This window comes from Myotis myotis, unplaced genomic scaffold (assembly GCF_014108235.1).
Source record: "Myotis myotis isolate mMyoMyo1 unplaced genomic scaffold, mMyoMyo1.p scaffold_m19_p_7, whole genome shotgun sequence".
NCBI lineage: Eukaryota > Metazoa > Chordata > Mammalia > Chiroptera > Vespertilionidae > Myotis > Myotis myotis.
This window is the reverse complement of record NW_023416379.1, coordinates 11,463,149-11,535,237: the sequence shown is the minus strand read 5'-3', so window position 1 is coordinate 11,535,237 and position 72,089 is coordinate 11,463,149. Positions and strand designations below refer to the sequence as shown.

Below are 72,089 nucleotides of genomic sequence, written 5' to 3'. Positions count from 1 at the left end.
TGGGGCTCACGTTCCACCTAATGCAGTAGTAAAAGATTTAATAGAAGTGCAACGCGATTGCTACAGTATATTTTCAGGTACTAAAGTTCGAGCAAAATGGAATAAAGGCCAGGTGGCGGTATCTACAAATTGTGCTAATAGCTCCATCAACAGATGTTCAATGTACTTAGAGTTATTCTCCACATCCTACTGTTGCTAATACATTTCCTCCCAGGCCTCCTCTCAACACAAAAATTTTGAGAGGAGAGGAAACATTAATAACCCCAAAGTGTTTAATTTTAAAGGATATTTAAATCTTAATACTGGTCATAGGTGACCTATTTGACCAGTGGATGGCTTACTGCGGGCTCCAATAATTTTGTTGCCATCATTAGTAAATGTTGTTAACCAAGAGAAGCCTTAAAAATACATGTTTTCTCCTTTATTTATCCTTGGGTTTCCTACTGCCTTAAAGTTATTTTTCAATGGATCAAAAATATAGAAGTGCTATCCAGCGATATACAGCTTTAGGTGTAGGTGAGGCTGGCCAGCTGCCTCACCGTTGTGAGAAGGGTGCTGGTCTGCCAGGGAGAGCCCCCACTTTCTATCCAGTTTTCAATTCTAGTTGGTCCAGCAAGTCAGACAACCAAGGTGAATTAGATAATTCTAGAGAGTCACAAGTCAACCAAGGGTGTGTCTTTTATTACAATGGCAAAAATAAGGAAGAGGTAACTCCTACTTGGTACAGCACCTTCATTTGGGAGATTTATTTATGTAATTATCCAGCTTCCAGGTTGCTAGGTGCACACAACAGGGGCCTGAGGGGATGGGCTGCAGGACGGAAAAGGCTCTGTGACAGAGAACGGTCAATAGGCAGGATAGTTTAGGAGCGTGGTGGTTGTGGCCTAGAGGCTCCCTGAAGCGATGCCAAGGGCATGCGGCTAGAGAGGGGGTGAAGAAATGAGAGGAGCCTCTGACTTGCCAGTTACATGGAAAGATCGTTCTTGTCCTATTCTGTGCCCTGGTTTCCCCATTTCATCTCCTTTATCAAGGGCCGCCCCCTGGAGAAGAGGGAGGTCCTGACCTCTAGTTGGACTTCCTAATGAAAAATGGTGCAGAATAGGAGAAACTAGTGAAGAGAAAAGACAAAAATACTGAAACAAGGTAGTATTCAAGGTGATGGCAATCATGATTTGCACAGACTGCAAATTATAATTACGAAAACAATAATGTGAAAACAACTAGTCAAGATATAAAAAAGTAAGAATATTTTCTAACACTTCATGCAAAGACAGCACTCATAGGTTATATGTTTTCTGTTTTTACTTACCCTTTCCTGGTTGTAATATCCTTGGGAAAAATACAGAAAAATGCAAAGAAACAAAAAAAAGCACCCTAAATCTTTTGCCAAGTAAACATTATATCAGGCATACTTCCTTTCAGATATATACATTTAAATATAAAATTTGGATCATATTTTATAAAGTTTTATCTTCTTAATGTATTGAATTTTATTAATATTGCCCACAGAATCAAATAGACTTGGTTTTAAGTGGGCCTATAGAATGTTGTTGTCCGGATGAAACTTTCCCCCTGTTGTTATAAAATGTTGTTATCCATCGTGCAGTAATGTGCAGTAGAGGAAACAGACCTGATCATAGGGGCATGCATGGATCTCAAATCCATAATCCTGAGTGGGGGAAAAGTAGAAAACAAAATGAGATATATAACAAAACCATTTATAATGAACAAAAACATGTGCGTACAAAACCACAATTTACACTGTGCAAGAACATAGAAGCACTCACTTTGGGATATAGCTGGGACCTGATTAACTAAAAGTGAACATATATGTACATCGTGACTTACAGTTCCACATGTGTTCACCAAAAAATGGCCTAGAAGGTTCTTAGCAACCTTATTAGCAAGAACAAAACTGGGACTTACCCAAATGTGAATCAACAATAGAGTGAAAAAGAACAGTGGTAAAGTCACAGCAGTAAGAAAGAACAATCAATTGTACACAAAAACATAGCCAAATCTTAAGAACACAATGTTGAATTAGAGAGGCCAGATACGTATAGGTGCCCACGGTGTGGTTCTGATTCTGTACAAAATCAGCAAAATTAATCTCCTCTGTTGAGAGCCAGGAGAGTGGTTCCCCTGAGCTGACAGTGACAAGAAAAGGGCACAAGAAGGCTTGTGGGGGTTTAGCAGTGTCTGTATCTTGATCTGGGACTGGTTGCACCAAGTTGTACACTTAAGATAAGTAGAACTGCCTATATTTCTGGTATTGCAGTACAAAGCATTTTCTTAAAGCTCTATGTTAAATATAGGGTGTCCCAAAATGTCTACATACACTTTGGATAATTATAAAGGTAGTGTTTATTACAATACATTTCATTTTCAAAATTGAGCTATCAGTTGTTAAAGTGTGTGTATACATTCTTTGGGACACCCTGTACATTAGAATTGTTGCCTGTCAAAAAGGAAGTGAAAGAGAGTGAATGAATGAGTTTCAAATGTATCATTTTCAAGAACTTAACACTAGAGAACATCATAATTTTGTTATGAGTTTTAGAAGAGTAAAATGTCTCCTTTTGCTTTAGGGCCCTTCACAAAACCTATAGCAGAGAAAGAAATTAGTAAGCCACTAGATATGTCTTATTACTATGAATTTGGGTAATTAAATTCTAATAACGTCTTCAAAAGTGAAATTAATGTGTGGTAATTATGATTCAGAGGGTACTTAGTCTGCCTTGAAATGTAATGTTTTGAAAGCACCTGTTTAGTCATTATTTTTAGAACATAGTATTTATTTCCCTATACTTTTTCTTTTTCTTCATTTTAACCTCAACATCAACCTTTCCAACTGTTGTTGAATGTAATCCCAGGCACTTCCTGATGGAATGAGGCAATTTTCCTTCCAGAGAAACCTAAACAGATTAGAAATGGTTCTGATTTTAATTCCCTACAGAGAGTGGCAAGAGGAGTTGTTTTAGGTTATCCTGGTGACATTTATTAAAATCAGAAGGTGCAGAGATAAGACCATCAGAGATGTTTATTTTACTGGACTATTTAGACCCTCCCACACCTGCTCAGTGACCCTATTTTGTAATTGCCTATATTTGATATTTAGGGAACATGAGGCAGAAATACACCAGCATAAGGAAAATGCATGTGTTTTTCTAGTACATCCAGTTTCATGGATGATTCTAATTCCATTTAATGGATAAAATGAAAGAATCGCAGTCATTTGTTGATGAGTTTATTGCTAGGCTTATAAGAAAGCCTTCACCACGCCCTCTAATTTTATATTTTAGTATTATAACTTTAATTAGAATCAGAATTTAATCCATGAATAAATTTTGTTGTATCCTCCAGCCCTTCTTGTTTTAGAAAAAAGAAGATAAATTTTACAAAGAAAGTCAACTTGCCTTCTTATGTGATTAAAACAACAACAAACGCAACTTTACAGATATCTAGCAATGGAATCATTTCTTACCATGCCATTGCTTTTCCTTTCAGGTTAAGCCAAAAGTGACCATTTAATGTTTGGAAATAAGATTTACTAACGTATCATTTCATAATGTTGTCTTTTTTAATGAACTGCAAATTCATTCCCGTGGCAAACTTCCTCTTTGTGTATCCTTACCTTTCCCTAATTGCTCATCTTTGCTGACATTGAACCCTATCTCAGAATATTGGGTTCCAGTAGACCTCATCAGGCTTCCCTGTGTGAATGTATAAATACTGCACAGCGAGATGAATACACGTCCATAACTCATCGTCCTCCGGGAACATTCAATGAATAGGAACCCAGTCAGGTAGGTGCTCTGCCGTTTACTGAAGCCCCATGGAAGAGCCTGCGGCAGTAGCTATGCAAAGTTCTGGTTAAACATTGTCCCAGCGTTTGCACTACTCCGTCTGTTGTTTTTACGCTCAAGACTCAGCCCAGGTTGGAGGCAGTATTGACTTTGTAATTAAACCATTTTACCCTCAGAATTTTGTAATCACTGCATTTAAAACCATCTGTTGTGCTGAGAGGGTAAACTCTTTTTCCTTTCAAGGTAGAGAAAAAAAATCTACAGTGCTTTTTTTTTTTTTACTTTCACAGTCCTGATTTCAGGGCCTTGATTTGCTAACAAATCAGTAGAAAAAAAGAAGGAAATTCTCTCCGAGTGATGAAAAGGAAGCCTGTCACAGAATTCAAAATAAATGCAGGTGAAAGTACTGCTCTTTTTCTTTTTGCTTCCTGCATGCCACGCACTGAAGTGTGTTTCCTCTTGTACCGGCAGAGTTATAACTAATATATTCAAGGTTGAACAGGGTGATACTAAAGACAGGTTTTGTTATGTTTCATAGTATTGGACATTTTTCTTGTTAGCTTGCCATGATATTTTTAGGACTCTAAGATTATACACTTGTCTTGGGTGGTTTGGTGTTTATTACTGTGAGTCAAAAGGGCCCATGTTCAGGGAAGGGAAAAATAACTTTTAAATAAGTAGCTTATGAAACGTTTTACTTTGTATTGATATAGAACCTGTAGCCCTGCCTTTGTGTTCCCAGAAAGAAGAAGCAGAAGAATGGCCGATTTCCACATGGTGGACATAAGTCACATCTGAGCTGCCAAAAATCACACCTTTTGCATTTGGGAGATGTAACAAAAAAGAGTTTGAAAATACAAAGTTATAGCCCTGTCACTTTTAAGCTCATGGGCTTGGAGAAGTTGCTTCACCTCCCTAAGCAGAGGTCCCCTCACCTGTAAAATAGTGAAAATGAAGGCACTTTGTCACAGCTTGTTGTGAAGTCTTATAAGATAATGTGGTGAAGTACCTGGTACAGTGCCTGGCATGTAGGAAGCATAAAGAAACATATCTCTATCTCAATCAATTGATCTACTTGAAACCAAATTCTTAAGGCATTTCACCTTTAACTTTTATTGTAATTCATCAATAAAAATAACTGGATATAAGGTTTCATAGTTTACTTTTAAAGTAATTCCATAGTTCTCTTTGGCTGTATCTATATTATATGAAAATTTGGGGAGAGAAACAAAACAATAAAATTGTTGCCAACTGCCATAAAATTGATTATTAACTGAAAGTTTTTTGCAAATAATTTGGAGACTTGAGGCCCAATTCAGAGACTCCTCCTAAACAGCTCATGACAGGCCAACAATAGCTGACTATAACATGGGACAGGGATGTAGTGGGGGTGAAGAGAAGGAGGGTGGACGGGACAGGGCATAGAGTCACTCCTAGACAGAATTGAAATATCTCAAAATGCAAGCTTTAACCTTATGGAAGCTTTAACCTTATGGGCTTAGTTTTTACTCTTAACTCTGCTGCTTACTCCATGTGTTAGTATGGGGAACCCACCTAACATCTTCAGTGCACAGCTTATTGGTCTGAAAAATAAGTCAATAATTGTGCCTATCTCATATGGCTGACTCACTAAGGAAATGCATATAACCCACTTGGCACAGTCCTGGCACAAAGAGGACATCCCGTAGATTTTTTTATTATTGCCAGAGCACCATAATTATGTGACGACTGCCTATTAAACATTGCAGTTCAAAATAAGAGAGTTGCCACTCACATCATGAATATTCAGAAATAGTTAAGAGCATTCACTTTTTCTTATAAATTTAACTCATCCTTTGCCAGATTGAAGGATTATTTTTCTGTTATGATGTTACTGTGACCATACATAACAGGAGCTTGTATTAAAACCATGCTTATGCCAGCTAACTAATGATGTGCATGAACCTTTTTGCCCTGAAATAGAAGATAAATTTACTGTTAGCAGCACTCTCTGCTAGGCACAGAAAACTTACTTAAGGAGCATGCATTTGGTTGAGTTGTATCAGTGAGTTATTGGCCCTTCAAACCATGGAGGTTAGAGAATGTTTACATGATGGTTCTGATTAAAAATTATAAGAAAAGACAAACAACACTTTATAAAATTTTGTCCTATTTATATTTAGAAAATAAGTCAGGTATAACTTTATTTTTAATTTGTTGTGCTGAATTTACAATAAGTATTTACAATAATAATTTCAAAAAAGTTCTGGTACCTTTGAAAAGTATTGTGTAAACTCAATCCCAGTGGCACATTAGGATATATGACTATTCTAGAAAATTAATAGAAAATGTCTGAAAACATGTGAAAGCGTATAGCTTGAAAAGTAACTGAAGCTAACATGAGGAAAAGAATATCAAAGAAATGGAACTATTTTTGACAACTACAGGGATTTCTAACTGCTTGAACAATTCCGCAGAATGAAAAAAATCCTATTCCACATTCAATAATCAGTTCAGAAAGCAATATTCTTAGGGAAATTTCTATCTTCTTTAAAACTTAATCTGGTTTACAATCTCCATGGGGTAGGAAATTCCTCTTGGTTGAGAACTGGGTGCTTTTATGAACCAGTGTTCAGCCACCTTCCATGGCTTAGCAACAGATCAGTGCCTCCTGGATCCATGGACACACTCCTTCTCCTTGAGGATGGCAGGTGGAGAGATGGAATGGAAAGCTTTAAAATCCCCATGGATGGACACTGTGACCAATACAAATTACAGCTCAAAGATCAACCTTATACTGCTTGAGAGTTATAAGTATTCCTTTAGATTGTTATGTGAATATATTAATGCTGTCATGATTAGTCTCTGTCCGGTTCACATACTTTCCTTGTTCTTATCAGTGTAGATAAAATGAGGTAAACCAGACGTGAGAGAAAGCACGGGAACCCATCAGCTGTGCATCAGCCGCCCAATTGTTCTTCTGCGGCTCTGCTTGTCTTGCCAGCCAACCAGTCACAAAGGCCTTAGCTTTGATCTCAATCTGACTCTGTTTGACAAAGCCGGTTGCAGATGCCCTTCATAGAGACAGCAGATTACAGACGATACCATGCTGAAGAAATGCTATCTTGCCATGGAGACACTGAACGCTATCTCTTTCACCTGGGGTATGCTGTTCCGAGGAGTCCCAGAAAGAGGCAACTGTGGAATGGAAGGCATCTCCTTATCAGAGTTATAACATCTCCCTGAGAAAGACCAAGTTTAGCAGGAAGAACTAAGTAGCAATTGTACTAGTGTAGGCCAAAAAATCATATAGATTCAGTAGCTGCAAAGACTGATGATGTCCTCAGACAGCTCCTTTATCCCAGAACATGTCCATCTGCAGCTGTTGGAAGTGAGCAACAAAAATAGGGTCAGATGATTGAAAGTTAACCCGCTGACATGTGATACAAATCTGAACACCCATGTTGGCCTCAGCTACCTTCATGACTTAGGAAGGAGATCCTGATTTCATTTTGGCCAATAACTATGGAAGGCAAAATGCCATTTTGACAATTAGTTCAAAGCAATCTTTACTACAAGATATATGTGGCTTCAAGTTGCCAAAAAGTGCAAAACCCTTCTCTTTGTACTTTGAAATTATACCATCAAAACTGAGCAAATGACTTTGTTGCTGCCAGGAGAATGGACTGTGAATTGTATCCTCATGTTTAGCTCTGTGCATTGCACAGTGGTCAAGTCCCCCCTGACTCAGCAGCCCTAGAAATGTCAAATAAAATGGCATTGTGTTGCAGTCACATTTTCTTTGTGTTACACTCGAAAATCTTTGTCTTTAATCTTTTAAAGTTAATGAATAAAACTAAAGTCCTTTCTCAGCTTCACTTCCTCTTTAAAAGTGAGGTCTTTTTTTTTAATATATTTCTTTATTGATTTCAAAGAGGAAGGGAGAAGGGGAGAGATAGAAACATCAATGATGAGAGAGAATCATTGATTGGCTGCCTCCTGCACACCCCACACTGGGGATGGAGCCCGCAACCCAGGCATGTGCCCTTGGCCGGAATCGAACCTGGGACCCTTCAGTCCTCAGGCTGATGCTCTATCCACTGAGCCAAGCCGGCTAGGGCAAAAGTGAGTCTTTAAGACACATGATCTCATATTCAGAGTGATGTCACTCTAGGGCTGGTTTGATGTTTCTCACCCCTCCTCTTCAATGTAGTCACCCCTGTTGCCATTCAGTTTGGGAGCTTCTTGCATGCTAAGTTTATTTACTTACCTCCACCAGTCACATTCTCCAAAACACTTTTTCTTGTCTAAATAAAACAGCTATTGTTTTCATTGCAGAGGTGCAAATGGTCTGCTAGATTGGGTTTTCCTCTTGCCTTGGGCAATTGCCACAATATGATAGGCAAATAGAATATCTGTCATTTCCCCTTGATTTGGGACCAATGAAATGGGGTACTGCAAGGAAGTTCCTTAAACTTAAGGCAAGTATTCAGGGTTTTTCTGTCAATGATTCTGGTTCATCAGGTTCAAACAGGGTCTGCTCAGTAGCAGGGTTCTTAAGGAAACACACATTAGTCCTTGGTCACTAGAAAATATTCAACACTGTAATCAGTAACACCTCAACCTTAACAATGTTTAGATTATAATGTAAAAAGTTTTATAATTTTTCAAATTGCAACAGTAATCAACAATTTTTAATTATTATAGGAAATCATTAAACAGAAAGTCCTCTGTAATTTTCCATACCCTGGAAAAACACCATCAGCAATTTGAGGCCTAATCCCTTCCCCAATACTTTTTTTGTTTATATTTATACCCAAAACATGTTTTCAAGAAAAAGGTCATGTTGTGTATAATAATTTGTAATTTTCTTCCCCACACCTTACTGTATCCAGATGTTTCCATGTGTTTCAGAAGAGCACTAGGTTTTAAAACTCGTTTGGGGACAAAATTCATTTTGTAGTGTTTACTTGCAAAAATATCTGATGTAAATCCAAATACCTAACCAATGCCATAAGCTCAAGTGGAAAGCTCAAAGAAGATGGAGAAAACCATGAATCCCTCACCCTTGTACAAATGGCCAGACGGCAGAGGTGGTCACATGGATTCCTGCATGTCTGCATCCTCTTGATGTGATATTTCTTCTTTTCGCCCCTCACCCTTTTCATCTTCACTCCTAATCAGGCATTCAGATTTGCTTCTATGTTCGCACTGCATAATATTTCTAATTTTAAAAGTTTGAATTTGTTGTGAGAAGCTATTATTTACATTACAGAGAGAGTAAATGATTTATTGTGAGTCATTTTCATCCCATTAAATGTCCCTTAAAAAAAAAAATGAAGTATTTGAGTGCATGGAACATGCCTGTATTCAAATGATCTGTCAATGTATATAAATTATCTGTCTTGTCTTAAGTCTTCTTTCTATCTCTCTCTCTTTCTTTCCTTTCTTTCTCTCACTGTGGTAACCAGGGCATAAGGGCAGCTGGAACATGTGGCCCTTTGTTTGATCAGGGTAATGATCAACCAAGCCCAGAGGAAGGTCAGTCAGCTTTCCTACTTCACCTGCAAAATATAATCTTTTTGACGTGCTCTCCAATTGTGAGTCCATCTGTGCCACCATTAAGCAGGAAAAATCTACAGAAATAAAGGGGCTGAATCCAACAAGAACTGAATAATTAATGGTGATTTGAATATGCATAGGTAGGGACTGCCACTCTCTGAATGGAAATGTCTCATTTACTAATTTCTGTGAATCCAAAAGAGTCATAGATTGGGTACCTTTAATCTTCGCTTGCTTATTTTAATTTTTTTCTCCTGCCTCATCATTTTTGTCTTTGCATTTATCTTTTTTAGATGTTAAGCAGAGATCAAAATTCTCAGGATTATACCAAGAAATGCCCAAACATCAAAGCATGCATATGTACTCTGTAATATATGTATGTTTCCTATTTCACAGTTTCCAGACAAGTGGCCTTCATTTGTGAAGAACACTAGGTGTGTGTGTGGGGGAGGGGGGCCTTTATTCCAGGTCTCCCTAGGTATTCGCTTAACTAATATGTTTCTTCCAGCATTTGAGGGAAATGTATACAGTACCTTGGAATTTCTATGAATCCTGACTATTTCTTATATAAGTCATTCAAATGATGATAATACACCAAATTTCCCAAGTCTCTGATGTAACAACTTATCAAACACCACTGGGCTTCCAGGTCATTCTGATGCTACAAGTACCTTTCTTGCCTCTCTCTGGTTCTTTATACTGTTTCTGGGGCTTAGGACTCAGATTTTAATAATTTGTAGTGCTCTCGGTACAGACAAGCACCAAAAAATAAAATGAGGTATACGGCCAATGGCTGCTAGCTCTGCAGACCCCCTTCCCACCTCTCAGGATAGTAGTCCTGGTGCTTCGCCATACTTCTTGGTCGATGTATTGACTGATTACTTCAGGAAAGGCTTCTAGGCTGCTGTTGGAAGTTAGTATTGTTGGCTGTGGGGTGAGGGCAGTGGATAAAGAATTTTCATGTCAGCCATGAGCTTCCAAAGGAAAAGATGGGAAAAGAGAAGCAGGAGATGGTCAGATAGAACATGAGATTATTAGGAATGAAGAGACAATAGGACAAAGGGATCTAAGGAAGTCATGTCATTCTGACTGAGCTGTTTTGATGTTGCTATTTTTACATTATGACTTTTAAATTGTATATACACTCACGAAATTAAAAAGACAAAGCATTACATTCTCAGCTTGTAAGAACTACCACATAATAAGCAGAGCAGGACACCTTCGCCACATTTCTAACCCTTACTCTGTCCTGCAGGTCACACATGGGGATGGAGGAGTGAGTCTGCGGGGTGGTCTCGGGTCAGGAATAGAGTAAGGGCTTTCACCAGGTAATTAAAAAGCTGAAAGTTTGATATCTGCCTTTAGACTAGCCTACATGTGTCTATGGTTCGTTATTGTTACCAGAACTTCCTGCTTCACTTGAGGTTAGCAGAACTTTGTGTATTCTCTGGAGCAGTGTGTGTAATGCAGTAGTTTAAATTCAATTCAGGCAGTCAGAGAATTTGCGCCCATTAATTTGGGTTTTGTAGAAACTTTTACCTTATCATGAAGATTTTATGGCTGCTTTACTTTGAAACTGAGCTTGTCTTTTAGATGAAGAAAACTGAATCATAAGGTCGTTTTATTGTTAATGTAGCAATTAAGAAAGAAGTATATAACCAAATGGAAATCTTTCACTCACCAATCACCAGGTCCATCCCAGTTTCCTTTGCCCGAATTTTGTAGGAGAACTTGGAAAAACAAGGCTCATAAATGGATGGGCCGTGTTGCAGATCCTGCCAAAGTGTGTGAATAGATAATTAATAGCACGTGAACAGAGAAAGTCATGGTGGGGTAGTGAGAGGAAAGGCAGTAAGAATCAGTGCATTCCACTGATGCTATCTAGCCCAGATAAAGACACCTCTTCCGGTATGCTACCCCATTCATAATCTCCCTCTCTCCCAAACCTTCAATGTCTTCCTCTCTGCCAACAGTTCTCTGTAGTCCATAAGCATGCTTAAATTTTTCCCAGTCAGTCAAAAAGAAAATGAAAGACAAAAGCTCTCCTTTAACCCTGTAGCACTATGTTCTCAAATGCGCAAGTCCAGAAAAGGTTTTTAATAAATGTTCTCTACTCGTTGTCTTCCTTTCCTCATTTCCCATTTACAACTCAGTCCAAACACATACAAGCTGCCTTTTGCTAAGAACACTCCACTCAAACTGCCCTCACAAAGCCCACCAATTTCCATATTGCCAAACCCAGTGGTTTCCAAACCTTTTCTTATGGGGAATCTACACCATGTTCGCCACTATTGACCATGACCTATTCTTGAAATATCTCCTTCCTTTATGTCAAGCCACAGTTTTCTCTATGTTCTGCTCCTAGCTCTGACTAATTCCTTCATGGATTCCTTCTCCATATCTTGCATTTAAACATAGGATTTTCTCATGGATTTTCTTTTGGCCTTCTGCTCTGTTCAGTCTAGGAAGTCTTCCTAAGCAATAACTTTGACACCTATAGTTTTAGCTAACACCTTATCTTAACGACCATCAAGTGCATATTTCCAACATTTATGGTTCCCCTGAGTTTTAGACCAGAGATAGACCCATCCATGCATACCCCAAAATTAAGTTGCATAAAATGGTTATATTTCTTATCACTATATATATATATATATATATATATATATATATATATATATATATATCCCTGACAGAAACACTGCACTTGCTTCTATATTATTTATCAGTCATTGGCATCATCACATACCAAGTCTCTATATCACCCCTTTTTTCTCCCATTGTTCTCACCATTACCTCCATTCCCCACAACCAATTATTCAAGTCTTGGCTTTTCTCATTTTTAACCTATTGAATCCATGATGAATTGAGGCCATAACCACCTTTTACCTGGCATACTGCAGTATCTTCCTCACTGTTTATACAGAGTGTAGTAATGCAAGGAATTCCAGGCAGATTTTATATGGCACTTGGGGCTTCTCTCCGTGAGTTACCTGTAGTCCAGCAGAAGCACAAACACACACACATACACCTGCCTCAGAAAAGCCAGTCCAAGCAGGAGTTGGTCTCCTTAACATAACTTAGCGAAGTTCTTTATTGTTGGATACACTGACCTATTGTTGTTTATACTGACCTTGGATGGAAAATTGTCCTTTATTCCTTCACAGGGATATGTGGAAGATGAGTCTGAATCATTCCTTTCATTTAAGGGAATGTGGGATGCATCTAGCCTTAACAGCAGAAGGCAGATGAGTTGCTAGGCTATTGAGAGGTGTGTTTGCATGGAGAAATAAATTCAAGGGAGAAAGCCATGTGTTTATAACCTCATCAATATTAACTGAACTTGAAAGAATGAACTGTGACATTGACATTGATAGGGGATTTGACCTTCATTGTTATTTGTTACACAGCATCTTGAGCAATGGACCCAAAAGTGGTTATTCATTCTGAGTTTCATGGTGTTCATTACATGCCATTTTAGTAAACCTTTATTTATTGTGGAAATACATCAGCCTAACAATATCCTCAGTCATCCAAGAGCTTATAGTGTAGTTCAGGAGAGAGAAATAACATGATAATGTCACATTTGGGGAAGTATAAGACCTAAAGAAAGCATATAGAGGGATGCTAACCTGGACTTTGAGGTTTCAGGAGAGACTTCTTGGGGGATGCAACATCTATATAGGAAGGTGAGAAAAATCAGGCAAACACAGAAGAGACAGAATGAAGAGGAAGAGAGTTTACTACATTTATTGAAGTTCAGTGTACTGACTTTTTTACAAATCTCAATCTTAGCCTCAGTTAAGTCTCTATCTACCTGTATGTCACTGAGGTCTATCAAGATCTATTTCCTCAGTCTTTCAATATCACACGTTAGAAAGCCTGAGAATTGAGCCAAAATTTTCCATTAAATAAGGTTTTCTTCAATGTTGTTTATGTCAAATGCTAATGTCTTGAAATATTTTAGAGCCATTAAAGCTATTGATTTTTATAAGCATTTCATCTCTATTGGCCATTTATCATTCATATTCCTACACTTTCTACTCTTACCATAAAACATAAAAGAAATCCCAGTACCTAGAAAGTGATTACTTTTGACACCTAAAAATCCTATGAACCTTCCAATTGCATGCAAATTTTAAAGAGCATATACATTATATTGATTAATATTAGGTCCAAGCAGAAAAAATTAAAAAGCCTTAGACCCATGCCAATGAGTTTGGACCTTGTTCTGAAGTCACAGAGGAGCCAGAGAAAAATCCTGAGCAGAGATGTAGTTTGTGCTTAAGGCGGATCCCTCTGTGAGTGATGGAGAAGCTGAATGGGTCAGAGTTAATCCCATAGTCCTGACAAGAGATGAGCATGCAGTGAGGCATTGTACGTGAGGATGAGGAAAATGAGAAGGAAGCTCACAAAAATAAGAGAAGGAATAGCTTTCAAGTGGCTGGGAGAGGGGGCAGTAAGGGAGAGTTTCTGGTGACTTCCAGGTTTTTCGCTCCCATAGGACTGTAATGATAAAAGGGAAAACATGGTCAGAACACACCTGAGTAGAGAGCTCATGGCTCCAGGTCTGTACATGCTGAGCTTCAGGTGCCTGCAGTACATCTTAGAGGAGATGCTCAATAATTAATAATCAATAGTTGTACGTTCAGCTTAGTAGCTTCAGAGTACTTTAGGCTTGGGTAAAGGTTTTCTTTACAACAGTAATGAAAACAGAAAGCACCTTGTCCTTAACCTTGCAGTTATAAAGGCATTTGAAATGTCCAACACAATAATTTCAAATTATAAATTTAACCATTTATATTTTTAAATATTAACTGACTTTAAAAGGGGAATAAAATTAATTAATGAAAATACTTTTTTAAATGTTATTCATCAAAAAATCTCATCTTTTTATGGCTATTTATTACAGGTCTGTGAAAACAAAGACAATGAGACTGAAGTAAACATTGACAGTTACATCCCAGAATTATTAATAGAGAAATAACTTGTATCATTGTATGAAGCCAATAAGTATGTATAAACAAATTTATTTTAAAATATTGTTTGTACTCATGTTTTTATATCTAACAATCAGACCATATTGTATCTTGTGTCACTTCCATGAAACCATATTGGAGTAGTTAATGATTGACTACATTTTGCTTTTTTCCTTTACTTTTACATTATAAATTTTTATTTAATTATACCAGCCTAGTTATCTTGCTAGAAAACTCTAGCGATAGAGCTGTCTACTTACACATAAAGGCACATAAGAACAGCTTGCACTGCTTTCAGTAGTATTACTGATTCTACGGGATTTGAATAACAATGAATATGAATAGCAGCTACCATTTACTGAGCCTGTGCAATGTCAGAAACCATTATGCTAAATATTTTATGAGCATCACCTCAATTAACCATCACAAAAACCTTTTGTGATATTATTAAGTCCATTTCATAGATGAGAAAAATGAGTCTCAGAGAAGTTATTTAACTTGTCTCACAGTTTAATGCGGCTTCAAACACAGATTTGTCTGTGTAATAATGGTTTTAAATTGTTACATATTTTGTTTCTACTTCAAAATCATATTTTATGTTGATCCTGTTTTTATATTTTAACAAAAAGTTGAACAACCATGTCAATGCTGGTTGGGGCCTTTCCTAGGAGGACTCAAGATTAGCCCCTGTCATCCTGGTATTTCGTTGTCCCTGCTGTACCCCATCTGAATCTTTGATGGGCTTATGTTCTTCAATGCAGGGAGCCCAGGAAAAGTGATACTGGGGTCTCTCTTGAGCAAACCATTTAGCACTGAAGCATGTGTCAAAGACAAGCTGTTCTTTTTGGTTTCCAGGATTCATGAGTCAGTTCTTGGCCATTTGTTTCCCTGATACTTCCTGGGGAACATCAGGATGTAAGAGAACCGCTGACATGCCACGGGGTTATCTTCCATTGAAGGATCAATGGGCTCTTAGAGGGCTTCCTTTGCTAGTCTGATGTCCAAGTGCCTCTAACAGCCTAGGCAACTGAACACTCAGTATTCTGTGAAGCAGATCCCATCTTCCGGCACATTTTCTAGATGAAGTTTCTTCTGGTACCAGAGAATTCAAATTAATAGTATGAATTATAGAGGAATCTGGACAGTAAGTAAAGAGTTAAAACTGGTATATGTGTTGAGGAGGAGGCACATAAAAGAAATATATTACCACCTAAAATTCAAGAAATCTTGCTACTTTATAATATAAAATATTGAAAACTGCTTTATTTTCCATAGAGGCCACGTGTACAGCATTAATAAGCTAAAGTACACAGAGTTAAATGACAAATCTAGATAAACTGCCCACGAAGCTTGTATTTGCCTCAGGTTGTTTAAAGATGCTTGAAGGCTGTAAATCTTTGACCCTCATTCTGACTATTGATTGGTAAAAACACCACCCTTGTTTTTAACTAATAAAAACAATGGTTTCTCTTTACTTTAGAGCAGGTATCATATTGAGTAGTTAATTTTTCACTTTTGTAAATGTGCTTCTCACCCAATTCTTTCTTGGAGACTCTAAGACATCTATTTTAAGAAAAGAGGTGAAGTCACCACATCACACTGAGAAATCTTGGTTTTGACCTTCTCTTCACCTTTAGTTCCCCTCAACTGAAGGGTTAATATGAACCACATCAGCAATACAGAAAAATGCCACCTAACAGCATTAAGGTATTTTTCCTGTCCCTGTTATTTAAGTGCATTTTCCCAGGGAGGAAGTTGGGGATTGAATTTCTAAAAAAAGAAGTGAGAATTCTATTAAAATTTAAATTATTGGCTAAAATCACCACTTTTAAAAGAGATCCAAATTCTGACCTTCATTAAGGAAAATAACTCCTAAAACTAATATCTCAACAAAAATAAAACCATAAAATTAATTTTCGTAATGTGTCATCATTAAACACATACAAGGAGCTTAAAGATTTTTAATAGTGGATTCTAGAAAAGCAATGCTGATATCATTAAGAAAATATTTCAGCAAAATCAGGATTTATAAAAATCTCAGCTTGACGTTCTTATCAATGTCTTCTAATACTTTATAGATCTTCACAATCATATGACTTTCTCAGGTTTTATCAACAAACCCCTATGGTCATCATTAATGTTTAAAAGCCTCAGGAATATTTTGCTAGACTCATTCTGACCACTCTTTCAAGCTCCCCAAGCTCTGACACATCTTTTTAACTTTGAGTCACAGATTCCTTACCTGCTGGATTCCTATCCTGAACACCTGTCCTGTCTGCCTACCCTTCTCCCCACAACTCCCTTCCCCAACATCTCTTACTCCCCACTCATTCTTTCTCGCTCAGCTAGTCGCTTCTTCCAGACCAGCTCTCCTGATCCTTTGTCCTGTAGGCATCACCATAAGCTCAACTCCTATTATATAATTTCTCTGAGCAGCCTTCCCTTCTTTTCACAACTTCAATTAACCATTTCTTTATTGCTACCAATTATGTTAATGTTTAGCTTAATGTCTGCCCTACCTCATAAACTGTAAGCTCCATGAGAGGAGGGACCTTATCTGTTGGCGTTATCACCAGTGTGAGCTGACAAATTTGTTAAAATGTGGGATAAAAGAGAGTTATCTCTTGAAACTTTCAACATATTAACTTCTTAACAAAACCTAACCAAATCTAAGAACACAACCAAGACATTTCATTAAGAATACTCAATAAATAAAAATTAATTATTGAGATAAATTTTTTAATAGGAAAAGGAATCTAGAAGTACATTTATATCTATGTCCAAAACTTCCCATGCTATTGAATGGACAGAGCGGCTTTTACTAGAAACTTCTAATATGACAAGTAAAAGGATCAAACTAAGGAATGGTCAATTTTATCCTCATAAACACTGAATGAATATTAGAAGAGAAATTTGGGGGAAAATCAGAGATCTCTCCAATAGGATTAGATTCTGCAAAAAAAAACAACAACCACTAAACATATTTTTGCTCATTCTGGAAATAGACTGTTTTTATAATGGAAAATTTTTTTTACCATAGTATTATGCAACCAAGATCAATAGAAATTAAGCACTACTTATAAGATTTTGATATTAGAAAATTAATTGAAAACCTTTTTTCCAACCAGAATACTTTATTTAGATAATCAAATATCTCAAAGTTAGTGAATAGATTACTCACTTCAGTCTTTTCTAGCCATTGCTAATGCCTATAATCAAGGGGTAACTGAAATTTATTTTCTTTTCATTTTATCAGTGTGCCTTTGGAACAGACAGGTTGTGTTCTCTGCCATTTACAAACTTGAGGATTTAATTTAGATTTTAATAATTGAGTGAGATAGTACAATAACCTTTATATAAATTCATCATTCCTTATCTTCCCAAAGCACAAAACGTCCTGTATGCCATAACCACTATTGTTTACCTTTCTGGAAGGTTTTTGTTTAAATTTCTATAACTAACCTAGGATTGTAAAACTGTCTTGAAAATACAGTATAAACCGTTTCCTACCCCAGTCCTTATAAGACCTCATAGCCATTATCATGAGACATGTAAAACAATTAATTTACTCCTTATTATATAGAAATCTGAGTGACTGAAATATCTCTTTCCAGGGTGTTTGGACATATCACAGTCCCACCCCTGAGATCAACCACACCTTTAAAAGTTTTTCCATACTTTATTTCTCATCTTTTTAAATAAAGTGGGAAAGCATTTATAATCTCCAGTTACATAGAATTGGAATACTGCTATGTAACAGAGATAATCGCACTAATGCACAGGAATTGAAAGTCAAGCAACTTTGGTCTAGGCTGGATTGAATTAAGTCTTAACTTTGTAAACATTTCCATAGGAGGTAGAACATACACATTTGACTTTTTGTCAAATAAGCGATAGTAAACAATGAATCTGAGATCCTAATATATTAAAGGTATTTTTAAAGGCATTAAATAAACTTTTCTCTTTTTTAGAAACCAAAAAATGTGAACAGCGCACAGATTTTCAATAAATTAGGGGGTGAAACATTAAATCTTCATAGTTGAAATGTTTGCATCTTCAAAGCTCCACTGGTTCCATTTGATAACATCTGAAACTTTGATTAATAATGAGATCACATTTTAAACAATTTGTGTGCAAAACAAACTCCGCAAGAATCTCCATTTACTATGGAGTTGTCCACCGTTTTGTCCTAGTGACTTGAAAAACAATGTCCTGACACCGCCTATCCCATTGTCTTCACTCTGATGAGAGTCTGAGAGAATAATATTGAGCAGTAGGGATTTTTAGAGTTTCAGCCCCACCCAACATTGTTGGTTTAAGTGCCTCCAGCTGCTGTTCCCATGAACACAGTGTTGATGGGTGGCAAAGAGGACACCATTTCTCTCCCGTTTGCTCCGTGGGAGTCCAGGGTTTCTTGAGCTGGATACTGATTAGAGGTTCCATACATACACTGGGATGAAGAGGAAGGAATTGGGGTTTGCAAGCTGGATGCTGTAAAGGAAAATATAATCAGCAATTGAAAATTGACATTTATTTTCTCTGCAAGAGCCGCTCACTTGACACCTCTTTGTTTATTGTTGCATTCAGCACACATCTCTATACTAAGTTTGAGTGCATATGGTGGTTTCTCAAAGCCATCCCTTATTTTCTTCTATTTCCCCCCTTGTTATTCTTCCAGAATTTATTTATTCTATACAGTTCACAATGAAAACTCAATACCAAACTTAAATTCACGTAACTCTACCTCCAAAAGATATAACCAATACCCTCCTCTTTCCATCTGCACCTTCACAATTGGAGTTCAAGCCACCATCTTCTCTTACCTGGACCAACACAGCAACCTCCTAATTAATCTTGTGACCCTCACCTTTGCCCCACCCTCTTACCCTGCAGAGAGAGCCAGGATAATCTTGCTGAACAATACATCAGCTTGTTCACTCTTTTCAAATGTTACAATGACTTCCCATTACTCTTAGAACAAAACCCAGATTGCTCACCCTGGTTCATAAACCCTGTGGGGATTTGTCTGCCTTCTGGTTTATTCTACTCCATTCTCTTCTTCATTCACCATGTTCAAAACACATGCCTTCTTTTTGCACCTTGAACTTCCCAATATTGTTCCCATTTCAGAGACTATATGCACTTGCTGTTTCTTTTGCCTAGAGCTCCCTCAGACCTTCATGTCATTGCCTGCTTATCACTCAGCTTTCAACGCCAAAGTTTCTGCCTCTGGTTTCCTTTTACAACCACCTTATCTAGAAATAGCTTCTCCATCATTATTTGTCATTTTACCCTATTTAATTGACTTCATAATAATTGAAATTATTTTTCAGTGTATTTGTTTATATATGCATTGCTTTATCTCCCCTGAGCTTAATAAGATGTAAGCTTCTTACAGGCAGGAATTCTGGCCTGATTACTACCATATCCTCACACCTAGAATGAAGTTTGGCACATAGTAGATTCTAAAAAAAATCAGAATAACTGGCTCATGAACACTGCATTTCTTGCATTTATGGTTGCTGCATTCTTGTTGTTGTTTTTTGTTTTTGTTGTTAATCCTCACCCAAGGATATTTTCCATTGATTTTTAGAGAAAATAGAAGGGATGGGGAGAGACAAAGAGAGAGAGAAACATTGATGTGAGACAGACACATCAATTGGTTGCCTCCCACATGCACCCTGACTAGGGCTGGGGATTGAGCCTACAACCGAGGTATGTGCCCTTGACTGGACTCGAACCTGGGACCCTTCAGTCGGTGGGCTGACACTCTATCCATTGAGCCAAACTGGCCAGGGCTTATTGCTATTTTTTTAATAGTTCTAACTACCATCTTCTCTGCCACCAAAAACCAAGATTTAAAACTCAGTTGATATAAGGCGGGTGCTAATTCCACTTGCATGCCTTACTTACTCTATTTCCTCTTTTCACCCTGAAGCCCTGTATGCAATTTACTTGTAAGCCAGCCCTGACAGCTAGAGCTTAGAATCCATCTGACACCTAAGCTATGTTCCATCAAAGCTACCACTATCTCTACAAGTAAACAGAACTAATAGTAACAATAGCAACACGGCACATTTCAGTCTCACAGTGAGGAAACTTCCTGGAGTGGAATTTTCTGCTTCATTAGAGTAACGTAGAAGCAATGACCATCTGCAGATAACATGAGATGAGCTACTAGACGCTGCTCAGGGAACAGCTGTGACGGTCACAGGAAGGGAAGAAGCACTTCCTATTGAATTATTAGAAAAGCACACTGAGCGGGGAGAGATAGAATCTATCTCCTTTTCCCTTATGCTCCGGTTGGGTGTTAATGCCCTTTACTTACGCTAGTCTGAAGTCCATTCCACTGGAAGGCTGCACCCATCTCATGTACGCATTAACCTCTGCCCTGATACTCACATGAATATACACTTGTCCTGTGATACCTTACTAGTAATTTTAGAAACAAAATGTGTGTGTTTGCAACTCTGATTTCTTGAGTTCCTACTATGTGGCAGACACTTTGCTGGGTGCTGATAATGCATCTAATTCAAGTTTCAGGATTGTTTTAGGTACAGCAACCTGGGTGGAAGAAGATGCTATGGGACTTCATGGAAATCACACTGTTTTACTCATTTTTACTTAAACTGTATGCTATAGAACAATAAATATAGAAACATTTTCTACAGAGGTGTCTAATCACATTTTACATACAATTGAGAACATGATAGTAACCTCCACCACAAGTTACCAGTTTTTTAAACCTGGAATAGTTTTAAGGTACTGATGGAGATACCTATTAGCATTGCCTCTGGGTCCAGCCATGAACAAGAGAGTGAGAAAAAGATATAATTATTGCTCTCATAAAACCTATAGACTTTTAGACTGCCTTTCACAGGTTATATTCATTTTTGCATACATACTAGATGCCAGCTCTCATGTATGTTATTTGAAAAGAGTAACAGATCTAGCAGTAGGTTTCAGCAGTAGTGCCATACATATTGAGAAATGGTAAACTGTTACTTGCAGATACAAAAATAGAATGTCAGCCCTGACTGGTGTTGCTCAGAGATTAAAGTGTCGTCCTGAGGAAGGCAACCAATTGTTATGACTCTCTCACATTGATGTTTCTCTCTCTTTCCCCTCTTCCCTCCCACTCTCTCTAAAAAAAAATCAAAGGAAAAAATATCCAGGTGAGGATTAATATATTCTAGCTCTATCTTTATTTCTATCTCTATATCTTATCTATATCTATACGTATAGATCTATCTATCTATCTATCTATCTATCTATCTATCTATCATCTATGTCATCAGGTCCAAAGTGACAAATCAACTGTAGGAACATGAGTGCCCAGTTCACCTCAACAGCCACCCTCCAAAGTAATACTGCGTACACAAGGTTAACAACTTTTGAAAATATTTTTAAGAACTACTAAAATAATTTACCTACTACTGGAGTTCGACATACAACTGAAGGCGATGTGTCTGCATAAAATGAGCTGGTCTGCTTTCTACTACTGTCATCTAAAATGTTAAGTGGATCATGGATGTCGCTGTAGGGAGGCAGTGAGCGGACACTGCTGATGACAGAAACGTGCTGATTCACCATCGATCCAAGTCTATGAGACTCTGGGTAGTTCACATTGCTTCCATAGTAGCCTAGAACAGAAAATGTCAAGAACAGACAGTTAACTTATTACAAAAAAATATTTCAGGAAGGCAAAGGGGGACAAGATGATAGGATAGAGCCTAAAGATATCATACTGTAAATATTATATTCACATCTACATTTACCATAGAGTTGGGTTTCTACTTATATATGGAATGGTTCACAATACTGTTTTTTGAGTGTTTTTAAAAAAATTCATGTTATTTTATTATTAATTTAGATATCTAATTACATCTCTCTAATATTTCCCTTATCTAAATTATCAAGATTCCTATGAATGAAAAAAAGCACTATTAGCTTCTCACAAAAATTACACTACTTATCAAATACCAATTTCATTGACAGATTCCTGTTTCTGAAAGAAGAACTGGCCTACGGTTAGGAGAGAAGCACCAGAACTGTCTATACCTAGAGCTTAGTTTGGTGGCTGAAGAAGTCCACAGATCTTTCTAGCTCCTTAAAGTGTTTTATCAGCAGAATAGGGGCATAGTTTTGGTCCTAATCTTTAAGATCTGTTGCTAGTTCTCTGGGGAAAATGTAATTCATTAAAAATGTTTTTAAAGAAAAAAGCATTCTTCTCTGGGGCTATTAAGGTTGGTCTCAAACATATGGTTTGACATATTTTTTCATCACAGGTGGCATGTAAAACTAAGAAAACAACAACACCTAAGGATATGTTTATATGCAGCAGAAATTAGCTCCAAATGCCTAAGATTCCATGATCTTCAGAAGGTTTACATGGGATGACTCAACAGAGGTGGAACTCAATGTCTGGTCTGTCTTATTGTCCTCTCAAAAGCCAGGCAAGCTTTAAAAATGTTAATACCGTTAGGTGAATTCGGAGGCAGCGTTGCTCCTGGACAGCTGGCAGCCCCTGCATTGCTCAGGAAATTGAAGCTTCCTGTATTTAAGAACTGCATGCTGTGTGGATCCTGGCTGTGCGGGGATGGTCCATAGCTGGAAGGTGGCCGAGAATTAAAGGGAGACCCAGCACAGCTGCCGCTGAAGAAATCTCTGGAGAGCTGCTGTTCACTCCAGGCCATGCACCGACCATGCTCAGGGCGATGAGGATAGAGTCCTGATGGGGGGTGAGGCTGCGCCCTGAACACAGTCTGATAGTTAGAGTTGGTCCCATAAAAGTCGTGGTTGGCTTGAGGAAGAGTAGGATAAATGGGCTCCGGGTATGTTGAGCAGTGTGGCGGGGCTGACAGTACGGGACCCACACTTGGGGGTCTCCCTGCCATTGGACCTTGGTTAATGACGCTTCCTCGACTGGCCATGGCTGGAGAGGTGGGTGGTGTCATCAGATGACCAGAACTCTGGGAAAGCTCCATTTGACCTGAAAGAAAGTTACCAAAGTATTCACTAATGGCAGATTAAAATAGACGGGCCACTTCTTTAAAAAATATGCAAAAGATTTATTACTATACCCTTTTCCAACTTCATTCCTACTCTCTCAAAACAACAAAAGTGGAGAACACCAAAAATTTAGATTTTAAAAACACGTCACACTACAGGCATATTTCACAGCAGTGGAGACTTTTGGAGTTAGTGACTATGGAAGAAAGTCGGAGGCTTCATGCTTGCACGGGTATAAAGGTGGTTAGAGCTCAAGGTTGGGGAGGGCAAAGGGGTCTGCTGTCCTCACTTTTCTATAATTAAAAAACAAGCTGAATGTTCAGTGGTTTGGTTTTCAGGGTAAAAGGAAAGGGCAATAAAGTCTCAATGACATGGCTTTAAAGCAGCCAGTTCAACACATCATGCTGATGAACAATGAGTTATAAATGCCATCGACTCCCTAGCCCTCCAAGTTCCCATTGGTGGAATTAAGCCCTTGAACTATAAGGCTCTTCTGGGTTTAAAATTCTGTGTGTTTAATGAAGCAATGTATGTAAAAGGATTTCAAAAAAGACATAAAGCAATACGAAATTATCTAGTAGCTAATCCAAGCCACTAGACATTCAGATTGACACAAAAGGTACCCCAGACCAAAGAGTAAATTTATAATGGTTATGCTGAAATGGCTAAATCCACTTTTTAATGGAGGAGAAATAAAGTCTCCTTGAAAGCCAAAAATAAATAACAGCCCATTTTTTTTTGACTCTCAAAGCATCTTAAGGATTTTATGCACACCTAATCTAATTTTTCTTCTACCAAATGAAGATAACTAATTATTTATACTTCTGCTATAAGTAAGACAGTGTGTCAAAGTGGGACGCCCATGTTAACAATAGTATTGCTAAAAATGTGAGTAACAAATGCTTAAAATCATAGGAATTTTATAAATCATTATTAAAAGTCAGTGAAGGTAAGCTTTTTTTATTCTTGGGATGCCTGGAGATTACCAATTTCAAGAAAACAACGGCAGAGCCCCCTGTGATGAATATTGAAGCCTGGGTGGTTTTCTCGGCTGTTCCCCAGGGTACCTGCGAGCGGCATGCTGTCTGCATTCCCCGCAGGGAATGGGTGCAGAGCAGAGGTTAAGCCTCCAGGTTGACTGGATAACAGAGGCAGATAGGTTGTTTCCACGTGGCTTTCATTCTTCACAGTGTCACTGGCAACTGCACTCGCCTTATTACGGTTTGCCAGAAAGCATGAACTCGGAGAAGCAGTGAAGGCGGCTTTACTTGCGTCTGGAATGGTTTTTAAAAATGGGAAAGTTAACATCATTCCCATATTCCCAGTAGAGGAGCCCAAGTAAAAGAAACTGCAAATATTTAGGGTTGTATCAGAAATCTGCACGCTCATGAGAAATGGGAAACAAAGCTGGCTCTTGGCTGGGTGCTTGTTTCAGTTAACTGTATGCTTGTGGGTATAGGTGGGTTCTGAACAGCAATAAAAATAATCTACTTTGGCCTGGCCGGCGTGGCTCAGAGGTTAAGTGTCAACCTATGAATCAGGAGGTCACAGTTCAATTCCCAGTCAGGGCACATGCCTGGGTTTCGGGCTCCATCCCTAGTGTGGGGCGTGCAGGAGGCAGCTGATCAATGATTCTCTCTCATCATTAATGTTTCTCTCTCTCTCTCTCTCTCTCTCTCTCATCTCTGAAATCAATAAAAATTAATATATTTAAAAAAATAAAAAATCCACTCTGGCATGAACAGTTTTCAAAATGCAGTTCATCACATCCCAAGCAGATGTGTTCTCTTCCTTCTCTAAACTACTAGAGAGCTTATTTCTATACCATTTATAAGGTGGTATACTACATGTGTTGTCTTGAATTACAGTGTTTTGGTTTTTTATTATAGTCATCTCTCCAATCTTATCTAAAGTTTCAAAAGTTAAGAACATTGACTTTGTTTCCTTCAGAGTTTCAGGAAAGTACTTTGAATACTCTATGGAAAAGAGCAGTCCCTGGAAAAAACAGGACTCCATTAATATCAGTATACCATGTTAGCAGTGACGTGTTTGGGGTAAACTCAGAGACTGGAATACTAGTAAACCCATTTAACATGTGTGCTTACAAATGCTTGAACTTGGGTTTAAACAAACAAATATGCAAAACAAGGTGTACATTTTAAGTTACCTGAATTTTTCATATACTTGTCCAATAAATTCTGTAACTCCTGCTCTTTGTCATTATTAAACTGGGTCTCCATGGCCAGGAGGATGTATTCATCAAGAAGCATGCGGATCAAATGGAAGGAACCTTGTTTATGGACGGGGAATGGGTAGTGGGCATTGTGAGATGAAATAAGGGGGAGAAAGAGAAGGAAAGAGAACGAGGGAGAAGTCAAGTTATCTTGGTGACCATCTCGCAATACTTTACAAGGAGCAACTGAAATAAACAAATACTTGTTGGACTTTAAATGACCTGCTAAGACCAACATGCTTAACCTGGGTCTCTAATCTTTCTGTGTCCCGCCTGCCAGCTCACTGTGTGTACTGTCCTGGCAGCTCTTTGGCCACTAATTACATCAAAGGAAAATACGGATGAAAGTGAGACATGCTTTATGCTTTAAGAGGGCACACATTGGCGTGTGATAAGCTTTAACCTGGGGAGAATAAGCTCTATTCTGCTCTATTTCTGTTTACTTTGTACTAAATAATTAGACAATGGCCAACATAGTCTGGAAAAAGTATCAAGAAGATGTCCTTAAAGCCTGAAACAAAATACTCTTTGATTTGAAAAAGGAAAAGAGTAATTTGCATGTAGAAGCTGTTCTGGAAAATCTTAAACTTTTTTCCACTATTCAACAGATTTCCCAAAAAGAGTCCCTTTTTTTTCCCATAAAAAAGTTGGGATTCAATGTTGCATATTTTAAGAAACCTTAATGTAAGCAGGATAGTTAAAATAATAAACTCAATACATTTTATTCATCCCTCAATACAATTTCACTGATTTTATTTAATTACATTGAAAATTAAATAAAAACAACGTAGTTCTTTACAAGCTATTTTAGAATGTAAATATTTCTCAAAAATGCAACTACCAAATGCAGAAGTACTGTAGTTAGCTTTATAACAATAAACTAAGGTAATATTTTTAGGAGAAAGAAGATGTTTCCTTTTTTAAAAAGCTCGCTCGACTCAATTTGCTTCACATATCACATAGCAGGAAAGATGGTTCAGAAACATGTGAGCATGTCTTCTAAGCTGCTCTCTAATTCCTGAAGTGCAGCTATGTGGGTTCCTGAAAAATATGTAAAAATTTGCCATATCACAATAGTAGTGCCTTTGGAAAATAATGCATGTATTACCATTTATTTGCTTGTTTAATAAAAAGCATTTATCGAAGCCTTATGGAATGTAATGATGGTATGATTGATATATATATATATATATATATATATATACATATATATATATATATATCATATATATCACTCAAATCCCTATATACCTCAATGAAAGGAATATTCTCCTTCTTCTATGATGTGCAGAGAGCTTGAGTAAAGCCCAAGCCAGAGAGAAGTGTTAAGATTGAACCCATATGTGATCTGACTCTAAAACCAGGTTCACAACTACTAGTCTCTACGGGCTTAATATTCAGATATGGTTTGAGAAGTGACAGTGCCACATGTTGAAAAATTGATGCAAATGTGACTGGGAACAAATGGTGTAATTCATTTAAGAAGAGTTGAATAGAGCACATAGGATACCAAAACTGGATGCGTTGTTCAAGGTGAGATTATGCATTACTCGAGCACCAAAAAAGCTCCACTTCAGCAGGAAGTCTTGAGCCCTCTTCTTTAATGACCTTCCATTTTGTTTGCTGGTCTAGAAAGTAAAGGAATAAAATGGAACTATAAAATCTGTCATCTCATTAGTACATGGACCCTACATAAGACCCAAGAGGTAGATAACCTGTCTGACAAATGGACAGATGGCATGCACGCCATTTGTTTCATCAAATAAAATGATCTATCCCGGGATTCTCATTGTCTTTTCTGCAGTTTTTAAGGTTAACAGATGTTTATTCTGCAGGGGCTTGTTACCTAATAGAATTGGACAACAAAATGAAATAATTTACAAATATTTTATCTCTTATTTTATTTTGACAGAACAGAAAGTGAACTGTGAAGGAAGGGTGGTATATTTCTGTGAATGATTAACTCTGACTTCTCTGGTCCTGCTTGATAATCTGTTTTCCTTCTAGGATAAAAAAAGTCCCTACACTATAACTAGTTTCCTTGATATGGAATGGCTAACACCGATCAGTGATGGATATATTTGTTCTCATTGTCTTGTTTTCATGATGGATGACTTGAAGGTTAACAGAAAGAGTTGAAGAAACCACATGGAAAACACAAAATACTGAGCTCTTTGAATTTAAAAAAAAAAAGTAAATACTTAAAACCATATTTTCTGCCAGCATTTATGGAAACTTTCTTTTTAGAAAAGGGCCAGAATCTTTCCAGTTTCTAAGTTTATCTTTCACTACTGATGTTATTCAGCTGTAACTCTACTGACTGATAGGGAAGGCCTATAGTAGCCCCCCCTTATTCAAAGGAGATACATTCCAAGACCCACAGTGGATGCCTGAAACTGCGGGTAGTACCAAACCCTATATATACTAAGATTTTCCTATACATACATACCTATAAGAAAGTTTAATTTATAAATTAAGTGCAGTAAGAGATTAACAACAATAAAATGCACAATTATAACAATAAATTATACTAAGTCATGTAAATGTGGTCTCTCTCTCTCTCTCTTTCCTTCTCTCCCTCTCTTTCAAAATATCTTATTGTATTCTACTCAAGTTTTCAATTAAAGGAAAAACTTCACACTTCTCTTTGGCATATCCAAATGGCCAGTATCACTACTCTTGAACTTTGGGGCTATTACTAAGACAATCTGGGGTAGGTCTGCCAACCCAACCAGCTACGAAGTGACTCACAAGCAGGGAGCATGTACAGCATGGGTAGCTGAAGAAAAGGAAGAGTCACATCCTGTCAGGAAGGAGTGGGATAGTGAGAGATTTCATCATGCTACTCAGTGAAGAATTAAAACTTGTGAATGGTTTACTTCTGGGATTTTCCCTTTAATATTTTCAGACCACTGTTGACCTGAGGTAACTGAAACTACGAAAAGCAAAATTGCAGTTAAAGAGAGACTACTATAGTGCCTGTCTTGTAGTCCTTAGTCAAAAAAGGATCAATAGAATCAAATCCATGCCCAGTGCTCTCAAATCTGGCATATTCCTAATTTTGCTATTCGGGTTGCCTTATTTGTAGGGCTTCAAAACTCTTCAAAGCATTTTTACACACAGACTGTCACCCCAGCCCCAGCAGTAAGAAATTACAGCCAGTTTAGCATTTAGTATTGAAAAGTACCTTAATTACCCTCTGCTCTACCACAGTATCCAACCATTCAATAAAGGCCTCCACGGTGGCATTCTTCTTCAGGAGATCTTTCAGTTCTTGGAACACCGTGATAGAGTCATCTGTCATGTATAAAAGGGGAGAAAAGCAGAATATTGCACTCTGCATTGAACCCATGAGAAAACCTAAAACTAGGGATCATCAATAATATATAATAAAAGGGAACAATAGGGAGATTAAGTTACATGTATTAAAGGAATTAATTTCATATCTTGAGAACATGGTACTTTACTCTTCAAAATTTTAATAAGTGATCTTGGTATGTATTGAAATATAGGTTTAGATACTATATAAGTATGTTTATACTAGGGAAGAGTAAGTTGTCAACATAGTTGATTACTCATTTTGAATCCAATGCTGTCATTAAATGCAATGGCTTAGTTGAAAGCTAAAGGATGAACTAGGCTTATAGATTTCTTGCTTATGCAATATTCTTTATCTTTAGCAAAATTTAAATTCTGCACTGAAGATTTGAGCCACTTACATGAATAATCTTTTATCATGTAAAATTTAAAGGGCCACTTTGAGACTATCATTTTATTAAAGAGTTCGAGGCTTACTGAGTCTCAAAGGGTAATATAATTTTATATTATGAAACAGAAAGCAGGGTTGAAATTAGACCATCCCCAGAGAGCAATCTATTATTGGTGCTATAGCCTATATAAGGCTGCATTTTATTTTTAAATCTTTTCAGAAAAGATGAAGGGAAAAAATAGAAGGCTGTTATTCCTTGGAAACCAAGCTTGGTTGTCTAGACACACATAGTGGCTTGGTAAACTCGGTCAGGTGGACCAAAGCTGATCAGGGATTCTCTGCTTTGAAAAACAGTTTTGTGCAGAGATAACATTTTTATATGCATCATATGCCATAGATGCCAAGAGTGTTCAATACATGGAAATGTGGATGCTTGTAATGTAAAACTGGAAGAAAATTCACAAAACGCTAGACCATTTTGATTATTTCCAGGTTATTTCTATTTTGGTAATATCTAGGCAATGAGATTATGGATAACTTTTATTTTCCTCTTCATATTTCCTAAATTTTCCAGGTTCTCCACAATGAGTCAGTACAACTGATTTTAAATAGAGAAAAATTTTCTAATTTAAAATGTTTTTTAAAAACAGGATTCTCAAGCAGATAGGATTTTTGTAGTCCCAGGGGAGAATATCTGGCAATGTCTGAGACATCTCTGTGTTATCACAACTGGGCGAAAGCTGCTACTGGATTCAAGTGTAGTGGGTAGAGGCCAGGGATGCTGCTAAATATCCCACAATGCACAGGACAGCCCCCAACAAAGAGTTATGCAGTTTAAGATGTCAATAGTGCCGAAGCTGGGAAACCCTGCTCAGCAGAGAGAGAAGACTTACGTTCAGTGTAGATATCAGATTCAGTGTCTGTGCTGCCCGAAATGGTGAGAAGGGCTTGAGATCCAATACTGTTCAAGTCAACCTTTTCTATATCCGATACCATAGAATTCACAACATGCTGGTCAAAGAGAGCCGGTCTGGCAATCTGCATACAAAAGGTTTGTGGTTTTTTTTCTTTTTAAAAATCACTAAACTACCTTAGTGATAGTCTATCTAAAGGAAAGTTTTAGCTTCTAGAGAAACATTTCCTTCAGGAAAAATTATCATAAGTGTTTTCTTACTTAAAACTAAAAAGCAATAACTGAGACTCATAATCATCTCTGTTAAGAGTTTGAAAACTATTCTGGACTTTGAAAATGAATTTTTTAATTCATAGTTACAAAATAAGGATTTTATGAAATTATGTTTCTTATCTGGAATTAGTCCAAGCTAGTCTCTTTTTATTATTATTCTTTCTTATTTTATTTTTTCCATCACCATTCATCCCCTCTATGCCCACTTTCACCTTCACCCCCACCCCCAAACTAGTCTTTTAAAATTTAGGGAGCTAGAAACCTTCTTAAAGCAAATGATCATTTGAGAAGAGGAAAAGTATACTTTAACAATATACAAACATGCCCTAGCTGATTTGGATCAATGGATAGAGCATCAGCCTGTGGATTGAAGGGTCCCGGGTTCAATTCTAGTTAAGGGCACATGCCCGGGTTGTGGGCCCAGTAAGGGATGTGCAGGAGACAGATGATCACTGATTCTCTCTCATCATTGATGTTTTTATCGCTCTTTCCCTCTCCCTCTTCCTTTCTGAAATCAATAAAAATACATATTTAAAAAAACACATAAAAAATATACAGACATGTAATCTAATTTTAAAATTGTTGTTTTCTACTCTATTTAAGAAAGCCAAATTAGAAGGCAGTTTTAAAACGTTTTGGTTTTGTGGGTTTTACAACATTAAATATCACATGGGCTCATTTCTTTCAAACTTAATTTTTGTTACTTAGATTCATGTGGCAAATAAGAGTTTTACATTTTACATTGCATTCGAATTACATTTTTACTTTTATTTTGAAGTAATTATAAACTTACAACAAACTTTCAAAGTCAGTGCAGAGTACAACTGTCCTCAGTATCTACTGTTGTTGAACCCATGGATACCAAGGGCCAACTGTATTTCCGTATGCTGTCTATCTAGCTTCTCCTAATATTCTATCTTACATAACCGTTGTCTATTACCCAAATCGGACATTAACCTTGGTATGGAACTACTGACTACTCTATAGAAATAATTCTAATGTTATCAGTTTTTCCACTAATGTCCTTTCTCTGTTTTAGAATCTCACAATGAATCTGACTCCTGTCTACTTAGTCTCCACACTCTGAAAGTCCCTCAGACTTTGCTATTAGGAGGTTCATGTTTGAGTTGATGACTCAGTACCCTCGGCTTGCTAACATACCTGAGCAAGATGCAAGAAAGATGTTTGTCGCTTCAGAGAGGATACAAATCTTCGCACAATAGGTATTTTCTTGTCAGTCAGAGCTTCTGGCAAGTTTTCCAAGGATGAAACAACCCACTGTTCCCAATTTTTAGCAAAATTTCTTATGTCTGCTAATAAGCTATAAAAAAAAAAGAAACCACACCAATGTGTTAAATGCTATGTTGTTCAAATGCATTAAATAAATGTAGTTTAACAAAGGTGTACAATTATTGTGTGATTCCAAGAACATGACTTTGAAGTCAGCCTATGGCTGGCATTTATCATCTTGCTCAATATACTCAGTCTCCTCAAGCTGCAGTTTCCTCATCTGTTGAGTGCAAATAAGAATAGTATCCATGTCACAAGATTATTATGAGAATTATGTGAAATAATTCATGGAAAGTGCTTAGATTAAAGATTGTCATGCACAGTGTTTAATAAATAATTATCAATATTAACTCATGATTCAATCATTTTCTATAAAATATTTTTGGGAAATGTAGGTGTGCACTTGATTTCTCATATTTTAGCTTCGTCAGAGCCCATCACATTGGAAGTGACATCATTTCAGATATGTAATATTAGTTTCTAGTAGTATATTATTACAATCCAAATATAACTCTGGGATAAATTATCAAAAATGTGCTCATTAGAGGACCCTATTTCAAAATTGCAAATGTTGGTTGTTTTTATACTATGAGAACATACAAAAATTTTAAAAATCATTTAATAATCTACCGATTATATATAAATAAAACAGATTTAAATATATTTGGGGTGGTGCTTAAGTTGAGGACTAAGACATGGTACTGGAAAAAGAGTAGACAGTTTGAGGTTAAACAGACTTCAATTAAAATATAGGCTGACTCTAAATAAATAACAAGCAAATAAATTAAATAAGTATAAAATAATAAACTAACTTCTCCCTGCTCCTGGCTTTCTCATTTGTGAATTTAGGATCATAATTGCTACTTGGAATTGGGTTCAAAAAGCTCCCATTGATAAGTAATTGGTTCAATAAAGAAAGTATAGTGTTTTTCCGATGCTAGAAACCTATGCAACCATTTGAAAAGATAATGTTGGTTTGTATTGTTGATATGAAAACTTTTCACCATATACTGCGATAGTATGTATACTATCGGTTTACTTTTTAAAATGTACATATTTACAGTTATTCCTAGAAAACAGTCTGTGAGATAATAATTAAGACATTAAGAAGATGGTGAGATTATGATTAATTTTTTTAAATGTAATTACCCATGTTTTTCATTCTCCACAATGAACATTAATTACTTGCAAACTTAGGGGTAAATATATAGATCATTTTTTTCAGGCTTATTGTGAGTGTTATTGACTGAACCTACCTTTCAGGCATTTCTTGCATTGTTGCAGGAATGAGTACATCTGTAAGAACCTTAATCACAGCAAAAGAGAGTTATAAATTCTTACTTAGTATTTCCATAGAAAGACATTATTTGTCAATTACTTTTATCCCGAGCTTTCAAGAGAATAACATGTTAATTCATTTCTGAAACTTATACTTTTATCTCTGGAAGCAATGCATGTATGAGGGTGTGTGTGTGTGTGTGTGTGTGTGTGTGTGTGTGTGTGTGTGTGTGTGTTTAAAAGACAGAGGGAGGGGAAGATCTAAAAACATTGCAATTACTAGGTTAAGCAGGTGACACTAACATAGTGGGTCCAGGGAGCTAATTATAAGAACAGAAAGAGTACCAAAAAGAAAGGGCTAGACTGAGCCCTAAAGATGTATGAGATGAAAAGTCATAGAAGGAGAAATTAGTGCTGATTCCAGCTCAGGATAAACTATGATGAAAAAAGGAGGTTGTTAAGCCAGAAAGGATAGGAGCAGTGCAGATCCACTAGGCTGACTAATAAACTTAGTGGGCCAGTCTGGAGAAGAGGACCAAGAGGTTCACAGGAGAAGAAAGTTCAAAATGTGGGTAGACACTAATCTACAAAGGCCTGTGTAGCCTACCAGCAAAACATGCATTCCCTGAGGATGAGACAGTAAAACAAGACACAGCATTGTCTAGGCTCAGTATGTTAGTTATTAATGGATTGCCTTGCCAGACTGTTTCAGTGACTAGAAGCTGGGACCGCTCTCTAAAGGGGGATGTGGATCTTACACTGCTCCATGGACAGTGTTCACTGTGCCTCCCTGAGTTCTCTGTGAAGAAGAGAAACTTGGTTCATTTCAGGAGAAACTCAGGATCTTTGTGTTGGACTCAAAGAAAGAGACCATTTGAGGTGGGGAAAGGTACTTAAAGGATATTCTTAGAGGTGCTGAATGACATCCAAACAGCTTTATCCTACTGGTCAACGTGCGCCTGAGCTACGGGTCTTTTCTTAGTCCCGCTCTTGGAACCACCTTCCCTCCCCTTCCTGGTTACATTCTCAAGCCTTAAATATTGCAATTAGTCAGTGCAAACTAAGTCTTTTCCTTCCAAATAGTAATATTCTTATTCAACCTCCCAAAATAAGACAATTCTCACTCTCTTCTGTCCTTCTGTAACTTGAACTAAGAGTAGAGAATATCCTGCACTGACTCCTCCATTCTCTCATCCTGTGGTGAGGGAGAGCTGAACAGAGGATGAAACTACGGGCACCCCATTCCGCCTCAAGCCCACCTGCCAGTTGGTCTGCAAAGGTGCTTCTGGACCAAATCTATTCAGCTTCTGCTTCATAACTTAGGAGGATTTTGTTTCCTTAATGCTTAACAAGGCGCTGCTTGGGTTTTCTTGCTAACTCCGATTCTTTTTTAATGACAACTTAGTAGGTAACTGTAGGAAATGCACTTTAAGGTACCCAGATTTCAGTACAGTTTTCTCCCTTGGCTTGGACCTTGCTGCTCCTCTAACTAGAGAACAGACTGTGGGGAGCTAGCCTCGCCCCCTTCCTGCTAAGTGTTTGGCTAGAAGGCCAACTGGCTCCTCTTGTCTTCGTTCAGGATGTCTTTGTGATCCTTCTGTAGATGCTTGGGGACCCTTATTTGGTTTGAGAACAAAAATGACATTAATGCATCAAAGCTAGAGAGTTTAAAGATTTTTCAAGTTATTAGTCCTGTGAGAGTGCTTAATTCTGCTCTTTCCCAAAACACTGACATGATGGAAAAAAAACAACAACCATATTGTTATTTAATCTGAAAACACCTTGAACAGTTAATAAAAATTAACTAAGTGTCCATGTATTAGTATGTCACATTTAGAATTATCCTTAGCTATAAATAAAAATTGATTTTTTTTCATGTAAATTTACATTAAAATACATATATTATTAAACATAGACTATTAAACTGCTTGCTTTCTCATCAGAAAAAATAATTAATGGTGTTTCTCCAGCCAGAAATAACAAATTTATCAAAAATATACTGCAGAAATGTAGATAGAATGCTCTTAAAAGAAATATATAGTTTGTGTTTAAAAGAGCCCATGGAGCTTACCTTATAAAGAATTGAGTCGCAAACACAGAAAATGTCAATGATAACAGGGTTTTCAAGCAGGGGGAGGAGATGATCAGGCATCCCTTGCCAGAAGTGTAATAAGAAATGCTGGATCTAGTTGCAGAGCAAAGAGTATGTACATTACGATTTTTGCTTCAACTCATATAAAGAACAGAACAAGAAAATATTTATAGTATGGTCAGCAAAGCATTTTTGTCACCCTTACCTCTTCAAAGTTCCCATTAATTGCATTGTCCAGGATGCATTGGCAGTGAGTTTTGTACATCATTATGAGGGTATCAACCTATTCCAAGGAAAAAAAAGCTTAACCACAGCATCCTTTCAACACTGCCTTCATTTGTTCATTCATTCAACACACATTTATTAAGCTCCTGGCATATACCAGGCATTGTGCTCAATGCTGAGGAATCAAAAAATAAAGGAAAAATTCTTATTTCAGGGAGCTTACTGCCTTGTGAAGGGAGAAAGGCAAGCACTAAGTAATCATAGAACAGTACCATAAAACAACGATAAAGGTGATTGCAGAGACATACAGGCCAAGGCACCATGGTGACTTCCTGCTCAATAAGAAAATTACCTTATTGGAGAAATAAGTGTGAAATGGTAAAACACACCAACTCTTCACCTTTAAGTTTTATTAAGTGGGTACTTGGGCAGTGTGGTGGAGTGGTTTCCAGGTTCAGTTCTTGAGTCAGTTAAACCTGAGTGCCCAGCGCCACTGCACTTCTTACCAGATGTGACTTTGCACATGTTTCTCGGTCTCTGAACCTCAGGCTTTTGTTTTTATGTAGAGTAGTAATAGCATATCACTTATATGGTGTTAAGAGGATGAAGTAAGATGTGATGCACATAGAACAGTGCTTGGTACATAGTAACACTTTACTAAATATTACCTAAAATTAGTAATAATATCAAATGACTCCTTCACCCAAAAAAAGTTTGGGTATTGAGTGTCTATCATGAAAAGTCTCTATTTCCATGTTACCAAAGATATTTATATTGCATAAAGTTTTAAATATAATCTAAAATTTGGAATGGGTTAGAACTAGATAATATTTTAGCAACTTACAAATATTCAAATTCAAAATCATTTGATAAGCTAGAAATGTCCCCACTGTTACCAGTTGTGTAGTTTATGTGAACAGAAGCATGGCTTAGAGGTTAAAGGTGTGAATTTGGGACCACTGGCTTCTAACCACTCAACTGCCTGCCTGCCTGATCTCCCCTAACCACTCTGCCTGCCTGCCTCATTGCCCCTAACCACTTGACTGACTGCCTGATCGCCCCTAACCACTCGCCTGCCTGCCTGCCTGATCGCCCCTAACTGCTTGCCCCTAACCGTCTCTGCCTCAGCCCCTGCTGCCACAGCTTTGTCCAGAAGGACGTCCGGAATGACATCCAGAAGGTCGTTCGGCTGTCCAGTCTAATTAGCATATTATGCTTTTATTATTATAGATAGTCTTAGGACAACAAATTTTCATTGTATTATACTTTGCATTATTTATAAACATAATTTTGCTTGATTTTCTGAGAAGAGATGCAGGAACAAAGGCAAGTTTTATCTCCAGTAAAGTCAGTGAGAATGTGATGGGGGGTAGCAATTGCCTTGAGTGACAGTATGATGAGGCAGAAATCAGGTCCCTCAGCTTCAGCTAACACCCCTCAGTGGAGTCAACTTCTCACTGGGCAGTCCCATCCTTTCTGTCTCAAGAAAGCAGGTGCTGAGCTTCCGCCCACCCCTCTTTCTAGGACTGTGAAGTTATCTGGGGAACTTGGCTAAGGTGAAGAAGGTGAAAGGCGGGGCTCAGGGCCCTCAAGGGACAAAATGAGTGCTAGTCCCTGGTGCTCATGATGGGGACCAATGGGAATGACTTAGAAACCAGGGGTTATGTAAGCACCTTGATACCTGAGTGAGATAATGATCTACAGACCAGTTTTCCAAGTTGACAGTAGGGAATTCCTTGGGAGCCAGCAGAGAAACTGAAATAAACTATTGGAATATGTTCCTCACTTCTCTTTTTTCTTTGTTGCTCTCTCCCCACCTTTTTCTCTCATCAGGTATATTTACACAGTAAGGTCTTTACAATGTGTAGGAATCCTCTCCACAAAGGTGCTCAGCCATACCCTCCCCCAAAGAACTGTGTTCCCTGAGGTCCCACTGATTTCACAGGTTCCTCCACAAACTGCCACATGTTCACATTTACTGGAGCTGTCTTAAATCTGAAGCCATAATATCACACATTACATCTATAAGGTAAAAATGATGGGAGCGGAGAAAAGTAGGAAGTGGACGCACTTCAGGAGCTTTGCTTGGAATCGGCATTTGAGAATAACCTTCAATACTTCACCTATTCTTAACTGGCAGAGTAAGTGTCATCAGAAGTTACTGTGCATGTCTACCTATTTACCAGTAGTTTCTTATTAATGTGTTATTTTCATTTCTGGTTTCTACAGTCAACCAACTGGGCATTACTTCATCATATTCCTCTATCTTTGCACCTCAAAATATGACCAAAGGTGTTTTCCTCAAATGCTAATGAAAAATGAACTCCGGTTTAAAAAAGAATGTAGAAATTATGCCCTGATTTAAAAATAGATCCTGCTATTAGTCAGCTAGTAGGTATATAAAAATGACTTCAGAAATTCAGAAATAGAGGAGGATTTAGCCACACATTTTATTACATGTTGAAGACCATTTACAAACTGAATCCTATGAAAAGTTTTTCTTCCTTAACTTTCAAAATAACTTGCAAATGCCAGAGAATCAAGAATTTTAGAATTGAAAAGAAACTTTGCTACCATCTAGTGCATGGCCTTGCATTCATCTAGGTACCTCCCCTCAGTGCTAGGAACAGATTCTGTTCTAGAGAAATGCTTGATAACTCTTTATAGAAATTAAATGGAGTTCATTCCAAACATAAAGCTTATGATTTAAAACATGCATGTGATGGATGCATTCTGGTATTTTCTTCCTTCATACTGAGCTTTAAATAAAAAACAATCTTTAGTCTTGTAATGTTTATTTTACCAACTTCTGATTATGTACTATCATGGAGATGGTAAATAATTAATTGGAAAGTGTTTGATCGATGTTAGTAAACACTTGTCCCTTCTATAAATCAGTCCATTATGTTTGAGTATGCAGATTTCTGACTGCTTCCTGCAAGTGGCATGAGATTCCTAGCAAAGTGAGATATGGAACCAACCTATCAGAAAATCAATAGAGAAGTAGCTTTCATTGGTACCTTTTCTTTAGAAATGCATCCTTGGTACACAAGGTGTTGAGCACTGGGGAATTCCGGAAGAAGCGTTCCAGTTTTTGAGCTAAGTGAATATTTACGAGTGAAGCCACCCTATAATTTAGAAAAATGAAAAGCAATAAAGTCATTATTAAAAATACAGTTATAATAAAATAGGAACCCCTAAAATGTCATTCTTTATCCTAAAACCCATGGGAAATTCAAGATGTAGGTAAACTCTTTAAATTGTGTGACTGAATAAACAAGACATGACAGCAGAATTATTGTTTCCAAACCGTAAATAGTTTCATAGTCAGGATAAATTTCCTACTACTTTGGATTTTAGCTTTGAACATTTTCTAGTTTTCACAACTTTTAGAGATTTTAGTTCACATTTGTTTAAGAGCATAAATTTTGAAAGGTCTACTTTTAGAACTATTGAAATCATTATAACTCTGAGAGAATAAAGAATTGCCAAACCCAGCTTCCTCACTTATGAATTAAATAAATGAGATAAGTTAGTTTAATTATTCAGTCTCAGGGATAATTAGCAGTAGAATTTTGATTAGAGTCTAAATCTTCGAACCTCCAAACCAGCATTCTGGACTTTCTCACCTCAACCTTCCCCCAACCTTAACCTCAGATATTTGTTCTTTAGAATCTCTTGGGGAAAACACATCTCTATCCGATTTTGGATTTTAGCCTTGTTAACCTTTAGTTATGGAAGCGGATAATGGTCATCATTGTGCAACAATTACAGATGAAATAATTAAATGTTAAGAGTAACTTTATACTTTTAGAATAATATGTAGAAAAATATTTTTATGATCTGGAATATACACAGATTTTAACACACAATATACAAAAAACCCCACTAAGCATAGAATTTTTAAATTACTTTCATCAAAAGATACTATAGAATGCTGTTATGCCACCAACAGGGAGAAGTTATTTACAACACAGAATTTCACTCCTGCACATATGCACTTGAAAAATATTCATAGAAATACTGTTTTTCAAGCAAAAATTTCCACCAACAATGGAATAAATAAATGCATTGTGATATGATATTTTTATACAACGTAATACTATACAGCAGTACAAATAAAGGTACTAGAACTACATGTATTAACATTGATGAATCACAAAACCTAATGTGGACTGAAACCAGAAAGCCACAGAAAAAAAAATGAATCCATTTCTATGTAGGGAAAATAATAAACAATACATTGGTGATAATAAGCTGGGCAATAATAAACAATAAATAAAATTTACTATCTTAATCATTTTTAAGTATACAATTCAACAGTATTAAGTACATTCAGATTGTTATGCAATTATCACCACATGTTTAGGTATTCATTCATAGTGGTAAACTTTAAGGAAAAACAAAGGAGTGATTAAGACCAAATTCTGGAGAGCAGAAGCTTTTGGTGGCAGGGGGAGGGAAATGATTGGGGTGGGGCACACAGAGGACTTCTCTCTTTTAAGCTATGAGGTACATCGTCAGTTTTTAATCTTATGATTATTTTTAAAATTGTGTGTGTGTGTGTGTGCGTGTGCGTGTGTGTTACAAATAATATTACATTTCCCAATAAAAATTTTAGAGTGTTAAAGAAACATATATTAAAGAACAAAATATATGTTTTATTTTAATATTTATTTAAAGCCCTCATGTTGATAAATAATAGTTTTGTGTACTCGAAGCTACTGATTGTGTGTAATATCAAGAGTGCAATGGGGGGTAAAAGGGGACATATGTAATATGTCCAATTGTAAAGTATTTTTTTGTGTGTTTTTTTAAAAAGAGTGCTCAAGGGAAAGGTTTTAAAACTTAATTGGTATGAATCTGTTAACAATTGTGTCAAAGTTGTTATAAAATCAAATAATATCTGTCCAGAACATGGAACAGAAAAAAGAGGGATTGATAAATTGGAATAAAAAGTAAAATATAATAATTTTGATTCCAGGAATGTGTTTGCTATTTTAACGGTACTAAAAGGTGCCAGGTCATAAGCCAGCTACAGAGATCTGAATTTTTTTTTTTGTCAACTGATGACTTCAGTACTCTTGAGTAAACTATTTTTAAAATCTTATTTCCAAAAGAAAATAAGAAGGAACCTACAGAAAAGAAACCATATGATTAGAAGGCAAGAGGGTCTGATTTATGAGGAAAGATTAAAGGAATTCAGCTACACAGTTTGGCTAAGTGATGACTAAAAGAGAGCATGATAACACTCTACAAATATTTGAAGAGCATATACCAAGAAGGGAGGATTTGTTATTTATCTTGGTACAAAGTTGTTGAACTGGCCATGAATAGTTGATGTTAAGGAGAAGGAAACTCAAGCTATCAGGGAAACTTCCTGGTTGAAATGTATGAAATCAAGGTACTTTTTCCTTAAGAAATAATGGCAAATCAGTACTTTAGCTAGTTAAAACACAATAAAATTTGAAGCACTATATTTATGAATAAAAACTTAAGACTATCAAAATTCATACCACTGACTGACAATTATTCTTACCATCCTCTTTCCTTTTTGTTTTGTTTTTGTTGATTTTGTTTGCTTTTATACTAAGAACTATTTAAAACTTTTTTTAAAGTATAGATAAAGATTAATAAATACCCATGTACTCACTACCTTGATTAAGACATTAGACATTTGAAATGTTAAAGCAGCTTCTGTAGTTCTCTCTAATCTCTTTCCCTTCCTTCGTCAAAGAAATAATTATTGTTCTGGATTTGGTTATTATCATTCCTATTCAAACCTCTATTTACTTCATATGTAAATATTCTTAAGCAATAGGTACGATTACGTTAAAAATGGTACAATAAAGTATGTATCCTTCTAAGTTCAATAAGCTTTTTTCACTCAACTTTAGTTTTTAAAATTAATCTAATTTGGCTCTTACAGCTATAGTTCACTCATTTCCAAAGAAGTATAGCACTCTCTCATATAAATATATATAAAACATGTTTCCCCATTATATTATAATTGACATTCATTTTTTAATATTCTGAGATTGTAAACAATACTTTTATGAACATCCTCAGACATGCCTCCTTGTGCGCAGTGTGAAGGTTACTCTAGGAAAACAGTTGTAAGGTGTGTGCACCTTCAATTTTACTACTTATTATCCCTATTACTGTTTATGAGAGCTCCTTTCCTCCACATTCTCAAAGCTGTATTTTTAGACTTTTTAATTGCTATTATTCCAATAATAGTTAAATAATTACTCACAGTTTTAATTTGCATTTCTCTAATTAAAAGTTTAAATTGAGCACTTTTCATATGTTTATTGGCAGAAATGGTATCCAAAATATTATGGACCATACGTTATGGACCCTGATCAGTCAGAATGGGCACTATGAACAACACATTATGCAGTAGTCATTCTTTTTATCTTGTGGGACCTGCCTGTTCACATACTTTATTTATATTGAGTTGTCTTATTATTTTTGAGTTGAATACTTTACATATTCCAAAACAGTACTGTTCTATAGAATTTTCTGCGATGCTCTTCTTTAATCTGCATTTAGCTAGATTCCATAAGCATGAAAGAGTTCATTCCTTACATACAATGAATGCCTTAGGGCTACATTCCCTCTGGGCATCCTAATTGGGAAGATCTGGGACTTTCTTTAAACTCTTCAAACTCTTTTTTGCCTATTATTTTCACTCACTGCAGATGACCTAACTGACCACTGACTAATTCCTCAAAGAGAAGCCTGAAGCCACCAAGCTACCTCAATTTCTGCCACAAAATCTGCAAATCTACTTGCATCTGAACTTACCCTTTCCACCTTCCAGTTTTAATGAAAGAGGTGTTCCTTCTCCAGGGCCACTTCCTCCACTCTGAAGCTCCTCCATGCCCCCCTTCAGTGACCTTGTGCTCTCAACTTTCCCTTCCCTGTCTTTCATAGCTACGGTCTCTACTCTTACCAGAAGTGTTTTACCAACATTAGAATGATTGTCTAATCGTTCTTCAAAACTAAATTTCAAGTCCTTCCCCAAGTATCACCCTCAACATAACTAAATTTTCTACATCCAACATACCACTTCTCACTCATTTTTAAAAGTATATTTTCATTGATTTCAGAAATGAAGGGAGAGATAGAGAGAGAGAGAAACATCAATGATGAGTGAGAATCATTGATTGGCTGCCTCCTGCATGTCCCTCATGCGGGACTGAGCCCACAACCTGGGCATGTGCCCTGACCGGGAACAGAACCATGATCTCCTGGTTCATAGGTCAATGCTGAACCGCTGAGCCATGCTGCTCAGGCTTCCCCCTCATTTTATAAACAAATCAAACCCAGCTCTCCACTGAAAATGCTCTCCCTGAAGTTACTAATTATCTCCACTTAACTAGTCCCATTGATATTTTCCAGTCTGTATCTTGATGACTTTTTAGCACCATTTCATAGTAGTAACCATTCCCTTTTATTGGAAGCAATTTTTTTTCTCTCAGCTCTCTGCCACAATATTCTCTTCCTCTTAGCTCTCTAAATTTTCTTCAGTTGTCTTGCTGACTTTTTCTTTTACCTCACTTTTCACAACTCTTCTTGTAATCTCTTCTCCTCTCATTTATTTATTTCTAGACATTTCTATCCATTACCATGGCTTCCGTCTCTATTAAACTAAATATCTAAGTCCTCTTTCTTGTCCTAACACTGTGATGCTGCTAAACATCCTACAGATCACAGGACATCCCCACAACACAGAATTATTTGGCCCCAAATGTAAATAAATACCAAGTCTGAGAAACTCTAATCTGTGCTGTTCCAACTGTCTTGACCACTTTTCCACTCTCTTCCCCTACTGCACTCCTCCTCCAAATTCCCACTTCTTTCTCAGTTATTTCCTTAAATGTCACTTCCTATGGGAAATGTCCTTAACCACTTCAACTAGGTTAACTACCATGACACCCTTTATAATCACTTAAGATATATTTTCCTGCTACAATGTAAAGGGTCAAATCTATCCACTCACTATTTTGTCCCCTAGCACCTTTAACTCCATATATCTATTAATATCTTGACTGTGGGTTTTAAAAAATAGAACTTTACTGAGACTATTTTAGAAAGCAGATGTATCTCTTAGCCTCAATTTCCTCAGTTGTAAACTAGTAATGTTAACATTTTCCCTACCTCAGAGTTATTCATGTTCAAATGACCAGAAATATGAACATTAATAAGTATAAATGTTCAAACGACTTACATTGAAAGTCTGGGTCCTGAGCAAACTATGATGGTCACCTTACGTACAAAATATTTTTTTAATTTCAATTTTGTTAAACAAATACTTTATTATTTTTTTTAAGTATCTAGAGTAGTTCTGAGCCTTTAGAAAATCCTTAATGGTGTTCATTTCTATAATCATTATCATAATGGCACTCTATTATTGCTTCAGGTATCTTTAGAAAAATAGGCTTTATAGCCTAACCAAAATCACTTATTTTCACTTTATCGACAAAATCTACACCTGAATGTGTCATGTACCCTTCTGAGGATGAAACAGAAGACTTGAGATACATTTTTCTATTACTCTATAAAGCAAGGGCTGCCATACACATGCTACATCAGCTGGCAGTTTGCTAGTACACCAGCTCTACCAAAGTGGTAGAAAAAACACCTCAGAGAAGTTACTTAAATTCCCTGTTGACATAAACTTCAGTCAAGTGAAGTATATTCCTAAGTCAATATGCTTGCACTTTCACAATTGCTCATCTAATAAAGAGCTATTATTTCATTGACAAAGAGAGCAATTTCGAGAATTTTATTATATAACTAGCCATTAACTGCATTAAGAACACTGGTGGGAAGAACTTGGTCATTTCAGAAGATTGGGGCTTTATATTTTTTTCTTACGATAATATGCTTGCATCATTTCACCAAACTAATGGAGCTACAATTGGCCTCAGGTCCAGATTTACCACCCAACTCAGGGTCATGTGCCCTAGTTCAGCAGCACCTCTTTTTTAGTTAACGTGATAATGAAGGCCTTATCATGTGCTTAATTAGCCATGCAATCCCTAATGGCAGTCTAACTCATTTAGATAAAGTCAGTTTGCTGATCTGTGGTTTGTTTGGGGGCTGGTAGTCTAGGGATAAAGTGAGGGGGGGTGGTATAATGTGCCCTTTCTCCCTAGCTCCCACCTCCACCACCCACAATCCCCCTCATTGAAGAAGTGGTCAGCAGAGTGACTAACAGTGGTTCTCAACCTTCCTAATGCCGCGACCCTTTAATACACTTCCTCATGTTGTGATGACCCCCAACCATAAAATTATTTTCATTGCTACTTCATAACTGTAATTTTGCTACTGTTATGAATCGTAATGTAAATATCTGATATGCAGGATGTATTTTCATTGTTCGCGACCCATAATATTGAAACAAACCATAACATAACATTTGGGCTTCTTGATAACTATTAAAGGTTGTATCTAAACAGGTATATTCCAAATAGCAATTCTTTCCATATCCTTAGCATTGGGCTTTCTGTTTACTCTTAAGTGGAAATTTCTTTGATCAGTAATGGTCTCTTTTTACAATAGCTTAAACATCTGATGTGCGGTATGGATAATTAAAAAATCACCTCTCCTAGGTTAATTGGAAGTTGTTCAGTAGGTCCATGCAAAGAACCATTAGCTGCCCCAAGTATAACTTAGCTCTGTCTGACGACTTCTGTCATTCAAGAAGCTTCTAATAAGTAACATTTATTTCTATATTTGCCAACAAGGGTGATTAACATTTATTGATCAGTTTGCAATATAGTATAGCAGATGTAAAACAGAAGAAATGAAAATAATCTTACCTCATTCTTAAGCTTGCTTCCAGAAAACCTAAAAAATCAGTATATTTTCCATTAGTTAAAAATATACATATACAGTTATAGTTATCAAGAAAATGCAGAAAACCTACAAAATAGCATACTATGATTAGTGAAATAAATCTGGAGAAATGTATTAGATATTCAAAGAGATCCAAACATATTTTTCAACATAATAAAAAATAATTCTACTAAGGAAAAGTAAAATTAAAAATATGTGTGGATGTCTAGTAAAATTTGAGGCAAGCAAAAAATACTTGATATTAAATATTTGTGTGCATTCTGGCTATAACTGCAGTTTAAAATGGGTAGGTAGTGGCTAGTAAGCCTCCATTATGCCCTTGGTAATATTTGAGTTCATCTTAGCAAGACTCAGGTGACCACATTTATTTTTTTCCACAGGACACTTTACTTTTAAAATAATTCATTCTTTGAGAGCTAAGAGCAATTATTGATAAGTCACCAAGGCAATCTCAGATGTAGATTTAATTATTCTGAGCACTAGAATTTAAAAAATAATAATTGTATATATCATAGGTTTCACTGAATGTCATTTCACTTGTGAATTACCTCCTCCTGGGAGTTAATGGTAGATCAGAGCAAATGTGTTCTTTACATTCATTTGTGTTTTTCCTTTCACAGAGACTCAAAAAGGTCAACAGTTTTATCTTAGAAAGGTAAGCTGGTAGTCAGGACATATGTGATTAGAGACAATTGTAATAAACTTTTCATCTGTGTAAGATACTGGTCAAGCACATCGATATTTAAACAGGCTGTCTCTTAGCAAAAGAAAAACACACAATGTTTTTTTCTGTCTTTATTTTTACTGAATCCAGCCTGAAAACAGATTCAGCCTTATGACTAAATACTAATTTAAAAGCCATTCTGCTTCCCTGATTTTTTTTTGTTCATCTCTCTGAAACACCTGTTTCACCATTAATTTGTCATTAATGATGTGATTTATAAAAATTGTTCAGTAATCTAGACCATATCACAGAAATGTCCATTCGAAGTTGTAATTAAGGTCTGATGCTTAAAATAAAACATTTTTATAAGTAAAATTAGTAAGTCATTCTATTCAATAGATATGCATATTTAAAGAAAGGCAGAGAATTAGTTTGAAGATATTAGAACTCTACCTGGTCAGGCCTTTTCCAGAGTAAACGGAGTGGTAATATGCACTGCTTTCTTTGATGCCAATCCCATAATAATGATACCTAGAACAAGGACAGGAACCAGCCGTGTGTTACTGTCGGAGTTTATGAAAGGAAAAAGGATACTGAAGTATAATTGAAATAAAGCTCAAGTAAGAACTGAAACCCATTGAGCACTTTCCTTTCCTGGTTCTTTTTCAAGCAACATATTAATATGCTAAATCCCTCTTTGATGGTAACTAATCCTGCTTGTTTAAAATATATTTAAAATGTACTTTTGGCTCTTTACTTGATAACGACAGAAAAATCACCTACCGCCAATTCCTTCAAACCTTTAAAAAGTTAGGTTTCAAAGCTAAAAAACAAAGTAATTGTAGGCACTTAAATTTGTAAATGTATGCATTGGCTCTAAGTATATAGAATGTATCTATTTGCAAATGGCTCTATTCAGTTTAAATTTAATCAATTGAATAAAAAATGGTAGGTTTCCTTTGTAGTGTATCTGTTAGATGAAGAAAACAGTATGACATTACATGTGAGGAAGACATTGATATCATACATAGGAATATGTATAAAGCATGTGACCCTTTAAAAGTTGTTTCTCATGTGGAATGAGAAGCCCAATTCACTATCATTTTCACTTCAGACTTTTCTGCAATGATGGGGGGGGGCGGGTACTATGTCATGAATCAATGGAAATAGGAGTCACAGAATGTGTTACCTATGTATTACTATCAGAATCACTTGTTCTCCATAGATCACTTGTGCTTTCCTACCTTGGGGCCTTTACTTTGCTGAGCTCTCTCCCCACTGGCAATATTCTTCCTTCGTGCCTCATTTCTTATCCATGCCTCAAGGCATGGCATTAATGCATGAAGCTTTGCCTGATCTCTAGTAAAGCTAATTTCTCTTTCCTTTGAACTCCTCTTATGGTCATCTTTATCTCTTAAAGCTTTATACTTCATACCATTGGTATGTGTATACATGGCTTACCTCCCCTACTAGAGTATAAGATTTGGAGGAAGATAATTGTATCTTTCCTTTCATTGTGTTCCCATTAGACATTACTGTAAAGAAAAAAAATCTCATTTATTGATGAATCAATGCACCTTGCTAAAAATTTAGAAACTGATAAGACACAAATTATCTTACAGCCAATAGTTTTCAACAACGTCCTCCTAGCACTGTGTATTTCCAGTTCACCAGTAAAATACTGGGGTTGAACAAATGTTGTATACCTAACAAAGTGTTTAAAGGGCATGGAATCAGTGTATTTAGGTGGGAAGAATGTCATTAGGAATATAAATATCTCTTTTGCAATGACCATTGTAAAACTTCAGCACGTTTCATATCCAGTTTTTTTCTGGAGCCGATAATACAATTTTCCTCCTTTAAGCTTCCTTTTAGTCTAACTAGGTATATGTTATGAACCGAGTGATGAGTCAGTGTCTTTGAGAACAGAGAAGAGATAACAAATGAGCAGCTCTCTGTCCTCGCAGCTAAAAGCAAACCTCATAAAAGTGGGAAGAGCCATTTCATGCAACGTTTACATGGATTTTTCCTCTCATTTGCAACATTTTTTAGCACTATTTTGTTGTTAATACTTTTCCCTAAAATAAACTTGCTAGGAAATATGTGCCAGAAATATTCTAGCATAACAAAAACATATGCTGGTGCACGTTAAATAAAAAGGTGAAGTTTTCACTGTTTTAATTTATATACCACTACCTGATGCCTATTCTATAGGTTACTCTGAATAAAGATTCCAAAACATTCCATAGTTCTTTCTCTAAATGTTTTTATCAATTTTTAATAAAGAAGATAAATAATAAATGCTCTAAAATCCTGGGTATGATTAGCTAATTCCTTTAAGAAAATGTTTTCATAACCCAAGTAGTCTTTGTGAACTAACAAAATTGTACTCATTCATTAGCATCAACTGTCCTTAGACTTATATTAGAAATAAATAATTATTCATTAGTTTTTATGTCTACATTTTAAAGTTAATGTTATAAAATATACAATATTTTAATAGGACAAATGCAATTATTGCTGCTCTTTTTTACTACTAAAATATTTACATTGCATCTAATACTTTTCTTCATTTGCTGATCTATTTATACCTACACCTGTATTTCTTCTTTTCCATTTCAGTCATTATATAGAATTCCTGAAACATATGTTCCCACTGAGCAAGTAGCCCTGATGTTCGTTTACACTACACAAATGATAACTGATAAGGAAATGATGGGATTAAGCTGTTCAGGGACTTGCAATAACTTACTATGATAAGAGCAGCTGCCATATCAGTTTTATTAACCCACTAAATCACCGCTAATAAATAAGATAATAGCTTTTGTCCATCATGTCTGAAAACCAAGATTCAACTGATCAAAGTCTATAAGAAATTAAAATGTAACTTCAAATCAAATCTACCTTTGCATGAAATCTACTCAACTGTGTTCTCCCTTACTCCTCTGAGTTATTCTGAGCAAGGGTGGGATATAGGCTCTTTTTACTCAGAACTGTATCCCTAGGTTTAGTCAGCTTCAGGACACTCAGTAAAATGCTTATTACGTAAATAAATATTAATAGTGGATGTTTTTTGACACCATGTATTCTATTTTACTATTCTTTGAATCTCAAAAACTCTTTTTTAACACCATGCTTTATATATCAATATAAATAAGAATGATTGCTCATTCTTGATATAACACACTTATACATAAAATAAGCAATACTTTTCATTACTCTTTTGTACCTATAGAACGTTGTTTTATTTATTAGAAATCTAAATTTAAAAAGATTCCAAAGAAAAATAATCAGTATATATTTTTGGCATCAGTTGCAAATCAAAGAGAAAAGAAGAAAAAGCCCAAAAGCAAAGTCAGTTTTTATCTGAGTGTTGAGAATGGGAAGAATCAATTGGGGATATTGGTTTTCTTGGCAGGAAGGGTGATGGCGAGAGTGAAGGAAGGGATGGAGAGCTGAGACGCTAATGTTGCCTGCAGCTAGACTGGCTTTGTCCTAAAAACACACTTAGGTCAGATGCGCTAGGCCAGGGTGAGGCTTTCTGACCCAGAGTGCTAATCGTTAGAGACCCTTTTTCATAACCTTTGGCAGCAATGGCTTCTTATGAGGAACATTGACTGGCACTGGAATCAATTTCAATTGTTCCTAATTTTGACAGTGGGCTCCACATAGTGATTCTGTCCATTTGTTTTTGTTGTTGTTTTTAACGTATCTGGTTTTTTAAAAAAATATTTCCTCTCTTTATTTTGGTTGGATAATTTTTGACTCATTTTATTTAGTTAAACTGTTCATATCTTTTAACTTTTGATGAGGGAAAGAGATGAGTTGTGAGGACTAACCTTTTTTTATTATTTTAATCCTCACCTGAGGATATTTTTCCATTGATTTTTGTTGTTGTTTTTGTTAGAGTTGAAGAGAGAAGGAAAGACAGAGAGAAATATATCCATTGGTTGCCTGCACGTGCCCTGACCAGGGCAGGGGCAGGGGAGGAGCCTGCAACCGAGGTACTTGCCCTTGACTGGGATTGGACCCTGAACCCTTCTGTCCACAGGCCAGTGCTCTATCCACTGAGCCAAACCAGCTAGGGCAGGATTAACCATTCTATAACACAGTTATGTCAGAATTTAGAAAAATAGAACTTGAAAATAAACACCGAATTCGCTCCTATTTTTTCAACTCTATTAACCATCACTTTGTCACCATATATCAGTGTTTCCCAGACTTTTGGATTTCATACATGGACCAGTAAAATCTGGAAAGTGACATTGTTCCATGGACCCTAAAAGCACGTAAGGACAGTTTTAGAAGTGGTTCATCTTGTGCCCAAAATACAGAAGAATCTTTTAGGTTAATCATCATCTAAAATAAATTATGTCTGACAGACCCAAATGAAATAATTGGATATACTATAGCATATTCTATAAGAATTTGTAAAAAATTGAGAACATATTTTTAAATGACCATCATTAATATATTCTAATATGTAATCCACAAAGGTTCAAATAAATTAATACCCAACTTACTTATATTTTGAAATAATATAAATAAATATTCAGGAATAATATATTTAGGGCATTATGCTAAATACTACCATAAAATAAATTTTACAAAATTACTAGTAAAATTGGGAGAAATTATAAATTCCTGTTTTTCCAAAATATGTTTACATCTTCATTTATATTTCTGGATCATCATTTGTTCATATTTCTAGAGACATAAAAATATCTTTCATAAAATATAAATTTTTAAAATATTAAACAGCCATTAGAAATGATGATTGTAAAGATACTATATCAACATATAGGAATGTTTAGGACAAAATTAAAAGCAGAAAGCAAAATTGTGTTTGTACTACAAATTTGCTTTTACATAAAATGTAAATATATTTCAATAAACATAAAATAGTTAAAAATGCCTTATGATTGAAGCTTGAGAAAATGTTAGCTCTTTGAGAAAGAATCCAATAAAAATAATAAAAGTCCAATAAAAAATAAAATTTTAAAACTTAGATCATAAAAAAACTTCAAAAAAACAAAAGTTCAATTAAACAATTGTTTTCTTGATATGATTGATATCAGAAAGAGGTAGGCTTTACTAGTTGACAAAGCTTAAGCTGTAGAGCCAAATAAACCTTGACTTCCATGCCAATATTGTTATTTTATAGTATCTGTGTGGGCTTGAGCAAGTCAATAATCTTAACTGCAGTTTCCTGATTTGTAAAACACAGGAATTCCAATCTTGTATTGTCATTGTAAGGATTACTGTATGTGTGTTGCTCAATAAATAATAACTTTAACTGCATTGCTGATATTATGAAACATTGAGTTATTAATTTCATATCATTAAGAATAAAAAGGTTCAAAACATATTCATTTCTTCATTCCTATACTTTATTTAATTTTCAAAAGAAACCTATGAGGTAGATATTTTATACTTACTTTACTGATGAAAACCTGAACACTTCATCTAAAGTTATACAGCTTTATATGAAAGTATGAAACAAAAGCTTAGATTTGTCCAACTTTAAACCTCATGCTCCTAACCACTAAGAAATGCTGCCTTTTCATATGTACCATCTCCTAAAATTAAAATAGAATATTTTATATATTCTTAGAAATATATAAAAACAAGAACACTACATGGCTAAGCATAATTACATCGAAACATTACCAATTACAAGTTACACAAACTCTACATTTTGCCATATCTTTTAACATCCTTAGTTTACATATGGAAAATTTCATTTTCCCATGATATCAAAATACCAAACATATAATAGCAAGTTATAACAAGCAAATGGCATATCAGGAAGGTAGAAGAAAATTCAAATTGCTAATGCTTTGTTCTTGGACATGTCTGCTCTTAGATATCAAACAAATTGCCTGAAGTCACCATGTATCGTTACATAAACCTAAACACTGGAGTCTCCGTGTGTCACAAAGGACAGGGTTAATGATTCATCCCTAATCCTAAAGGCTCCTTCCAGGATTAATTGACTCTCTGCAGCCTGCCTGCCTGCCCTCTGTAGGCCCTAGAAAGAGGATTTCTCAGCATCGTTTTGCCTCTTTTTTATTATCTATCTACTTCAAACACAAACTGATCTTTCCTCCACACACAATTCAGTAGAAATCAAATTCAATAGAAATCAGCCAGATAAATTGTGTCAACTTTAAATAAAAGCTTACTTGGTCAGAAGGAAAAAGCTAACATATCTTTCAACCCGACATTTATTTCTCCTTCTCAGGCCATGATACTGTTAACATTAATTGGAATCAATTAGATGAATACTAATTGATAATCTATTATGTATTAGACAACAGATAAAATATGAGTATAAATGAGACAAAGTCTCTATCCTCAAAATATTATCTGTTGAGGTTAAGAAATAAGTTAATTTCACATTAAGATATGTTCCAACAGATTGCTATGAGATACAAAGAAAGAATCTACAACAAATCAAAAGGCTAAGAAAAGATCCTGAAGAAGAGGAAGTTCATGGGACATGCCTTTAAATGGATAATATTTCAATATGCCCCTAGGGAATAGGTCATTTCAATGGAGGAAGACAGGCTAAACAAAGAAGAGACAGTTGAGGGTGAAGCAATGGGTAGTAGGACAATAATTTGGGGAAAGCACAGGCTACATGCTGAGAAATGAGAACTAGATTATAAAATAGGAAAATGGATTGGGACTAATTCATAATGGACCTTTAATGTCAAAGTGAGAAAAATTTGTCTTTCATAGTAGAAATGACGAGCTGTTGAAAGTTTCTGAGCACGAGAGAGGCATGATTGAATCTGAACATTAGGTCAATTTAGAAAAAAATTGTATTGAACAGACTGGAAGAACTGAGTCAAGACCAGGTTATTAAAGTGAGAACCAAGAGAGATTCAAGAGAAGTCCAAAAATAGGACCTCTTTTTTTGGCAAGGGACTAAGACGGAGTTAGACAATAGGGTTGCCACCAGTCACATGTGGGTATTGACTGCTTGCAATGGGATTAGTCTGAGTTGAGATGTGCTGTAAATGTCAAATACACACTGGATCTCAAAAACTTAATAGAAAAAAAAAGAACATAAAATATGTCATTAATGATTTTTATTTTGATCACATGGTAATCAAATGTTCTGGACATGTTAGATTAAAACATTAAAATCAATTCTATGTGTTCTTTTTTAATGTGGCTGCTACAATTTTTTAAAGCTATGCAGCTGCATTATATTTAATTGGACAGTGCTGAATTAGATGTTAGGGCAGAAAGAGATGCCAGTGCGCCAGAAAATGAGGTAGGGGGAAGAAGAGGACCTGGCAGGGCTGTGACAGAAACCATCGAGGAAGTTTTATGTATGTATTTATGTATGTATTTCCAGGTGCCAAGGACAATGAGTAATGGTAAAAAGTAAGCCATTGGGTTTAATGCCCAAATGCTAGTAAAGAAATGGACTAGAACAGAGAAGTGATTCACACTAGGGGAAGTGAGCAGATAGCTACTCTTCCAAGAAACAGCAAAGAGTCCTGGCCAGTGTGGTTCAGTTGGTGCGGCTCAGTTGGCTGGGGTGTAGTCCTGTGCACCAAATGGTCGTGGGTTCTATCCCCTGTCCAGACACATAATCAGTGTTTCTGTCTCTTTCCCTCTTCCTCCCTCTCTCTCTCTAAAAAGGTCAATAAGAACATAACCTCAGGTGAGAATTTAAAATATTTTTTAAAAAAGGAACTAGCAAAGATAAAAAGAATAACAGTAATTAGGAAGAGTGGTATAGTAGGCTTGCGATTTTTTTTATTTTTATCAACATAAAAGAGATCTGGATATGTTTTTAGGCAGAAGGAAAGGAAAAACTAAAAACTGAAAAGAGTAAATAACTGATAGACAAGAACCTATAACTGTGGGTTCTACAAAAATTGCCACAAGAGAAAAAATAGCTAAAGTTACCAGAGAAGGACTCTAGGACACCTCATTTTATGTGCCTATGTATACACTAGAGATGACCAACAGGTCATTTGGGCATGCTCTTTGTCTTCAAGGGGTAAGAAGGGACTCTGAGAAATGATTATCGGAAAGAAAACCAGAGGAAGAACCTGAGCCATGCTTCCAGCCCGGCTTCGGCTCTGCCCTTTAGAAGCATGGGTCCCATTGGGTCACTTACTGAGCTACAAGCACTTTCCTGTGCTGACCCCGGTGCTTCAAGGGTGGCTTTAAAATTATGAAAATGATTCATTTAAATGTTCCCATCAGAAAAAATATTATGGTTTCTTTGTAAATTTTGCTTTTTAAGTAAACATCCTAAAACTCATTTATTTTTCTTTTTACTTCTTTTTTTTTAATTTATTGCTTAAAGTATTACAAAGGGTATTACATATGTGTCCATTTTATCCCCCCGCCCTAGACAGTCCCCTAGCCTCCCCTATCCCCCAATGTCTTATGACTTTTTACTTCTGACAGTTGTTAAAAGTCTGTCTCATCAAGAAGAAAATACCTGGTTCTATGCACCAGTAAAGACAATACTTATTTTACATCGTGTCAATCATCATGCACAAGGTATCCTATGTACAGGTGTGATATGTGTTTATTGATGTGTCTTACTTTGAATGGCCTCTTGTTCCAAGCCGTCTTGTCGTTAAGAGGGGAAATTTCTGGCGAATTGTCTAAAATGAAAGTCAATTACTTTAGTTTTCAGAAAGTGTGTGGTTCTATTGCAAGTCACCCATAACTAATTCTAAAAAGTAAATCTTGAACTTCAAGTAAATATTTAGTCTGGAAAAGGAATATCATACACACATTGATAAGCAATAATACATAAGCAGAGGCAGGAAGGGACTTCTTTTATGAGATTGTTCTATTTGGAAATTATATCAATTTCCAAGGCAGATCATACCAATATGTGCTTTTACTTGATGTTACTACCAAGGCAATTATTATTTTATCTACTTAGTGGAAAGATTTAGGTTTCTCATAATAAAGAAACCAATAGGTTTACCAATAATTAAATACCATCTCCAACCCCAAAGAAATACATGAAATCTTTTCTGCGTGACTGAATCTCCACAGCAGTGTTTTAACTTTTTCTTTGTGTTTCTGTCTCTAAATTCACTTTAAAAATTAGCATCTGATTAAAGAACAAAAATCTCTTCTACATAAAGCCGGAGTTTTAATCTGGATTATAGGAGATCCATACTTGATCTCTGAAGGACTCCATGGCAAAGTTTATGTCTGTGTTAATTTCTTGGGAAATGGTTTTGTAGTTTTTAACCAGATTCTCAAGGTGTTTCATGACTCCCCAAACTAAAAACTACTGCCATAAGGTGGATTCATGAAATAATAATGCTAAAATGGACATTAAAAGTTGTCTTATTCATCCTCCTTATGTTATAGAAAGAGGGAACTGAATTTTTAAAAAGTTAATTACTTTTCAGAAGGTCTCACAACAAATTATTCACAGTCTAGGCTAAAACCTAAATCACTGGATCACATGCACCATATCATACTATCCCTCATAAACAGATTTTTAAAATAAGGTAATAAACCATTTTATTTTTTCAAATGGAGAAGCTGGACCATAGTATTCATTATTTTCTGGACAACGAGTCCCTCTACAGGATAGAATTTGGATTTCAGTTTATATAAGATGCAATGTTTGAGCCTTAGCTAAGCTTCCTACAGCTTTTTTCTGGGATTTCCTAGGCTCTTAGACAATAGAGCATGAGAAGAATTTCAAAGAACAAGACTTCCCCAAGATATTGACAGCGTTTCCTTATTCTCAAAATGAGATCAACATATAGAAATATAGTAATGTCAGTTCTACAGAGTCTCATTCTCATCATACAGTTTGGGTCGAAAGAAATGTTTATAAATGAGAGAAATTTAACCCGTTCCATCACACCTTGGAGTTTGAGGTGTAAACATACTCAGAGTGAAATGGAGAATTAAGAGAACTATTTATGTAATAGAATAAAAATGTATTGAAAACTCATATACTCAGAATAGCTAGATAATAAACATAATCACCAATTGCGTTGGCAAGATACTTGTCACTTCTACTTGATTTTGCTTCTCCATACAGGCCAGACCACACTCTTTAATATTTCCCTCACAGAAGGGCAATGTCACTGCTCAACTGGAGTTTGCTTTAAGATCGAGTTAAGTCTTCTGATAGCCAGGGTTCTAATTCTCAAATATATAGTAGTGCAAGGTAAAACATATAGTGCAAGGTAAAACATATAGTGCAAGGTAAAACATATAGTGCAAGGTAAAACATATAGTGCAAGGTAAAACATACAATATGTAAAGTCAAAGTAAAATATGTAGTAGTTCCAGAGACAGCTCTTCAGATACTTTGTTTATGCATGAGAAACAAATTTCTTAATATTCTGTATGAAAACTTGTTCAGATGAATTTGTTCCCACGCCGTCTGCCTGACATAACTTTAATTGTAAGGTAGTATAGCCAATATGTGTCACTTACCTTTCCAAAGGTGGCTGCACAGGCTGGCTCCAATTTCTCTTTCCTGCAGAAATCTAAATAGTGTGCATAAAGGATGCACCGTGGTAAGCAAACTCCTTCACATACAATGTAATTCTCTTCAAGCCTAAGGGAAAAAGCAAAAAGTAAGACTGAACATTTTGTTTACTGCTTCTTTCCATTCCCCTTTCATATTGATTTGATGCCCATTTTGAATAGAGATTTTATGCAAACGAGTTCATGAGTAGACATAAGCAGACTACCTTTATTCAGGATATTCAAAATCAGATCACAGGATTAATGTCAGAAGAGCAAGAATCCCAATGAACATCTGCTAGTGCAGTTATAGTGTAAGGGCTAACATAAAACCACTCCTGCGTGATCCACACCTCAAAGAATAGGTCTTACTTCTATATTAATCCTCACTGTTCAACAGGGTTTGCTCTGTGATATACAGATATTGATGGTGAAGTTGAAGATGATGGTTTTTTAAAAGAACGTTATCAATGCTAAAGGGCTGCCAGGCTTCAGGATGGCAAATGCCATACTTTCATTCAGAAATTAGTTCTGAACCCCGCATAGTTAGGGAAGCATGGTGATGCATTTATTTGGAAAATACATAAGAATAAGCTCATTTCACTCAACTCTGAAATGGTACTGATCTATTTCTATCCCACATCTTTTAGCTGTGAGCAGTACTATAATTACTTAAAACATTCTGCACACTTGAAACATTATGCAATTCTCTATAGATACATACAAATATGACAAATTCATCTCTATATTATAAATACAATAATATAAACTTTGACAATATAGAGATAATTCTATTTAATTTGGACACCTATAATTGCAATTAAATGTAATTTATATAAATGTAATGATATATATTTAAAGGTTACAAATATCTGAAGAACAATCAAGAAATCAGAACTTGTAGATTCTATTTCTAGTTTTTCTAACAATTCAGTAGGTGATTTTGGCTAAAACTTACCCATTTTATGTATAGTAAAGTCATAATTATTACTATATGGGAACAATGCAATATAGAGCATACATTCAGATTAAAATTAGGTGGAACTTTTTAATATCTCTGATTTACATATTCCCAAGGTACATGAGATAAAAGGTAAAGGATATATTCCTCAAGCAGATAAAGCATCAGACATCTATTTTGCTATAAAGAAGGAATATAAGAACCGAAGACAAAGTAAGATTTGCATACATAAAATCAAACACCTGGTTGACAATGAAAATCTGAGTTAATCAGCCAGATTTTTCACTTTCACTTTCAGTTCTAATTTTTAACATCCCCAATATAATCTATAAACTTAAGGGGAAAATTCTCAAAATACAAATAACTCATATATATATATATATATATATATATATATATATGACACATTTTTGGCGTAAGGGTGTGGAAAATTTAAATAAAATGACAGGATTTTATAGTTACAAAAAAACATGAATATCACTGAGAAACACTCAACTATTTAAAAGTTGTATATTAATAACATGCATAAGATGCCTACTTTCCCCCTGGCTGTTTTGATGTTGTTGTAGGCATTGCTTTTGTCTTCAAATTACGGAGTAATCCTAGACATGAATACAATTTGGAGTATAACTTTTTAAAAATCATAATGCATTCATATTTATAAAATAAAAACCCAAGTTTGTTTCTATTCACTCAATTTGAACTGAAAAAAACGTGGAAGTGATCATTCAAAAGACTTCCATAATATATCTGAAATCAAAACATTTTTGCCTCAATTCTCCTAATGAAAATAGTTGTGTCCTAAATATTTCAGATTATCAGCTCAATTATTTACTGCTCTGGTCTTAACCAGTAAGTGTGACATCAGCTTCAATAGTTAAGCCATAACTTTAGAAGACTATTGGCTTATATTTGAATATTTCAAGGGGGTCAAATATACAATTATAAAAATTTAGTATATGAGACTGTAATTCAGTGTTATAATAAATAAAAATGAAATTTTACTAGTTTTTTATACTTTTTTGTATTTTTCTAAGATTTAGATAATACTTTACATATAAACAGAATATGTAACTAATCAGTGAATAGACTTTTTTACTTACTTGCTTATTACTTGGAATTTGGGAGAAAATTTATACTCCTATTTCTTCACACTGTGAGAGGAAGTTTAATATTATATTTTACTTTAAATCATCTTTCTTTTAGATCAATATTACAAAATGTTCTTTATAGAGAAAGCCTACTGATAAATTGCTGGTTTTAAAAGATTTTCCACAAAATCCAATTTGTGATATTTCACTATAATAAATCATATATGACAAGTGCTATAATAATAGTTGAACATTTATTTAAGTTATAGCACAATATCTTAACTGATTTTTCCATGTGTTCTAATTCAAATGCATTTCATCTTATGGTCCATAGATAGTTTTTCATTTGCCTTCTTTGTTTAATTTTCCCTCTTACGGACAAAGGCAATGTTAAGATCCTTCATCCTTTCAAATTGTTTTTAAGAGTCGTGTTTTACAAACACAAAGCTCCCAAATCACAAACACATAAGGAGCAAACTGATTTCATGTTAAGCAAATAAGTCATAAAGGCATTCATTACTGCTTACATTCGAATAAATTCTAGTTTTAGCCAGTAATGAACAAAGTGACTGTGGTTTTTATTTGTATTGCAGATCATTTTTCATGGGTGTCAAAATATGTCTCTATGCCACTCAGGGGGGGAAAATCGGGTACGTTTCTCATTTGTCTTTTAAGCTTCCCACAAAAAGTGTGAGGGAGCCCTAACTGGTTTGGCCCAGTGGAAGAGTGTGAGGGAGCCCTAACTGGTTTGGCCCAGTGGAAGAGTGTGAGGGAGCCCTAACTGGTTTGGCCCAGTGGAAGAGTGTGAGGGAGCCCTAACTGGTTTGGCCCAGTGGAAGAGTGTGAGGGAGCCCTAACTGGTTTGGCCCAGTGGAAGAGTGTGAGGGAGCCCTAACTGGTTTGGCCCAGTGGAAGAGTGTGAGGGAGAGGCAGAATGCGAAACGCAAAGATGCCGAAGATACTGACTTTGAAAACGCAACAGGTGCTTAAGTGCCCCTGGGGGCGAGTCTTACCACTGCAGGGTGAGCTGTGTCTGCTTCTTTTTATCCTTCATCATCTGCGTGATGGTTTTCTTCTGCGACAGGTGTGCGTCCGCTGCTTTGGCTTTGCTGTCGTGACTGTCCGAATCCTCCTCTTCAGAGGAAAAGTTGCCGTTGCTTAAATGCATTTCTGATCGCGAGTTGGAAAGACGATACAGAAAATCAGAATATAAAATTATCAAGTCTCCTAAGGTGCCTGTGCGTCAAACGGGAAGACCTACGGGAAGTCCCTTCCTGTCTAGTTAACAAAGATTTTCCTGGAGGGAAATACAAAGATCCGAACAGAACAAGCTACGTATCTGTGCGTTTGCGGTGTGTTTATTTCTGTTACCGGATGCCTTTCATAGACTGCATCCTCATCCCGGTCCCGACTGCATCCCCCGAGGGAGCGGGCACGCACCTGACTTAACTCCGGTCTGCAGCTCCGGGTCGCCTTCCTTCTCCGCGCCGCCCAGCGCGCCTCCCGGCTGCGCCTCGGCCGCCAGGTACACCCTCCCCCCGGGGTAGCCGAGCAGGCCCTTGCTCAGGAGCGGCACGCAGCACTCGCCCCGGGGCTCAGCGGCAAGTGGGGGCGACGGCTGTGCCTGCGGGAAGGCGTCCTCCAGCTCCGGGACCTTGGCCATCCTCCCGGCCGCGGGAGACCTGGGCACCGCCACGCCGCCGGCTCCCGCGGAACCTCCTGCCCGGGGCGGGGCGGGCGGGGCGGGGCGGGGACCCGGGCTGCAGGGGCGGGGGCCGCAGGCTCGGGATCCCCCCGGCGTCCTGGAGGAGGAAGGCTTTGCACCGGTACAGCGCAGATCGCCCTGGGAGCCGGGTGGCCGAGGGACCGCCTTTCCGCACCGGCTGCGGTCCAGACGGATGCTCAACTCCGAGCTCGCTTCCTCACCTGCGCCCGCTCGCCGGGGCAATGGAGTCCAGTTCCCTACATCTCCTCCCCCCCCCCCCCGCCCCTCCCTTTCTCTCAGCTGGCGCTCTTCACAACCAACCCAGAAAGGCCAGGGAACGCTCCCCTGTGTTGTCTGGGGAAAGAGCCGCTGTCCCCATCCCTACTCTCAGGAGACGTGAGCGATGCGCCTGCGAGCCCAGGCCTGGGAGAGGGGACCCCAGCGCACCGTTCAGTGACGCACAACCTGGGCCGGGGCTAACTCACTCGGGGGCAAAGCGAGGGGTTGGTGAGGGCCCTTCTCCGTGACTTGGGGACAGGCTCCATTGCATCACAGGAGTCGAGACCGACCTGCTGGGTGCTCAAGAGCTCAGAATCCCAGGCCTCGCTTTCCTGGAGGTTCATTCACTCCCATTTACCGTATTTTGTTATGTAACCATTTAACGGGGCCCCTGCGGATTCCTCATATCTTATGCCTCTGAGTGGTACAATGGACATTTGTTAAAGTGAAAATGAAATCGCAATACGTATTTCATTTCCAATCCAAAGTGGCAAGAGAGTCGTGTGTGTTGAAAATGATAACGTGTGCTCTCTTGAAGGCGGAGAAATCAGTAGAGATTTGGGGTGGGTGCTGCCTGATTGCCACTGAGGAGCATTATCTTGCCTAAACAGCCAAGATGATGGGAGTGTTTAAACCTTTCCCATTTTTTAGCTCCACTTGTTGACGACCAGATGGGATGTGTTCAGGGTGGTATGGCCTGAACCCTACTACTCGCTGAGAAAGGCATGACCTCTCTGTCAAAGGCTTTCTCCTTACCTGGTCCTTCCAGCAGCTGGGTTCAGAGAATGGCAAGTACTAATGTTGCTTAAAGGAAGAATCACATCACCTGTGACGAATGAACAAGTCTTGCATGGAATGGAAACGTTATTTCCCGGAGTGCGGCCTTTAGGGACTATCCAGGAACAGAAGAAGCACTTTCTATCTAAAATAACTGCTCAAGCCGGACCAGCGCGACTCAGTGGTTGAGCTTCGACCTATGAACCAGGAGGTCATGGTTCCATTCCAGGTCAGGGCAGGAGCCAGGGTTGCAGGCTCAATCTCCAGCGTGGGGTAGGCAGGAGGCAGCCAATCAATGATTCTCTCTTATCATTGATGTTTCCATCTTTCTCCCTCTCCCGTCCTTTCTGAAATCAGTAAAAATAAAATAAAAAGTAAAATAAAATAGCTGCTCAACTAGTAGCTCTGACTGGGCCAGAACTCACTATAGTTGTTGCCAAAGAGTTATCACTTTCATGAATAACATTTTTTATCACAATCATTACAAAGATAGGCATCTGTCTTAAGCTTTGAAAAGGGACTTCAACTTGAATTGGGGTCCAGAGCTAATAACTCAGCCCTAGACCAGAAGCATCTCTGTTGAGAAAGTGCTGTTAAACCCATTCAAGTGTCTAGACCAGTGGTTCTCAACCTTCTGGCCCTTTAAATACAGTTCTTCATGTTGTGACCCAACCATAAAATTATTTTCGTTGCTACTTCATAACTGTAATGTTGCTACTGTTATGAATCGTAATGTAAATATCTGATATGCAGGATGGTCTTAGGCGACCCCTGTGAAAGGGTTGTTCGACCACCAAAGGGGTCGCGACCCAGAGGTTGAGAACCTCTGGAGTCCACTGGATTTTTTAGGGATGAGATGAGATATCATCTTGCCTTGTAACTTTCCATACTATAAACCCCAGTGAGTGGCTGATGCTAATAACATGTTTATTTGTTGTTCGGTAGCACATAGGTGCTTGTTATATTACTCTCTTTACTTTTCTCTAGATTAAAATTGTTTCAAAGTGAAATTTTGAAAGCAGAATAAGTTTTTTATCTTTAATAAAATTTGCCATATAATTGTTTGTAAATACAAAATATTTACATAATTCTAGGCATATAAATGTACACATAAGATATCTTAAAGCTAGGGAAATATATGTGTTTCTTAATTACAATGTTATTACTGGTAAAAATGGAGAGAGTACATTTAAAATATTTTAATGTTCACTTCTCTAGTTATTCACTCTACTTTTTATTGAAAGTTACTTTGTTCAACCTTGACATCCACTGTCTCCAGTAACCTTTGTCCTTCACATCTAAGTAACCACTGACCTCTCTCTCCATTTCCAATAAAAGATGTTTTAATGGTCTTTTTTAAAATATATTTTTATTGATTTCAGAGAGGAAGGGAGAGGGAGATAGAAACATCAATGAATAGAGAGAATCACTGATAGGCTGCCTCCTGCACGCCCCCTACTGGGGATTGAGCCTACAACTCAGGCACGTTCCCTGGACCAGAATAGAGCTGGGACCCTTCAGTCTGCAAGCCAATGCTCTATCCACTGTGCCAAACCAGCTAGGGCTAATGATCTTTTTTAGATTAATATAAAACTACTTGTATGTTTGCAATAGTGAAGAAAGAAAATAGATTAGGTTAGTCCACATACAAAAGCAAAAAATGTATTGTTTTATGTGCATTTGAGAGCTGCTTATATAAAGTTATAATAAATACATGTAGTAAATAGCAAAACTATAACTTGCTATTAAATAAATCAAATTAAACATTAAATATAAATGTTAAACAGCAGCTGGTAAATAGTAAATTCCTAGTAAATATTTGTTACAAAAATGAATGGAAAGTGGTGGCAGCCCTCCCTCCTCTCCTCCATGTAACCAAAAGTAAATTATCATGACCTGGGGATTCAAGGGCAGCCTGGGTCCAAGGAGGGCAGGCAGAGGCTTCACAGAGAATGCGACATTTGAACGAGTCTTGAAGAACTGGTGTGAATTCAACAGGTGGAAGACAAAAGGAACAGAATGTACAGAACAAAGGCAAGAAAGAACATGGCCAGTTGGAAAAGTCAGTAGTTGGGTGAGACTGAATGATAAAGACCATCATGGGACATGTTGGAACATGAGTTAAGATCAGATCTTGAGGGGCTTGTTCAAGCTAAGAAATGTATGCTTTATTATCTAATCTAATAAAAGACAAACATGCAAATTGACCGTACCTTTGCTACACCTTAAGCCACACCCACCAGCCAATCAGAGCGACTATATGCAAATTAACCCAACCAGGATGGTGGCCTGCCGGGAGCCGGTCCATCCTTGCTGTTTCAAAGGACCTGGCATATATGGCATACTGTTCTTAATATGTTTGCTCACCTTCTTGGCACTATGTGTTTTTAACCAAGGTCTCTGAGAAAGGTTGTTTCCCCAGGTAGGGATTTTCCCCTGAAGTTAGGGAGGGAATAAAACCTCTTAACTAGTGCCAGGTGGGTAATTAATCACTTTAACTACAAACAATCATGCTTAAGCTACATAATCTTTACTCCCTGGAATGGAGATAAGAAACGCCCTAACCTTTGTAATAGAGATTGATAGGATTGAATCAACTGGTATAAATACAGATGTAATAAGACAGCAAGACAGAGAACTTAGAATACGGAACCAAGAGAGACAGAACCTAGGCACAGAACCTACACAGAACGTTCTCTAGAGACAGAAGAACTTCGCTGGAGAGAACATGGCAAAAGTTCCTGGACAGAAACTGGCCTCAGAACCTAGAGACAGAACCTAGCGAGAGAACATGGCAAAAGATCCTGGACTGAACCTGACTACAGAAAGTGGCAAGAGAACCTGACTAGAACCTGGTAACTGAACCTGGCTGGAGAACCTGGACAGAACCTGGCTGGAGAACCTAGCGAGGGAACATGGCTACAGAACCTGGCTGGAGAACCTGGAGAACCTAGCAAGACAACATGGACACAGAACCTGGCTGGAGATCCAAAGCAGAACCTCTCTGGAGATCCAGACCAGAACTTGGCTGGAGATCCTGGCTGGAGATCCTGGCTAGGCTGCTGATCAACTGAACGCTGTCTCCGTGTCCTTCCTTCTTTGCCGACTCCGTCCACACCTTTGGGGACCCCTGGACCTGCTGGGGTTGGACTCCGGCATCGGCCGGAAGCCACGGAGCTGAAGCGAGCAGGAGGCTTGGTTTCTCCAGTGATGGAGGAAGCCAAGCTTCCTGGCCGGCTCTGAGCTCCACTCAAAGCAACAAAGTTTCAATTATAGAACATAAATAATCTCCAGATACCTGCTTTCAGCCTGCCGTGGCCATGGAGCTGGAGCGAGGAGGAGCTGGCTCTGAGCTCCACTGAAGGCAACAAAGTTTCAATTATAGAAGGTAAATAAATCCCAGAATAAAAGAAAAAAAGGAGAGGCTGGGAGCTTCCATTGCCGGGGGCTTGGCCAGCCTGAAAATGGCCCTCAGCCCCTCACCCAGACTGGCCAGGCACCCCAGTGGGGACCAACACCCTAAAGGGGGTGTGGCCAACCTGAAAATAGCCTTCAGCCCCTCACCCAGGCTGCCCAGGCACCACAGTGGGGACCCCAGACCCTGAAGGGGGTGTGACCAGCCTGCAAACAGTCATCAGCTCCTCACCCAGGCTGACCAGGCACCCCAGCGGGACCCCCACCCTGATCCAGGACACCCTTCAGGGCAAACCAGCCGGCCCCCACCCATGCACCAGGCCTCTATCCTATATAATAAAAGGGTAATATGCAAATTGACCCTAACAGCAGAACAAACTGGGAATGACTGGTCACAATGACACACACTGGCCACCAGGGGGCAGATGCTCAATGCAGGAGCTGCCCCCTGGTGGTCAGTGAGCTCCCACAGGGGGAGCTCTGCTCAGCCAAAAGCCAGGCTGGTGGCTGCCAGCACAGCGGTGGTGGTAGGAGCCTCTTCTGCCTCCTCAGCAGCGCTAAGGATGCCCGACTGCAGCTTAGACCTGCTCCCTACTGGCAAGTGGACATCCCCCGAGGACTCCCGGGCTGCCAGAGTGATGTCTGACTGCCATCTTAGGCCCAATTCCCCAGGGAGTGGGCCTAAGCCAGCAGGTGGTCATCCCCCAAGGGGTCCCAGAGTGCGAGAGGGCACAGGCCAAGCTGAGGGACCCCCCCAAGTGCACAAACTTTTGTGCACTGGGCCTCTAGTAACTAATAACAATAAATCATTGAGGCGTTTTAGGAAGAAAAACATCAAAAAGAATGAGTGGATTGTGGATTGATAAAACGAAGGCTTGAACTAGGGCAATTGCAGTGAAGGCAAAAAGAAAGCAGTGATTCAAGACATACTGAGGATGCATGCATAGTGATTGTGATGGATCTGTTGCAGTATTGGTCCCCAATGATTCCAGCAACCTACACCCATGCCTTTGGGTAACCCCCTCCTATGCTGACTCTGAATTTAGTTATTAGCAAACATACAAGCAGAGGCTTGAAAAGTACTTACACACTGGGCTTCACTTCTCTTGCCGATGCTAGAAACCCTGAGGCCGCCACCATGTGGCCAAGCCTGGGGTAATTTGCTACAGTCACCAAACCCATCACTCCAGCTGACAGCTAGAATTAATCAAAAGCTAGAACCAACTGCCAGATGGGTGAGTGATGTACATGAAGCCACTTTAAAATAAACAGACTCAAGCTGACGTGCTAGCTGAGTGCAGCTTCATGGGGAGTCCTGGTGAAAGCCAGCCCAGCTGAGCTCAACCCAAATTGCTGACCCCACAGAACTGTGTACTAACAAATGATCGTTGTTTTAAGCTATTTGAATCTTGGATGGCTTGTTACACAGCAAAAACTAACTGATGCAGTAATGGGTTGGTGGCAGCCTTACATATCAAAAAAAGTTGGTTGAACTTTTAGAGACTTCGTAGTAGCAGTAGCAAGTGAGAAAAGCAGTTTTTTGGAGAGTGAGTGTGGAGCAATTTTTAATTTTTTTAAATATATTTTTATTGATTTCAGAGAGGAGTGGAGAGGGAGAGAGAGAGAGAGACATCAATGATGAGAGAGAATCATTGATTGGCTGCTTCCTGCACTCCCCCTACTGGGATGGAGCCCGAAACCCAGGCATGTGCCTTTCACCAGAATCGAATACGGGGCCCTTGGTCTGCAGGCCGAAGCTCTATCCACTGAGCCAAACCGGCTAAGGCAATTTTTTAATTTTTGATGGGATTTTTTGTTTTTGTGTTTTTAGATGAAGAAGACTAGAACTCAAAGGTGAGTGAGATTTTGAATAATATAACTTGCTTTAAAGGGTTCATATAAAGGTCAAATGCAATAGTATACACAAAAACACCAGGTGAAAAATAATTGTTACCTTATAAGTCTGTACATAAGTAGATTATATGTACTTTATTTTCTATTTGACTTCTTAAGGAATTCACACAGGTAGATTTACACATGCAGATACACATATACATCCCATTTTGGGGAGAAACCTGGGAGTATCCCAGTCCACTATAAAACAGCACCTGAGAGTTTCTGCCTATATGTGGCATGTAATTTTCCCAGGTATATCTCTCCATCCACCCCCAAACCCGGAGAATTCTGCTGTTTGAAATGAAGTGTCCGCACAGGGACACACACTATGGGTAAAAACAGAGTAAGGTATTCCAAGTCTAAACCCTTATCCCTCCAAATAAATTAAACATGTTTAAGGGCTACATTCTTCTTCATTTTTGAACATTTTACTTACAGTATTATATACACCACCTATTTTCCTAGTGGCCTTGAGCTGAGGTGTCTATTATTTCAGAAAACAAATTATGTAACAAAATATGCTATTTTTTCCAGCATTTAATTTCAAAGCATAATATGTAACCTACAAGATGAAGACAAAACAACTGCTTCATGTCATATCAGTGTTCATTTGGGAGAAACAGCAACAGAATACTTTTTAGTCCCAACATTCCTATCATATGAGGCAATAATTGAAATTAAGAGACATATTGTAAGTATGAATTTTAGTCATGTCTTATCTACTATCAGGAATGATATAGAATAAATTAGATCATTTAAAATTTAAGCAGCATGCATGATTTATCCTAAGTTTGCCCTTATTTTTTGTAATCAATAACTGGCTCCAAACATGTTTTTCTTCTCAGTGTATGACTGTGTATCAATGTACAGTGGTGAAATGTACTCTAAATGGTTCCTTTCCTTACAATTCCTGTTCCTTAAAAATTAAAAGACTTTAGCATTTACTTTTTCTCAGCCTTCCAACTTTCTGTATTTTATAAAAATGACTTGTGAATGCACTGATTGTAATCACTTTGCTGTATATACTAATTTGACTAATAATCGTTAGTAATTTTGATGAATACATTGCCTTTTAAATACAATATTGAAATCAATAACTCTTTTTAGAACTCATGTAATTTCCTCAAACTACACAAGATTAGTTTTGCTTAAATCACTAATTATGTGACTTGTGACTGAGTGTAATGGGTAACTATGCCTCCTAACTCCAGGCTGTGGTTCTAAGACTGTATGTACAGTGCATTTATTTCTCATCTCTCACTGTGCTTGATAGCTTTCGCCCAATATATCATCTCTACAGAACAGCTTATCAATTGGAGGAGCTGAGTAAATGCGACTTTTTCCACAGCATATTGCTTCTGGGTGCCAGTAGAGGATAAAAAAACATAGAATCTATAATAATAAAAGCGTAATATGCTAATTAGACTGGACGTCCTTCCGGATGACCTTCCAGGGACAGAGGCATAGGCAGCCGTCATGGCTGCGGGGGCCAAGCCCCTTGCAGGAATTTCATGCATCTGGCCGCTAGTAGTATAATAAGTAAGTAAACATTAGGTCAAGAGAAGAGGTAGTTGGTTATATCTAATGCAAGGATTAAAATGGTAGTTCCTGAAGTTGTACTATCTGCAACAGAATTACCTGAAATACATGTGATATATGCAATACACACCTCACAACCAGAGAATTACTTGAAATACATTTTATCGATATTACATCATAAATGTATAATATGTCTCACATCAAGACAAGAAAAATTGGCTTGTAGGAGGCATGAGGGGAGATGTGTCCCAGCCATAGTCTAACATCTTAGGGATGCAATAAAGGATGCTTTCAGGTGGATCATGACGTAGCATTGGCTCAATCAGAGAGGCAGTGTGGAGGAGAGAGTTAAAGGAAGGAGGAGGGGGCAAGTGTGGAGGGTAGGATGAAGAATGAGAATGTGGCCCTAACTGGTTTGGCTCAGTGGATAGAGCATTGCCTGAGGACTGAAGGGTCCCAGGTTTGATTCCAGTCAAGGGCATGTACCTTGGTTGCAGGCACATCACCAGTAGGGGGTATGCAGGAGGTAGCTGATCAATGTTTCTCTCTCATCGATGTTTCTAACTCACTATCCCTCTCCCTTCCTCTCTGTAAAAAATCAATAAAATATATTTTTAAAAAAAAAAAAAAGAAAGAGAATGTGATCACAGGCTCTCAGTAGTCTCAACAGCGCTCTCCTGGTTTGTTTTTTTGTGCCATGGTACATGTAGGTCACGAAGGATAATGTTACCCCAGCACACTGGGGAAAACACATAAGCCTGCTCACAGGAAGATGGAAGCCTACCAAAGATGCTGAACACCCCAAAGGAGATAAGGAGTCAATGCCATCTCCTTGGGGTCGCCCTATTGAGGAAGTGCTTCAAGGAATATCCATCACTTCTCTGTTCGTGTGTTCAGCACTATGTGCTCTTAGCAATGCCTGGGCACTCACTGGTTTTGTTCCTCTACTTTGAATAACAAGAAGGCTACCACCGGTAAGTTGCTGGGTCATTCTCCTGCTCCTTGTAAAGGAGCATATGGGATATTCTTTATTTACCCATCAGTAAATACTATTAAGGGAATATGGCATTATATGTAGAATATTTTTCTTGATTATTGTATGTTATTTACATTTGAAGGAAATAAATAATTTAATAATTGTTGCATTAGAAAGCATATACAATTTACATATCTTATATTTCCAGTTAGCTATTGATGATGATGTGAAGTGAAATTTTAAGAGAATTTTTATTACTACACAGAAAATTTAAAAATATAATGTGAATATAAAATAAGAAAATGAAAAATATAGAGAAAGGCAATAGAATCCATTTTTATCCTTAAATCAAAATGATTTGTTGATCATGTTCCATCCTAAAAAAAAAAAAAAAAAAAAAAAAAAGTCAGTCCAGCTGGTGTGGCTCAGTGGTTGAGCATTGATATATGAACCACGAGGTCATGGTTCAATTCCCAGTTAGGTTTGATTCCAGTCAGCATTGTGGGCTCGATCTGATCCCCAGTGTGGGGAATGCCCGAGGTAGCCAATCAATGATTCTCACCATTGATGTTTCTATCTCTCTCTCCCTCTCCCTTCCTCTCTAAAATCAATAAAAATATCTTTTAAAAACAATCATACATTTTAGGTTAAAAAAATAAAGTGGGGAGAACGCAACAATAAGGGATAGAGGAGTCAAAAAGTGGCTTTCATAGTAACTTTTATAAAACCAAAAATAGTTAAAAACATCAAATTATTATTTCAAATAAAAATGCTTATTGATTATTTTTCTAAATTCTTTGATACTAAAAAATGTGAGTTTCCATATATACATAGGTCAAACTATGTTGAATTTTAGCAATATGTCTTTCAATACTAATTGGACACATTAAAATAAGTCAGAATATATAACTTTGAAAATAACATATCAACTTAAAATTAAATGGCACACAGTACTAAAAGTAAACTATAGTAACATTTACACTAACATGGAAAGCAAATAATTACACATGATTACACATTTTGGGTTGATTGATTTGTAATTTTTGTTTGCTCATGTCTCCAGAAACAACTCATTGGCAATCAGGGCAACATAAAATCAGATGTAAAACCAAAGTGCACATTAAGCTTATTCACAAACTTACAGTAAATGTGAACTAATTTTTAATTTTATGAACTGAATAAATAACCACTTCATCCTTACAGTATAGCTATTATAACTGCTAATTTATAACTTAAATCCCATTGAAAAGGTAGTTGATTATCTGTTTCTAACTATGAGTTAATTTTGAAAGGAGACGTGAGAGACATAAATGTTAATTGGTCTCTCCAGAGATAGAAGGTCAATTATCAAGATCATTATATGACTTGCTAGTGAACCATATAAGAAAAATTAAACTAATGGAAAATTCTTCTATGACCAGTTTCCATTAAATAATCTATGGATTGCCAGCTGCCTCCAGCATTCACTTAATGTTAGAAATGAGAGGATTGAGAAAGACCATTAAAAAAAAAAAAGGAAATTGCAAAAGTTGAGACAGGAAGTGATTAAGGTAAAAAGAAAGAGTTTAGTAAAGTCAGGGTCATGGTAAGGATGAGTTCTATTCTGACCCTGTTCCGGGGTATTAATAATTACAAGCCCACAGAGGGAAAGAATAATCCCATGTGCCAACAATATGCATATGTTAGACTTACAATTATATCATCATCACTTGGATGAGACTGAATCCAAATTTTTAAGCTAGAAAAATTGGTACTCATTAAAATTTGTGGAAATGAATACATGTCGTAAAAGTTAAAATTGTAAAGTGATCTTATTCAAATTCATGACCTTCCAATGTTTTATGAACATTCTTCGTACCAGGAAATGGAAGGATGTGATGTTTCATTGCTTCATTAAGTGAGCAGTAGGCTTGAAGTGCTCTTTGTATGGGTAGCTATGTGGGAAGCCCTGTAGGAAACGCAGCTCCCTCCCTATCACAGTGCAGAATGGACTGGCTTGGGGGGAAACTGGAGGCAGAGATGCCACTTAGGAGGCTGTTGCAATCCTCCAGACACAAGATAATGTGGACCCAATGCTTAGATTTACTCAATTTAGATTGAGTAAATGATTTGTTCTCTCGCCCAGTGATAATGTTTAAAATTATTTCTCCCTTATGCTATATTCACTCAATCCAAAGCAGTTTATTATCCTGCGATTTACCATATCGATAAAGCTCTTGAAAAGGACTCCTACATGTAGTCAGTGCTCAGTACACATTAATGGTAATGATTATTACCATTATTAGTCGTATATTATATCTTTAAAACTAGGAATTTTCAGATCTTTCACTAATTCAATAATATTATTTAGAGTCACCAGTAGGTGGAGATGTTGAACAATATTTTTCTAGGTTGTCACAAGACCTGTTTCTGACTTGAAAAAAAACACACACACACACACAAACCAAATGGCCTGTGAATAAACATTAGCCCTATTATATTACATAGTCTTTTTGTAAAGGAAAATATTTTCAAAAACTATAAATAATTTTAAAGGCTTCAAAGTAGCTATAAAAATGATTGGATTCAGCCTAGAATGTGAACTCAGGATGCTGGAGAAAGGCCCTCACTGCACAGGTTCAACATTTCAGCCTCCTGCCTCTGAGCTGCCTGGTAGACTCCAAATCAATGTCTCATCTCATTTTGGACTCAGTGCTTTAAGAGTAGATTACGAAATATAAATGATGAACAAGTGCCTGTGTCTGACCCACATGCTGAAGATACTAGAGTAGAGCCTGACTCTGTGTACCCTTCTTTTATTAATAATGGCTAGTAAGCAACTACTGCCTCCAGGTGCTAAGCTGGGTCCTTTCCAGACTGGGTATTCTTTAGCCTTCACAACAGTCTTAGGAGGTCAGTATTATAAGCCCAATTTATAAATAGGGGAACTGAAAAACTCAGTTACTTGGTTAGTTAATAGTCACTCAACTATTAGGTGGCAGAGGCAGAATTTTATTAATTTTTTATTTTATTTTTTTAAATATATCTTTATTGATTTTAGAGAGGAAGGGAGAGGGATAGAGAGATAGAAACATC

The 72,089-nt window shown here is 37.2% G+C and overlaps 1 protein-coding gene across 1 annotated transcript; it reads right to left on the bottom strand.

Annotated features, from left to right (window-relative positions):
• Positions 1 to 18,641: 18,641 nt before the first annotated feature.
• Positions 18,642 to 60,091, bottom strand: RFX6 (regulatory factor X6). The gene is made up of 19 exons (XM_036318447.1): positions 59,869 to 60,091; positions 59,442 to 59,598; positions 56,344 to 56,467; positions 54,466 to 54,527; positions 46,339 to 46,416; positions 45,185 to 45,212; positions 38,372 to 38,479; positions 35,332 to 35,409; positions 35,106 to 35,219; positions 33,013 to 33,062; positions 31,628 to 31,787; positions 30,174 to 30,318; positions 28,759 to 28,868; positions 27,082 to 27,199; positions 25,506 to 25,628; positions 24,406 to 24,612; positions 22,806 to 23,318; positions 21,757 to 21,969; positions 18,642 to 18,817 (listed from the first exon to the last, which is right to left on the bottom strand). The coding sequence occupies exons 1-19, from the start codon at positions 60,089 to 60,091 to the stop codon at positions 18,642 to 18,644; spliced, it is 2,787 nt and encodes a 928-aa protein (XP_036174340.1).
• Positions 60,092 to 72,089: the final 11,998 nt, after the last annotated feature.

Coding starts and splice junctions, on each gene's coding strand:
- RFX6 (XM_036318447.1), bottom strand. CDS start 60,091: ATGGCCAAGGTCCCGGAGCTGGAGGACGCCTTCCCGCAGGCACAGCCG. Junction 38,480..45,184: donor GAAGCAAGCTTAAGAATGAG/GTAAGATTATTT, acceptor TCTAAATTATAG/GGTGGCTTCACTCGTAAATA. Junction 33,063..35,105: donor GCGACTCAATTCTTTATAAG/GTAAGCTCCATG, acceptor GCTGTGATTAAG/GTTCTTACAGATGTACTCAT.